The sequence below is a fragment of the Homo sapiens genome, chromosome 8 (assembly GCF_000001405.40).
Source record: "Homo sapiens chromosome 8, GRCh38.p14 Primary Assembly".
NCBI classification, from domain to species: domain Eukaryota; kingdom Metazoa; phylum Chordata; class Mammalia; order Primates; family Hominidae; genus Homo; species Homo sapiens.
In genome coordinates, this window is record NC_000008.11 from 73,051,193 (window position 1) to 73,123,281 (window position 72,089).

The 72,089-nt window shown below is 42.4% G+C and overlaps 1 protein-coding gene across 5 annotated transcripts; it reads right to left on the reverse strand.

The window, feature by feature from the left end:
* Positions 1–13,350: 13,350 nt before the first annotated feature.
* Positions 13,351–41,980, reverse strand: SBSPON (somatomedin B and thrombospondin type 1 domain containing). Of its 5 annotated transcripts, XM_047421408.1 has the most exons (6): positions 34,263–34,933; positions 29,827–30,021; positions 24,458–24,551; positions 20,588–20,678; positions 18,613–18,789; positions 13,351–16,266 (listed from the first exon to the last, which is right to left on the reverse strand). In XM_047421408.1, the coding sequence occupies exons 1-6, from the start codon at positions 34,278–34,280 to the stop codon at positions 16,149–16,151; spliced, it is 693 nt and encodes a 230-aa protein (XP_047277364.1). In that variant the 5' UTR covers positions 34,281–34,933; the 3' UTR covers positions 13,351–16,148. The 5 variants fall into 5 exon arrangements, 4 of the variants coding, with proteins under 4 accessions (XP_047277364.1, NP_694957.3, XP_016868634.1 ...); NM_153225.4 differs by lacking the exons at positions 24,458–24,551; positions 34,263–34,933 and adding an exon at positions 41,662–41,980; XM_017013145.2 differs by lacking the exon at positions 24,458–24,551 and having other exon boundaries at positions 34,263–34,925.
* Positions 41,981–72,089: the final 30,109 nt, after the last annotated feature.

A 72,089-nucleotide genomic window follows, 5' to 3' on the forward strand; every position in this document is an offset into this window, starting at 1 on the left:
CTGGTTCAGTCTCCCCCTAAGAGTATAGTCTTTCAGTGTCCTCATTTAATTATTCCCATCTCAATGTGTCCTTGGGCTTTGACTTCTGGCCCCCTTGCTGAGGAAGAGAAGACAATAATGGAAGTAAGAAGTATAGGACCCCCTTTCCTCCAAGGCTAAGATTCAGACCTCTTCAAAGAGAGGACCTTCCTACACCTGGACCACAGCCCACAGCGGGGAAGAAACTGGCCAGAGGGCACAGGTGGTGCTAACCTGGAACAGCAGCCCAGGAGGGTGTGGCTGGGTGGAAAGGTGGCCTGGGGGCAACTGGAACTCATCCACATCACTCCCCCCCTGAATAATAATGATAGGACCAGGACTGGAAGGGAATGGTCTTCCTGTCCTTTCACTCCAGAGACCCTCCAAAGCCCTCTGTTGGTAAAGCTTAATGATCATTGTGTCAACAGATGTTTACAGAGTCCAGCCCATGTCCATCTATCACAAAGCAGGGCAGAGAAGGGTGGATTTGGAGCTGAGAGCCATTATATTGATAACTGGCACATAAAGTGCTTTTATTTTTTTCAACTTACTCCCAACACACACACACACACACACACACACACACACACACACACGCACGCACGCACACCCCTTCATATGTCAAAATGACATTAAGTTTCATTTAAATGTATCCTATATTGAAAGAGCAAAAAAAAAAAGTGACAGTTTGACTCAAGAAATGCAATGGTTTATATGACCTACAACTCTCGAAGGAAAAGAGTAATAATTTTGCAATGTTTTGATGATATTTACAAGTCATAATTTAAAGAGATACATAATTTTTCCCTTTCTACGTAAGTCCTCAAGGAACTCACATCTGTTTTAGCCCAGATTTGTATAGTGTTTTGCTTTGCATGGATTATCTCATTTAATTCTTGCAGAACTTTGATGAATGGTATTATTAATTAGCAGAATGGTAGTAGTAACAGGCAAAGTGGTATTGTTAATTGCATGTAATAGATAAGGAATCAAGCTTCAGTTATTTTGACTTGCCCAAAATTGATTTGGTAAGTGACAGAACTTTATTTGCTGATAGTCCACAATTAAAACTTTTCATTATTCAGGTAGAATTCTTTTCCCTTTTATTCTATACATGTTGATATGCTTGTTATAAAGAAGCCTAGGCCTGTGATCTCGATACCCGTGGAGCTCTGCAGCTGCAGCAGATAGTAGAATGTATGGGAATTCACCCAAATGCACCTACAGTAGAAGTATTATTCATTATTTCAGAGATGCTTTTTCCTCTGTGTCTGGTTATAGATCAGTTGGCATGGCATCAAGCAGGTTGATGTTCCTCTTATCCCAAGCCCCAAGCCTTACTTTTTCTTTTTTTTGTTTTTGTTTTTTTGAGACAGTCTCACACTGTCGCCCAGGCTGGACTGCAGTGGCACGATCTCTGCTCACTGCACCCTCTGACTGCTGGATTCAAGTGATTCTCCTCCTCAGCCTCCCAAGTAACTGGGACCACAGGTGCTTGCCACCACACCCAGCTAATTTTTTTGTATTTTTAGTGGAGACAGGGTCTTGCCATGTTGCCCAGGCTGGTCTTGAACTCCTGGCCTCAAGCCATCGTCTCACCTCGGCCTCCCAAAGTGCTGGGATTACAGGCATGAGCCACCACGCCCAGCCATTCCAGCCCTTTTTACTTTTACCAAGTGGTTACCACAACAACTTTGATGAGCTGTTATTCAAAGGAATCCTGTGATGAGCAATTTTGAAAAGAAAAATGATCTCTGTATTATATATTTGGAATTTTGAATAGGAAGTAGGTTAAACATGTGTTTAACACTTAACACATCCCAGGGGCCTCTCAATTGTGGCACAGTGTGACCCCTACATGCTGTATGTGTATGAAGCACAGCAGAAGCACAGAGGCAAAACACACCTCAGTCGGCTTCCCTTGAGTTCCCTTTTAAAGAGTCTTTTCTATATTTCTGGATCATTCCTTTCTTTTTTATGTTTTTTTTGGTTTTGTTTTGTTTTGAGACAGGGTCTTGCTCTGTCACCCAGGTTGGAGTGCAGTGGTGCAATGACTCACTGCAACCTCTGCCTCCTGGACTCAAGCAATCCACCCACCTTGGCCTCCCCGAGTGCTGGGATTACAGGAGTGAGCCACCATGCCCAGCTTTTTAATTTTTTTTTTTTGAAACCTATTACAGTAACTCCCTGAGATGAAGATGAGACGTTTAGCTTCCTCACACTCCCTCCTCCTCCTCCTTCCCCATGCACCTCCCATGCTTTGTTCAATGTTACTCTCCTTTTACTTGCTTAAGGTACTCTTTCTTATGCCATTGACTTTAGACGGAATTCCTTGGCTTTACTGAGTAAGATGGGGAAATTAGAAATCTGCAGTCCCCAATGTTAACACTCACTCATTTTGTTAGCTATGACTATTTCATTGTCAAGCGGTTGGTTGGTTGGTTAGTTGGTTGGTTGGTTTGTTTTGTTTTGGTTTCACCATTCATACACAGTCTGTCCACTAATTATAATTTTTTGTGCTTTATGTGTGGGTAGATTCTAAAAAGTCAGAAACCAATAAACCTGTATTATGATTATATAGTATATTATTCACATTAGTTCCTAGAAGTGTGGTTGACTCATTAAAAATGTAATCCTATATTACAAAATTCATACAACTAAAGTGTCAAAGGAAATTAATGTTCTCTGTTTCCCCCCTCAATAGCTCAGGATCATGCCACATTTAAGCTTCATATTTTGATCATGTTTTTATTTTCAGTTTCATCCTGAAACTTTTATTTCCAGTTTTATGAAAGTAGTACATGTTCACACTTTTAAAACTGAAATAGTTCCACATGGCTTAAAATGCAAAACACGCTTCCCTTTCACTACCCTTTGGTGCTTCCTAAAAGCCACCATTCTCAACTCTTTTAGCTCTTCCCTTAGCTATTGATTTTTGTATTTGTTAAAAACATGCTCTTACTGCTGTTTGTTGTTTTTCAGTTTGAGATATTATATTATGATTATTATTATTAATATTAGAGACAGGGTCTTGCTCTGTTGCCCAGGCTGGAGTGCAGTGGTGCAATCTCAGCTCACTGCAACCTCTGCCTCCCCGGCTCAAGCAATTCTCCCACCTCAGCCTCCTGAGTAGCTGGGACCACAGGTGTGCATCACCACGACCGTTTTTTGTTTTGTTTTGTTTTGTTTTTAAGGACACAGGGTTTCACCACGTTGCCCAGACTGGTCTCCATCTCCTGGACTCAAGCGATCCACCCACCTCAGCCTCCCAAAGTGCTGGGATTACAAGCGTTGAGTCACCGCGCCTGGCCAGAGATAATATCTTATTGACCTCCTCTATATGGGATGCTGTGCCCGGCCACACCTCACATACACACATTGCACTCACACATGTGCTTCTCCTCCCCAGTTCCTTCAGCATGTTTATGCCAGTTTTTGTTGAATCAGTAGTAAGTGTTCATATTATGTTAACTCTGTAATTGTTCTTTACACCTGAGCTGTGTAGTTTCTATGTACATGTCACTTATTCATCTCCAAATTCTCCAACCAAATTGAAAATCTCAGAACATAATGAAAGATGTAGGCCCTCCTTCGGATTGCATTGTTTTTTGGAGCCATCCCTGCCCCTGCTCCCAGGTAGTCTGGCTGCTCTGCAGGCCTGCTGCAAGCTGTCAGGCTTACATTGCCCTTCGTCTGCACTCTGGGGATCCTCATTTCTCTCCCAGGTTGTGTTCCTTATTACCTGGACCCTCTTGCTTGGTTTACACTCCTGTTTAGATAGAGCACCTCCTCCTGTACCTTCACAGAAAAAGCACAGAGAATGGAAAACTCATATCTTGCATGTCTGAAAAAATCCTTATTCTGCCTTACATTTGAATAATAATTTTATAGGATATAGAATTTTAGTTTGGAAAACATTTTCCTTCCGAATTTTAAAGGCATTGCTCTGTTGTCTTCTAGTTTCAAATGTTGCTTTACATAAATATTCTGATGCAATTCTAATTACTGATTATTTGCACATGACCTACTTTTTTCTCTCTGGAATATTTTAGATTCTTGGGTATCTGATAATCTGGAATTTCATGGTAAGATGCCTTGTTGTGAACCTTTTTTTATTTTTTATTTTTATTTTTTGAGATAAGTTCTTGCTCTGTCACCTAGGCTGGAGTGCAGTGATGTAATCACAGCTTGCTGCAGTCTTGACCTCTTGGGCTCAAGTGATCCTTCTGCCTCAGCCTCCCAAGTAGCTGAGACCGCAAGCACGCACCACCACACACAGCTGATTTTTTAAACTTTTGGTCCATTCCAAGATGGCCGAATAAGAACAGCTCTGGTCTGCAGCTCCCAGCGTGATTGACGCAGAAGACGGGTGATTTCCGCATTTCCAACTGAGGTACCTGGTTCATTTCATTGGGACTGGTTGGACAGTGGGTGCAGCCCACGGCAGGTGAGCTGAAGCAGCCTGGGGCATCACCTCACCCGGGAAGTGCAAGGGGTCAGGGGATTTCCCTTTCTTAGCCAAGGGAAGCCATGTCAGACTGTACCTGGAAAGTCAGGACACTGCCGCCTAAATACTGGGCTTTTCCAATGGTCTCAGCAAACGGCACACCAGGAGATTATATCCCACACCTGGCTCAGCTGGTCCCACACCCACGGAGCCTTGCATACTGCTACCACAGCAGTCCCAGATCGAACTGTGAGGTGGCAACCTGGCTGGGGGAGGGGCGCCTGCCATTACTGAGGCTTGAGTAAGTAAACAAAGTGGCTGGGAAGCTCCAACTGGGTGGAGCCCACCACAGCTCACCAAGGCCTGCCTGCCTCTGTAGACTCCACCACTGGAGCCAGGGCATAGCTGAACAAAAGGCAGCAGAAACCTCTACAGTCTTTTTTTTTTTTTTTTTTTTGAGACAGTCTCACTCTGTCACCCAAGCTGGATGCAGTGGCGCGATTTCAGCTCACTGCCAGCCCCGCCTCCTGAGTTCATGCCATTCTGCTGCCTCAGCCTCCCGAGTATCTGGGACTACAGGCACCCACCACCACACCTGGCTAATTTTTTGTATTTTTAGTAGAGACAGGGTTTCACCGTGTTAGCCAGGATAGTCTCGATCTCCTGACCTTGTGAACTGCCCACCTCGGCCTAAACCTCTGCAGTCTTAAACGTCCTTGTCTGACAGCTCTGAAGAGACCAGTGGTTCTCCCAACATGGTGTTTGAGCTCTGAGAACTGGACAGACTGCCTCCTCAAGTGGGTCCCTGACCCCTTTGTAGCCTAACTGGGAGACACCTCCCAGTAGAGGCCTACTGACACCTCATACAGGCGGGTGCCTCTCTGGGACGAAGCTTCCAGAGGAAGGATCAGGCAGCAATATTTGCTGTTCAGCAGCCTCCGCTGGTAATACCCAGGCAAACAGGATCTGGAGTGGACCTCCAGCAAACTCCAATAGACCTGCAGCTGAGGGACCTGACTGTTAGAAGAAAAACTAACAAACAGAAAGGAATAGCATCAACATCAACAAAAAGGACATCCATACCAAAACCCCATCTGTAGGTCACCATCATCAAAGACCAAAGGTAGATAAAACCACAAAGATGGGGAGAGACCAGAGCAGAAAAGCTGAAAATTCTAAAAACCAGAGCGTCTCTTCTCCTCCAAAGGATCACAGCTCCTCACCAGCAACGGAACAAAGCTGGACGGAGAATGACTTTGACAAGTTGACAGAAGTAGGCTTCAGAAGTTTGGTAATAACAAACTCATCTGAGCTAAAGGAGGATGTTTGAACCCATTGCAAGGAAGCTAAAAACTTTGAAGAAAGATTAGACGAGTGGCAAACTAGAATAAACAGTGTAGAGAAGACCTTAAATGACCTGATGGAGCTGAAAGCCATGGCACAAGAACTACGTGATGCATGCACAAGCTTCAATAGCCGATTCGATCAAGTGGAAGAAAGGGTATCAGTGATTAAAGATTAATGAAATAAAGCGAGAAGTTTAGAGAAAAAAAGAGTAAAAATAAATGAACAAAGCCTCCAAGAAATATAGGACTATGTGAAAAGACCAAATCTACGTTTGATTGGTGTACATGAAAGTGACAAGGAGAATGGAACCAAGCTGGAAAACACTTTTCAGGATATTATCCAGGAGAACTTCCCCAACCTAGCAAGGCAGGCCAACATTCAAATTGGGAATTACAGAGAACACGAAAAGATAACTCCTCGAGAAGAGCAACCCTGAGACACATAATTGTCAGATTCACCAAGGTTGAAATGAAGGAAAAACTGTTAAGGGCAGCCAGAGAGAAATGTAGGGTTAACCACAAAGGGAAGCCCATCAGACTAACAGCAGATCTCTCGGCAGAAACTCTGCAAGCCAGAAGAGAGTGGGGGCCAATATTCAACATTCTTAAAGAAAAGAATTTTCAACCCAGAATTTCATATCCAGCCAAACCAAGCTTCATAAGTGAAGGAGAAATAAAATCCTTTACAGACAAGCAAATGCTGAGAGATTTTGTCACCACCAGGCCTGCCTTACAAGAGCTCCTGAAGAAAGCACTAAACATGGGAAGAAACAACCAGTACCAGCCACTGCAAAAACATGCCAAATTGTAAAAACCATCGATGCTAGGAAGAAACTGCATCAACTAATGGGCAAAATAACCAGCTAACATCATAATAACAGGATCAAATTCACAAATAACAATACTAAACTTAAATGTAAATGGGCTAAATGCCCCAATTAAAAGACACAGACTGGCAAATTGGATAGAGTCAAGAGCTGTCAGTGTGCTGTATTCAGGAGACCCATCTCACGTGCAGAGACACACATAGGCTCAAAATAAAGGGATGGAGGAAGATCTACCAAGCAAATGGAAAGGCAAAAAAAGCAGGGGTTGCAATCCTAGTCTCTGATAAAACACTTTAAACCAACAAAGATCAAAAGAGACAAGGCCATTACATAATGGTAAAGGGATCAATTCAACAAGAAGAGCTAACTATCCTAAATATATATGCACCCAATACAGGAGCACCCAGATTCATAAAGCAAGTTCTCAGAGACCTACAGAGAGACTTAGACTCCCACACAATAATAATGAGAGACTTTAACACCCCACTGTCAATATTAGACAGATCAATGAGACAGAAGGTTAACAAGGATATCCAGGACTTGAACTCAGCTCTGCAACAAGCAGACCTAATAGACATCTACAGAACTCTCCACCCCAAATCAACAGAATATACATTCTTCTCAGCACCACATCGCACTTATTCCAAAATTGACCACATAGTTGGAAGTAAAGCACTCCTCAGCAAATGTAAAAGAACAGAAATCACAACAAACTGTCTCTCAGACCACAGTGCAATCAAATTAGAACTCAGGATTCAGAAACTCACTCAAAACTGCACAACTACATGGAAACTGAACAACCTGCTCCTGAATGACTGCTGGGTAAATAACTAAATGAAGGTAGAAATAAAGATGTTCTTTGAAACCAATGAGAACAAAGACACAACATACCAGAATCTCTGGGACACGTTTAAAGCAGTGTGTAGAGGAAAATTTATAGCACTAAATGCCCACCAAGAGAAAGCAGGGAGAGATCTAAAATTGACACCCTAACATCACAATTAAAAGAATTAGAGAAGCAAGAGCAAACAAATTCAAAAGCTAGAAGAAGGCAAGACATAACTAAGATCAGAGCAGAGTTGAAGGAGATAGGGACACAAAAAACCCTTAAAAAAATAAATGAATCCAGGAGCTGGTTTTTTGAAAAAAACAACAAAATTGATAGACCGCTAGCAAGACTAATAAAGAAGAAAAGAGAGAAGAATCAAATAGATGCAATAAAAAATGATAAAGGGGATATCACCACCGATCCCACAGAACTACAAACTACCATCAGAGAATACTATAAACACCTCTACACAAATGAACTAGAAAATCTAGAAGAAATGGATAAATTCCTGGACAGATACACCCTCCCAAGACTAAACCAGGAAAAAGTTGAATCCCTGAATAGACCAATAACAGGCTCTGAAATTGAGGCAATAATTAATAGCCTACCAACTAAAAAAAGCCCAGGACCAGATGGATTCACAGCCAAATTCTACCAGAGGTACAAAGATGGGCTGGTACCATTCCTTCTGAAACTATTCCAATCAATAGAAAAAGAGGGAATCCTCCCTAACTCATTTTTTGAGGCCAGTATCATCCTGATACCAAAGCCGGGCAGAGACACAACAAAAAAAGAGAATTTTAGACCAATATCCCTGATGAACATCGATGCAAAAACCCTCAATAAAATACTGGCACACCAAATCCAACAGCACATCTAAAAGCTTATCCACCACGATCAAGTTGGCTTCATCCCTGGGATGCAAGGCTGGTTCAACATATGCAAATCAATAAACGTAATCCATCACATAAACAGAACCAAAGACAAAAACCACTTGATTATCTCAATAGATGCAGAAAAGACCTTTGACAAAATTTAACAGTGCTTCATGCTAAAAACTCTCAATAAACTAGGCATTGATGGAATGTATCTCAAAATAATAAGATCTATTTATGACAAACCCACAACCAATATCATACTGAATGGGCAAAAACTGGAAGCATTCCATTTGAAAACTGGCCCAAGACAGGGATGCCCTCTCTCACCACACCTATTCAATAGTGTTGGAAGTTCTGGCCAGGGCAATCAGGCAAGAGAAAGAAATAAAGGGTATTCAATTAGGACAAGAAGAAGTCAAATTGTCCCTGTTTGCAGATGACATGATTGTATATTTAGAAAACCCCATTGTCTCAGCCCAAAATCTCCTTAAGCTGATAAGCAACTTCAGCAAAGTCTCAGGATACAAAATCAATGTGCAAAAATCATAAGCATCCCTATACACCAATAACAGACAAACAGCCAAATCATGAGTGAACTCCCATTCACAATTGCTACAAAGAGAATAAAATACTTAGGAATACAACTTACAAGGGATGTGAAGGACCTCTTCAAGGGGAACCTCAAACCACTGCTCAATGAAATAAAAGAGGATACAAACAAACGGAAGGACATTCCATGCTCATGGATAGGAAGAATCAGTATCGTGAAAATGGCCATACTGCCCAAGGTAATTTATAGATTCAATACCATCCCCATCAAGCTACCAATGGCTTTCTTCACAGAATTGGAAAAAACTACTTTAAAGTTTATATGGAACCAAAAAAAAGCCCACATTGTCAAGACAATCCTAAGCAAAAAGAACAAAGCTGGAGGCATCATGCTACCTGACTTCAAACTATAGTACAAGGCCACAGTAACCAAAACAACATGGTACTGGTACCAAAACAGAGATACAGACCAATGGAACAGAACAGAGGCCTCAGAAATAACACCACACATCTACAACCATCTGATCTTTGACAAACCTGACAAAAAGAAGCAATGGGGAAAGGATTCCCTATTTAATAAATGGTGCTGGGAAAACTGGCTAGCCATATGTAGAAAGCTAAAACTGGATCCCTTCCTTACACCGTATATAAAAATTAATTCAAGATGGATTAAAGAATTAAATGTTAGATCTAAAACCATAAAAACCCTAGAAGAAAACTTAGGCAATACCATTCAGGACATAGGCATGGGCAAGGACTTCATGACTAAAACACCAAAAGCAATGGCAACTAAAGCCAAACTAGACAAATGGGATCTAATTAAACTAAAGAGCTTCCACACAGCAAAAGAAACTACCATCAGAGTGAACAGGCAACCTACAGAATGGGAGAAAATTTTTGCCATCTACCCATCTGACAAAGGGCTAATATCCAGAATCTACAAAGAACTTAAACAAATTAAAAAAAAAAAATTCAACCCCATCAAAAAGTGGGCAAAGGACATGAACAGACACTTCTCAAAGGAAGACATTTATGCAGCCAACAGACACATGAAAAAATACTCATCATCACTGGCCATCAGACAAATGCAAATCAAAACCACAATGAGGTATCATCTCACACCAGTTAGAATGGCGATCATTAAAAAGTCAGGAAACAACAGATGCTGGAGAGGATGTGGAGAAAGAGGAACACTTTTACACTGTTGGTGGGACTGTAAACTAGTTCAACCATTGTGGAGGACAGTGTGGTGATTCCTCAGGGATCTAGAACTAGAAATACCATTTGACCCAGCCATCCCATTACTGGGTATATACCCAAAGGATTGCAAATTATGCTACTATAAAGACACATGCACGTGTATGTTTATTGTGGCACTATTCACAATAACAAAGACTTGGAACCAACCCAAATGTCCATCAATGATAGACTGGATTAAGAAATGTGGCACATATACACCATGGAATACTATGCAGCCATAAAAAAGGATGAGTTCATGTCCTTTGTAGGGACATGGATGAAGCTGGAAACCATCATTCTGAGCAAACTATCCCAAGGACAGAAAACCAAACACCGCATGTTCTCACTCATAGGTGGGAATTGAACAATGAGAACACCTGGACCTAGGTCGGGGAACATCACACACCGGGGCCTTTCGTGGGGTAGGGGGAGGAGGGAGGGATAGCATTAGGAGAAATATCTAATGTAAATGACGAGTTAATGGGTGCAGCAAACCAACATGGCACATGTATACATATGTAACAAACCTGCACGTTGTGCACGTGTACCCTAGAACTTAAAGTATAATAAAAAGAAAAAAAAAAAAACTTTTGTAGAGACAGAGGCCTCGCCATGTTGCCCAGGCTGGTCTCAAATTCCTGGGCTCAAGTGATCCACCCTCGTTGGCCTCCCACTGTGCTGGGATTATAGGCGTGAGCCACCGTACTGGGCCAGCCTTTCTTTGTAAACTAAGGAGCCTGGCACTCAGTAGGCTTTGACGTGCTCCCATTATTCAGGTGTTGTATCTTTTTGACTGATTCTCAAATGTCCTTATATTTTACCTCCTAATTTCTGTCTCTTTAATTTGTTTGTTTACTTTCTGGGGAAAATGGCATTAAGCTTTATGTTATAAATTTTCATAACATTTATGTATGACTATTAAACTTTTTAATCTTCAAGAGCTTTAAATATTCCTTTTTTAGAGCATCCTGTCCTTATTCCATGATTTATCATTTAATCTCTTCTGTTCCTGGTAGCGATCAGTGATTTATTTCCTCTGAGTTTTGTTATATTGCTTGTTTGTTGATGTTTAATTTTGGTTGCTCTTGCTAGTGGTTTTTCTCAAATGTCTGGTTGTCCTGTGCTGTCCATTTATATTTATGGGTAAGAACAAAAAAGTTGATTGAAACCAGATGAGGTGGTTCATGTCTATAATCCCAGTGACTTGGGAGGCTGAGGTGGGAGGATCACTTGAGTCCAGGAGTTTGAGACCAATCTGGACAACATAGCAAGTTACCATCTCTAAATAAATAAGTAATACTTAAAAAAGCTGATTCAAGTTCTGTGAGCACTGATAGGACATGTCAAATGTTATGAACTGCATGGTTGTGTCCCCGCAAAATTCATATGTTCAAACCTTTATCTCAAATATGATGGAACTTGGAGTTGGAGATGGGCCTTTGGGAGGTAATTAAGTCATGAGGATAGAGCCCTGATGATAAAATTAGTGCCCTTATAAGAAGGGACATGAAAAAGCTTTCCGTGCTTGCTCTCCTCTTTCTCTCACCTGTCCCATCTCTCTCTCTTCTCTCTCTTTCTCTCCCTCTGTCTCTCTCCCTGCAATGTGAAGACAGCGAGAAGGCATCCATCTCCAAACCAAGGAGAGGGCCCTCACCGGACATCAGATCTACTGGTACCTTAATCTTGGACTTTCCAGCCTCCAGAGCTGTGAGAAATAAATGTTTGTTTTTTAAACCACCCAATCTATGGTATTTTTTTTTTTTTTCATATAGCAGGCTGAACAAAGACATCCAGGTAGCGATATGCCTGTAGTGATTAGACACAGACATGGCTCTTTCATTAGGGGATCCTCAACTGTCAACACCTATTGTCATTTCTCTTGGATAATCCACTTCCTTAGAGAGGAATCTAACAAACTGGTGGGTAGGGATGAGAGGAGTGGCAGTGAGGGAGTGAAGGAGTGCCATATCTATCCCTGCTTGCAATATTCTCAGAGCACATGGAAAAGGGAACCAGGGGTCACCAGTCAGAATAGAGACTTTCATTCAGGCTTCATTCTGTCCTTGTGACTGGTGTTTCCAATCCAAACTCCTCCATAGACTGAACCTTCTGTCAGGCTGTTGACCCGCAGCATGGGGGAGGGAATCTAAAGCTCTGACTTCTTAGACCAACCATCAGCCATTCATTCCATTGAAGGAAATACCTGGAACCTTCAGTTCCAGAGCCTTTCCAGAGTGCTAGAAATTACCTTGCTTACTCAAATTCACCCGTAGATCTAGGTGTTTGGCTTTCTCCTCCGATTTTAGTAGCCATCTTTTCTGGTCCTGAAATGTGGCCATCTCTTCTGCGTTTTCTCTCTTGAACTCCTCATTATATATGGGCTTTGTTGTTGTTTTGGTGGGGGGATGGCTTTGAAAATCCCTTAACTGTAATTTTATTGGGAATTGGGACATAAATATATGTGTCCAACCTGCCATGTTTAACCAGAAAAAAGAATGTCCTGCTTAGGACCTTTTAATAAAGCTTCCGATCCTTGTGCTTTTAAAAGTCTGTATGTTACTTTCACACTTTATTAGTGATGGCTGCTATCGAATGTTAGTTTCACATTCATTTTCCCTCAGAGCTTGGAGGCTTTCTTCTGTTAGATGTTAAGCATGCACTGATGCTGATGAGAAGAGTGCTGTCTTCATGGGGACTCCTGTTCCTTTACAGGTAATCTGTTGTTCTCTCTCTGGAAGGTTATATGGTCTTTTCTTTATCCTTCATTTTCAATTTCACAAATTTGTCTCTAGGGCTGAGAGTCTTTTTATTCATCCTTTGGTGCTTGGTGGGACTGCCCCACCAAGAATGGCTCTCATCTCTGATTCCAGCTTCTTCTGTACCCCGTATTAAAGGATATGGCCCCTTTATTCTGGTTCATCTATCATAGGTTATCATTTGCTTTCAATCGTAAAAAAAATTATTCGAACTGTAGGCTGATTCTGCCCACCTCACTTCTCATCTGCTGTGGACTTATTCTCTTCTGTGAATCGTGTCTCTTCAGTGGGATATGAGGAAGGAGAGAGGGTAAACGTGTGTCTGTCTGTCTTTCACCCTGACCTAGAGTGTGACCTCCCTCACGGTGCTCTTTGTCTGATTGCTTGGACCTCAGAAGGCCCAGGTGTTTGTTTTCTAAGCCAACTTGTGGTTGTTTGTATGAACCTTCACTAGAATATTCTTAGAGGGCAGGAACCAGTTTTATTAACATCAATTTTGTGCACATCTAGAAAAGATAGCTAACTGAAATTTTTATGCCAGATGATAACCAAACACTTTAAATTATTGCTGTTGCGGTTTATGCTTAATTGTAACATTCTCGAATAAAAACCAAAGCAAAACTCCAAAAAGAATACTGTGATTATAGTTACCTTATTCCTTTTTCTATTCTTTTTTTCCTTCACTTGTTTTTCACTTTTCTCTTCAAAAATGGCCATTATCCCTTGCTTCTTTTCCCTTCTTTCCTGGTGGCTGTATTTATTTTTGTTCGAATTATTTTCCATGAGCACTTTTGAAAATCAGTCTATTAAGGGATTTTAGAGTTCGTAAATCTTTTTAGAGTGCCTGGGGATAGGGCCCTAAGACTAAGGTACTTATTAAAAAAGAGTGCCAAGAGGTCTTATATACTTTGATTTTTAAATTTGAAAATAAAAACTTTTGGTTTTTCATTCATCACTTGGACTACATGTTTCAGTTCTGAACTATTTCCCTTGGGCTTTGCTAAAATTAATAACAAGCTTTTCAAAACTGTTATTTAACAGTTAACTCCTCTAGCCCATAAAATTTTCTCAAGAATAGAAATAACAAAAATTTAACTTCAATAAGAAAGCAATTACTGGTCATCCACCAAAAATTAAATGCATAAGGTGAAAAATTTATTTTATACACCTCAATTATGTTAAATGTTATAACACATATCGGAACTATAAAAGCACCATTGCTTTATTGCTATTAGTAGTTGTTGTACCTATACCTATCAGTTCTGAAGGATTTTTTTGTTTTATTTTTGGTGAAATTTTATCATTCTCTGACTGGTCCAGAAAATTTGGGTTATTTTCTAGTCAAACAAATATAGAGCTTTTATAAATGTGAACAAAAAGTTTATTTACTAGTATAAAAATTTTAAGTAACAGGCCAGGCGCAGTGGCTCACGCCCATAATCCCAGCACCTTGGGAGGCCGAGGTGGGTGGATCACGAGGTCAGGAGATCGAGACCACCCTGGCTAACACAGTGAAACCCTGTCTCTACTAAAAAAAAAAAACAAAAAATTAGCCAGGCGTGATGACGGCGCCTGTAGTCCCAGCTACTTGGGAGGCTGAGGCAGAAGAATGGCGTGAACCCGGGAGGCGGAGCTTGCAGTGAGCCGAGATGGGGCCACTGCACTCCAGCCTGGGCAACAGAGTGAGACTCTGTCTCAAAGAAAAAAAAACTTTTAAGTAACATTGGAAATTACCCAGACATAGCTTCAAAAATCTAGCTTAATAAATGTTAGAAACAGTATGAAAATGTTAATACTGACTTAAAGTTGCTAGCCTTGATGAGACTCACATATTTTATTATTAATTTCTGAAGAATTTAATTTTCCACAAAAACAACTTTGACAATTAAATGAAAATACAGTAAAAAATATTGCTACTCTCGGTGTTATTAATTATTGGGGAAATCTCCATCCTTATTGCTGTTGTGAATCTGTCATTACATGATAAGGACCAAGAAATACGTATTTTAGTAAATCATTTGTTAGTGAATATTATTCAATTGAAACCAAAGAAATCTCATGTAGTTTACATCTCAAGACTCAATTCTCTAAACTAAATATCTTGAATTTAAAATTTACTTCACAAATGAAAGGGGCTTAGCTTTTCCAGCACAGTGTTTGGCAAAGTCAGGCTTTTCATGGAGTTCTGGTTGAGGAGTCCAAATTTGGCTCTGTGGCTGACTGCAGAATGACTTGTCATCCCAGGTCCTTAAACATGCCATTTTGCCTCTAGGTCATTGATTTTCCAATCATAAAATAAGGAGACTAACATTTCCTTGTGTGTGTGTGAGATCGTAGCACCTGTAATGACGTCTATGCCTTCCATAACCGACACACCATCCACCCCAAACATTAGAAAATGCATGCGGTAGGAAAAAAATAGTGAGCTTACATCAACTAAACTTGAAGCTGGACTCTGAAAGATTATTTTATTCAGCTTCAGGCTTTAAGCCTTGGAAATAATCTTAGATGCAAATGGTGGTAGAATTTTCAGAATGAAAGCAATTGTTTCATTCACTGGTGTCAACATTTCTTTTCATGAAAATTATAACATTTAAAAGAACTCCCATTGACCTACAATGAGCATTTGATCCTTTCACTTCTTAAGCAAAAAAAAAATTTCTTCTTCAAAAAATGTTTTTAGTATAACTTGGTTTTTCATTACAGAATGCTTACTAAAATTTTAAATAATTTGCCCTGTGGAAAAATTATTTGTGATAATTTGCTTGAAATTATTTCAGAATTTATGGAATATTAAATATATGGAAATATATGTGTAGAGTGTGCATACCTGTATACATGTTTTAAAGTGAGAAACTTTTAAAAGATTATAAAATAGACTGCAAGGTTCAAAACATAGATCCCCTTAAATGACACTTCCGTCACCAATAATCGGACTGAGTTACAGTAATTTTACTTTAGCAAACAGACATGTATTCTGTGTCTCACGGGCCACCTGCTGAATGAGAGGACTCCAGTTGAAAGGTCAAGAACATAAAACCACAAGAGCTTTTTGAGTGGGTCTTCAACTTAGTTAAAATAAAAATAAAGGACCTGTGTTCCTTGAGAACTGGCCCCTAAATTTTCTTTCTCTACTTCAGAGTGTGGCAATGATGTGTTTGGGGACTTTGGCCAAAATTGAAGGTTTAGGAAACATTGAACATGACTTGAGAATATTTAGAATGTTTACAAATGCATTTGGAAATATTTATATCACCATCTATATAAAAATAAAACTGTGAACAGCTGGACAAGAACACTGGTCTACTCGCCGAACTTTTTTCCAAGTTCCTTGACACCGAGGATTACCAATTGCTTGCCAATGGAGAGTCTGATTTCTGAAACGATATTTCGAAAGTGTTAGTTACACTAAAAGCATACCGAAGAAAGGTCTAATTTACAGAATTAAAACTCGGAGTTAAAAAAAACTGATCACAGCCTGAGCAATATAGTGAAACCCCGTCTCTACTATATATATATATATATAGTTTTTTTTTTTTTCTAATTAGCCAGACATGGTGGCACACGCCTATGGTCTTGGGAGGCTGGGTCCACAGGTGCATGCCACCACGTCTGGCTAATTTTTATAAAGAAAAATTATTTGTAGGGATGGAGTTTAACTGTGTTGCCAAGCTGATCTCAAACTCCTGGGTGCAAGGGATCCTCCTGCCTCGGCCTCCTGGCTCACGCTGGGATTAGAAACATGACCCACTGCACCCGGTTCCCCAATTTTTTTTTTAATGATCACAAACAGAGTTTCCCTTGTTTAGTTTCTGTCAAAGCAAGTTTTAATTCATTGCTACTTTAGGACACCCTCATGTTGACAGAGTAACTTGGGGTTACTGTATTTGCTTTTCCCGTTCTATCTGAGCACAAGTGCTGCATAAAGGAAAATGGCTGACTGTTCTATGTGTATTTAAACTGGGAGGTCTGAACTAAATGATCTCTTTTACTGCTTTCCAACTCTGATTTCATAATGAAAAAACAATGAGAGAGCTGAAAAGAACAAAGCCAGATTATTAAAATTATTATTTTTAAAGTCACTGCTACCTCAGCCAGGGTTTAAATACTATATGGGTACAAATTAAATTATAAATTCATTTAAAACCAAAACATGGATGAGGTATTCAGAAAAATATTATGTAAATATTTTCTATTTGATATAAATTCCTTACCCACTTTATTGTTCTTATGGTGTGCTCAATGGAGGCCATGAGGCACTAGTGACTAATAAACATAAATTCTAGTTATTAAATATGAAAACATTCTACAGGAATAATAATTGACTGGAAAGGCCCATATTTTACCTTTTAATCTGTATTTCTACCAGTTACACCTGACATACTGAAAACCATAATCTATGTGTGACCTAAATTAGTCTTTGCCCAATAGTTGCCCAGCACGAAGTTGACTCTTCTTTTAGTTTTGTATAGTGTTATCAAATTTAAACACTAAATAAGTGCAGAACTGGGATACAGGTGCATGACTGTAAAATGTTTTTGGAGTCAATTATTTCAGAGAAATCTACAGATTTATATAAGATTATTATACCGCAGAGGTGACCCCACCACTGTCTCAGTCAGGGTTTTATGAAGAAGCCCCATTGAGCAACAGTTCTGAAACTTCATCGTGGGTATGAATTACCTGGGCAGGGGTCCCCAAACTAGGACCCCGTAGAGGCCAAAGCCGGCCTACCCCTTCTTTGTGTCTGGACTGTGAGTTAAGAATAATTTTTATGTTTTAAAGTGTTAAAATCAAAACAATAATGATATTTTGTGACACATGAAAATTATACGAAATTCAAATTTTAGGGTCCATAAATAAAGTTTTGTTAGAACAAATCCAAGGTTTGCATAGTGTCTGTGACTGTTTTCCTGCTACAAAGTCAGAGTTGAGGGGTTGTCACAGAGACCACACAGCCTGCAAAGTCAAAAATATCTACTCTCTGGCCCTTTACAGAAAAGGTTTTCTGGATCCTGACCTAAGACATTTTTAAAAATCCACCTCCAAAGAGTGATTCAGTTAGTCGGAAATGAGGTTCAGGAATCTGCACATTTTACATCTCCATCTCACGAGATTCTGATTCTAGTGATCTTCAGAACACCACTTTGGAGTGATCAGGTTTTTGGTGATCATTTGGGAATGTGATCTAAACTCCAATATCCTTTTTTTTTTTCTTCTGGAGACAGAGTCTGGCTCTATCACCCATGCCAGAGTGCAGTGGTGCAATCTTGGATCACTGCAACCTCCGCCTCCTGGACTCAAGTGATCCTCCCCAGTAGCTGAGACTACAGGCATGCGCCACCATGCCAGGCTAATTTTTTATTTTTTGTAGACATGGGGTTTTACCATGTTGTCCAGGCTGGTCCCAACTCCTGAGCTCAAGCAGTCTACCCACCTCGGCCTCCCAAAGTGCTGGGATTACAGGCATGAGCCACCACTCCCAGCCCCCAATGTCCAAATGGACCCATATTAACTGCTGGTGTATAGGGCCTGTGGGTTCCATAGTGGGAACTGGAGCCCTGGCCCCAGGCAGTGCCAGAGGATGGTCCTCCTCACCTACTGTTTTGACTTCCCAGTCATCCCTTGATATGTTACATACTGGTCAGCTGTCTGGACATGGAGAGGACAGATTTCTCAGAATGAGTGACAAGAAAAGTACTTCAGTTAATTTCCATTCTTACCCATCGGAGTCCAGGCCATCTCCAGAACAACGAAGGCTCACAGAGTTCATAGCTGGAGGCTGACAATCCACACACACCGTGTATCCCTCTCGGAGATACTGCATCCATCTAGTCAAGGGCCAGTTTTCCAGAGCACAGTGAGGAGTCAAGGACTCTGTCTTAAACTCCATACAGTATCTACAGCAAAAGAAGTAACAATGACACTTGCTGTAATGAGCAGTGGCCTAAAGCTGTAGAAAGTCTTAGAAAGCCTGTCACCTCCAAGGGCATTTGGCCGACTGGAGCAGGTAGTGAGTACATCTTCACAAGTTACGTGTCAATCACCTTTAAGGTTTCTCATTCCCTGAAGCATGGTGAAATATTACTGATAATCACAAAGAACCTTTGTGCCCTTTTTCAGTCCATCATTGAGCTCTCTGGGCAATATAAATGTGCAGAAGTTTGGATATCCTGTATCCTGTCTAATCAGATCACTAAATTGTGCACAGAAGTCCAGGTTTTTGTAGAAACCCAGTCCTTGATAATTTTGCTGATCTAAAGGAATTCTATAAATTGAACAAGCACTTGCTTGAGCCTGAGAACCCTAAAAATGTGAGCCCAGGAGGGCTAGCCCTTAACACCTAGGTCAGCACCTCTGCTGTTCTGCTCCACGAAAGTACCCGGGATCTTCCCCACCCTCTCCACCCACCTCACTTGTATGGTCTGGAGTAATGATGATGAGTTTTGACTTGAAGTCAATTATCACAGTTACATTGGGCATCGCAGGTGAAAGCAGAAGTGGGAGGCTGAGACACACTTTTCTGACAGAAGTTAGTGTCACCTTAAACTGAGCTGCGGAAAACTCTAACATTATATGTGACTGGACACTGAAAGCCCAGGGGAACATCCAGACATGAGGAATATTTTAGAAATTTGTACTTCAGTGCAGTTTTCCAATTCTTCAGGGAAACAAGACATAGTAAAATCTCCGAGTATTGTAACAGAAACTTGTGGCATTTTCAGTTCCATGGGCTAATTTCTTACCCATACAATTATGAGTTGCAATATGTTATAAATGGGAAGTGTTTGGAGAATCTGCTTTAAAGATCTTTAAGAATGATAGGTACAGCTAATTAGTAACTAAAGGTAACAAGTATCTTTAGTTATTGAGGTAAGAAATCCTACAATGTGGCTTCAATCAATTTCAGAGAGCTAAGCCCAGACAGCTCTTTTTAAAAAAGTATTTATTTTTCATAGAGATGGGGTTCTCACTATGTTGCCCTGGCTGGTCTCAAACCCCTGGGCTCAAGCAATCCTCCTGCTCCAGCCTCCCAAGGCACTGAGGTTACAGGTATGAGCAACCAGGCCCAGCCTCAGGCATCTCTTCAATGTTATTTTCTCATTAAATGCTCATACCAACCTCATGTGGTAGGTTATTAACAGTCTCATTTTTTAGGAAGAAAAAACTGAGGTGGAACAAGTTGTTCAAGGTCTTATGCTAGTGAGGGCAGTGTGGGGACCTGAGCGTGCAGCTGTCTGGTATCCCTTATCTGACAGCAGAAGAATGGATTTCAGCTGAGCGTGAAGGTGACTTCCAGCCTGTACCAATAGGTTTCCATAAGAAACCTCTGAGTTGAAGTGTGTGTCACTTTCAAATTCACCAAACAGAGGTGGTGCTGAAGTCTAACGTCCCATAAAGACTGTAAGAGAAGCATCCTTAGTATGATTGATAAAATAAGCTCACAAAATAATCTCATTTGTATATAGTTTGTTTCTTGTTGAAGATTGGACCTAAGAGGTAGATATATCTTTATAGCTCCACAAAAACCAGGAGGGGACAAGTATTTTCCCAACTCTGATGAAGAGTCCATATTTTAGCCAAAGTCAAAGAGCAAGTAGAAAGAAGAAGAAAACATAAACCAAGTTGACCCTCTTGCATTGACTTGACTATACAATTGAAAAACATGATTAAAAAAAAAAAAAAACACGAAATTACCCAGCATCCTCTGTGTGTGTAGACCAGTGTGGAGACGTAGCTTGTCGTGTTCTCTCCTTGTTGAATGCAGAGGTAGTTATAAAGGCAGGAACTGGAAAAGGGAGATTTCTGTTGAATTCAGGGAGCCAAAGTACTCAGACCATCGTTTCCCAATTTTGGTTTTGTACCTGTCTAAGGGTCTCCATTCCTAAACTCACAGGGCTACGGCACACCATCAAGGTGTGAAATGAGGCCAAGTTACAAATTCAATAAAGATGTGTGTGCACACAGATCGGTAGGGAGGGGGCCTGCAGGCCTTTGACAAGCACATTTGTCTGCAGTAATAAAACTGTGTGAGAGGAAGGAGAGGGGCCAGGAGGAAAAACCAGAAGGAAAGGAAGATGGGGGTCAGAAGGGGAACAAGGGAAAAAGTGAGATAATAGAGAGCATGAAGAGAAGAGGAGGTTTCAAAAATGAAAGGAAGAGAAATAGAGAAAGAAAGGGAGAAATAAGATAATAAAAGAATAGAAAGGAAACAAAGAAGGATAGAGAGAAGACAAAAGAGAGTAAAAGCGGATGGAAGGAGAGAAAACAGACAAACAGAGAAAAAAATGAGAAAGGAAAAAAGCAGCTGGCGTGTTGGCTCATGCCTGTAATCCCAGCAGTGTGGGAGGCCATGGTGGGTGGATCATCTGAGGTCAGGAGTTCAAAATCAGCCTGGCCAACATGGCAAAACCCTGTCTCTACTAAAAATACAAAAATTAGCCGGGCGTGGTGGCAAGTGCCTGTAATCCCAGCTACTCAGGAGGCTGAGGCAGGAGAATCACTTGAACCCGGGAGGCGGAGGTTTCAGTGAGCCGACATCGCGCCCCTGCACTCCAGCCTGAGCAAAAGAGTGAAACTCCGTCTCAAAAAGAAAAAGGCAGAAGAAGCAGAGGAGGAAAGAAGGTGAGTCTTCCCCAAGCCTCAGGTAACCACAGCAGGAAAAGTTCATGGAAGCTCTGCCCACCACATAGTATCAATGTGGCTGCCCAGTGCCAGCCTGCACAGCATTGTCCCCACACCAGCTCAGGGAAAGAAAGTCTTCAGTGGTCCCCTTCTTTTCCCTCTTCCTCCCCACAACCCTCCCCCAACTCTGATGCTCTGGGTCAGAGAAAAAAAAATGGCACCAAGAATCCTTCCTCCTGTCTCTGCTCACTTTAATTCTATTGTGTTTGTGTGTCTCCTCTCTACCTCATCACTAAGTCTAGGGAGGCATTTGTTGCTATAATAACACCTATAGGTGTCAGTCTCCTGGACTGACTCTGTTGTCATCTTGAGGAAGGCAGGGTTTTGCCTTGTCCATCACTATAGCTTCACACATTTACACACTCAATAAATATTTGTGCAAGGAATAAATGGGCCAGTGAGTGAATGAATGAGGTCATGGGCTTGCAGCCAAGACACACAGGCCCTACTTCCCTGCAGTCTTCCGTTCCTATACTGAGCCTTGCAGCCAAGATGGCTCAGCAGTCCTCTACCTCTGTTTCAGAAACTGCGCGATTCCAGGAAGGGTAGATACAAGCTGATATCAACTTATGAGACGCCAAAGTCATCATCAACATGAACTCAACAATGTGAGGATACTGGTTGCAAAATAGATGCTTGAAGCCTACATGTTGATTTTACCTGTCTCTTTACTATCCCAAGATGACAAACCTTAACTCTTTTTGAGCTTTTCTTAATGAGGAGTTATTTTTGTATTACTAGGGAATTTAAGACAAAAGGCCAGGCACAGTGGCTCATGCCTGTAATCCCAGCACTTTGGAAGCCCAAGGCAGGCAGCTCACTTGAGGCCAGGAGATCAAGACCAGCCTGGCCAACATGGTGAAACCCTGTCTCTACTAAAAATTTTACAAAAATGAGCCAGATTTTGTGGCATTCGGCCATAGACCCATCTGTTCGGGAGGCTGGGAAAATCACTTGAACCCAGGAGGTGGGGGCTGCAGTGAGCCGAGATCACACCACTGCACTGCAGCCTGGGCAACAGAGTAAGACCATCTCAAAAAAAAAAAACAAAAACAAAAACAAAAAAAAACAGACAAGAGCAGCTGCCTAATACCGGGTAGCCACTTGTTCCTGTGTGGCTCTTTTTTGCTGCACTGACATGTTTAATTGTTTTCTAAATGTGACTGTAGCGTTTGCATTTCTAAGATCTACAGACAGAATTAGAAAGAACAAGAGAGTGCATGTATATCAGGATCCCTCTCTGTTTCTCTGAGACCTAATTATCAGAAACACAAACATCTAAAGGATTTAATTCTCCCATACATTTTCATTTCTGTTCTTCAGACACACATATGTGTTTCTTCACTAAGTGAAGAATCAATTTACTGCTAAATCCATGCAGCATTACACAAGTCCACCTGTAATTTTTTGGGGATTCTTTAGCTCAGATATTTATGTAATCAAATTTGTACTGCATATATCATTACAAAAGTTCAAAGGCAAGGTACTTAATGTATAGCTCAGAAAAAGAGGCTATGAAGTGGAAGGAAAACATAAATATATGATTCTAGTTTCTGATACAAAATTCTTGGAAAAGGTTCTATAATAATAAAAATACGCACTTCTAAGTTTCCAGGGACAACTCTAAGTCACTTTTCAGGTATTAATTTATTTAATTCTCACAAGCCTCTTGAGATAGATCCTATTATTTCCCCATTTCACAGACAAGAAAATTATGGCACAGAGAGGTTAAGAAATGTGTTTAAGGCTCACATCTAAATATAGCACAGCCAGGCAACGTCTCCGAAATCAAACTCCTCAGGGCGGCACTCCACTGCCTCTGTAATAATATAGATGACAAAGTTCCAGTACTGTTTGCAGCATCTTTCCCATGAATTATTTAAATTTGGCTTTATTTTCCCTTTCTGTCACGAATCATTATGCTCTATGTGAAGTCAGATTTAAGAAAGGAAAAGAGAAACTTTTAGCCCCTTGTATCTGGAGTCACCTCAGTCCATGAGAGAGGTAAGGAGGCCAGGGAGGGCACACAGTGGGTGCAGGGTCACCCTCTGGGTACCATGGCCCCTGGTATGTGTATAGCCTGCTCATTTACAAAGTAATTTCACATCATGTGTTACCTTCAACAAAAACTTTGTAAAAGGGTGTTATACCAATTTCATTCATCAGAAAACTGAGGCTCACCGAGGTTAAATGAAGGGAAAATAAGTAGTAAGTGACTAAGCAAGGACCCAGCACAGAAGCTATCTTCTGAGGGCTTGGGGGTTTGCATTTTTGTTTTCCATTTTCTGTTTGTGGTAGAGATGGGGTCTCACTCTGTTTTCCAGGCTGGTCTTCTGGGGCCCAAGCAATCCTTCTGCCTTGGCTTCCCAAAGTGCTAGGATTACAGGCATCTGCCACCAAGCTTGGCCCATCTGTTTTTCAGGACTTTCTATCAAGCTCAGTTTCATGCTCTTGGGATTAGGGTGCATCCTAAGAGCAAGCCAGGTACCCAGGGCTGTCCCCAGGCCTTGGGCTTGGTGGTGGCACATTCTATTGCCAAGGTCCCTCTCACATGAGCCAGACTGCCTGGAGGTCCCAGAACCAGCATCACTTTTTAATACACCCCCCCCAAATTCACTTTTCATTACTTAAGTAATGAAATAACTTAGAAATTATTTTTGCCTCCCGCCACACTTCTGCTAATGTGCGGAAGCACGTAACCCAGCATCCCTGGGACAAAGGCCCCCAATAAATCTAAGTTCCCCTTCCTGGCAACAGTATTCAAGTGCAATATATTCTTTGTTCACAGGCGATTTGCCAATGTTTCTGGCGTTCTATCAGCCTCCCATTGTTTGGTTTTACAACAACTTCCACTTCTAAAAGCAGGGCATTGCATATACTTACTTTGAACATGAAAGTAAATTAAATTTGCTTTGAGAATTTCATAACGCCCTCTGACACAATGGGGTGTCACAAAAGCAGGCCTGGGATCACTGGTCTATAGTACAGAAGAGAGTAAAATGAAAAATTGACAAATAATATCTACCTAGAGGCATATGGTTTATAATAATGCACATTGATCTCCTTTTAGGAGGAAAACACATATATATAAACAATTGTCAATGATGTGCAACACATTCAGTAATGTGGCTTTTTAAATTTGTTTTTATAATAAAAATATAATTATGGTATGCATTAAATGAAACAGGAAAAAGGAAATAGCTACTCAGTCATTAATAAGAGAGCTTCAGGGATCATGTTTCCTTCACTAGCTTCACGGGCATTTATATTTCTACTTAGTTACAAGAATCTGTAATTACAATTTTAGCTGTAATGATGACAGTTAATAGCAAAACACTATTGAGGTGGGAAAATCCCATAAGACTTAGAGCCGGGAGATCCAGGTTTTAGTTCCAGTAGTCCTTCACACGTGCTGTCACCTCTCAGAACTCCAGTGTCCTCAGGTGTAAACCAAGGATAATGACTCTGTCCTACCTCTCTGTGGAGGCAGAATTGTGGCCCCCAAAGAATGTCCATGTCCTGATCCCCAGAATCTGTGAATATGTTATATTACATGGGAACAAAGAATTAAGGTTACAGGTGGAATTAAGGTTGCTGCTCAGCTGACCTTAAAATAGGAAGCATAGCCTGGGTTTTCCAGGTGGACCCAATGTAATCACAGGATCCTAAGAAAGAGCTGGTCAGAACTTGGCCAGCAGGGCGAAACCCCATCTCTACTAAAAATACAAAAATTAGCCGGGTGTGTTGGTGCGCGCCTGTAATCCCAGCTACTCGGGAGGCTGTGGCAGGAGAATCGCTTGAACCTGGGAGGCAGAGGTTGCAGTGAGCCATGATCACACCACTGCACTCCAGCCTGGGCAACAGGGCAAGACTCCATCTTATATGAAAAGAAAAAAAAAAAGATGTGGCAACGGAAGAAAGGCACCGAGAAATGCATTGTTGCTAGCTATGAGGATGGAGGACGGCGGCAGTGAGGAAAGGATGTGGGCAGCCTCTGGAAGGTGGAAAAGGCAAGGAAGAAGAGTCTCCCCTAGAGCCTCCAGAAAGGCCTGTAGCCCAGCTGACACCTTCATTTTTGCCTGGGGAAACCCATGTCAGATTCTGATCTTCAGAAATGTAAGATCATAAATCTGTGGGGTTTTTTGTTTTGTTTTTTTGAGACAGAGTTTCGCTCTTGTTGCCCAGACTGGAGTGCAATGGCACAATCTTGGCTCACTGCAACCTCCACCTCCCAGGTTCAAGCAATTCTCCTGCCTCAGCCTCCCAAGTAGGTAAGATTACAGGTATATGCCACCACACCCAGCTAATATTTTATTTTTAGTAGAGATGGGGTTTCACCATGTTGGTCAGTCTGGTCTCGAACTCCTGACCTCAGGTGATCCACTCACCTCGACCTCCCAAAGTGCTGGGATTACAGGCATGAGCCAGCACACCCGGCCTAATCTGTGTTGTTTTAAGCCACTAAATTTGGGGTAATCTGTAGCAGCAGCCGTAGAAAATGAATACACTCCTTCACGGGGTTGCTATGAAGGCTGAACCAATGATGCCTGTAAGATCTCTCTGCTATGCAAACATGAGGGATTCGTGTGCCGCGCCTCAAAGGCGCCTGATCTGCGAACAGGAAGTCTAGTGGGGGTGGAAGGCAGTAACAGGGACACAGGTGACCATGAAGCAGGATGAGAGCCTCCAGGTTGAGTGTGGGCTTCTTCTCCATGCTCCCACGCCAACCTATGTTTCCTTCTATCCCAGAGCTCACCACCGTGAGTTCTATTTAGCTGTGATATGTTTGTTAATCAAGTTTGGATCTCTAAAACCTAGCACAGTGCTGGCACACACAGGAGGTGCTCAGTGAGTGTTAAGTTAATGAAACACATAAGTGAATGCTTAGTGCGTGGAGCCAAACAGGGCCTGGGGCCCATGGAGAATCCACGAAATTGGATGTTTACGTGATTGCCTCTCATGTCCCTCTTGTTTTCCTCTAGTAAGCCATCATTTTTCAAAGATCATTCCACAGCACATGAATGATTTTAGTGGGACGCTCCATAGAAAAGGGGATCATATGATCAAATTAAGTGGGAAGACACTGCAAATCCTCTCTCTCTCTTATGGAATGAAAATGCAGATCCACATAATAAAGGCTCTGAAAAGTTCTTTGGTAGAGAAAACTGTCTGATTTACCCCATATTTTCCTACTAATCCCTTTTCTTGCACAACTATTCTAATAAAAGAGGATACTCTGGGAACTTCTGCCTTCAGGAAAGTGCTGATTAGGTGACCCAGCTATGACAGAGGGGCCTCTGTCACGCTTGGGCTACAGCAGTGGCTCTCAAACTCCAGTGAGCATCCGAAGCCCCTGGAAGCCTTGCTAGAATGCAGAGTGCTGGGCCCACATGCAGGGATTATGATCCCATGGGTCTGGGTGGGGCTGAGGAACCAGATCCTGATGCTGCTGATCCAGGACCACCCGTTAGGAATCATCAGACAGGGTTGCTGGAGGGGTCCTGTCTTCCCCAACTAGCTTGTGACAGGAGTAATCATCACCAAGACATCTCCAGCAGGAGGGGAATGCTGGGGACCAAAGTCAGGACTGCAAATGCCAGCCGCCCTACCTCGAGTAGAGATTTCTCCTCTCTTCCCAAGCTGACATCTTTTATTTTATGATAGTAGGGAAGGAGGCTGTTCAGTACAGATATGTTAAGACACAGTCTCTAACAACTTCCTGCATTGTCCTGGTGTAGAGACCCAGGGCTGAGAAGGTGAGTGCGATGGCCTGGTGCCCCACTGAAGAGCCCGATGTGCTGAAGGAACCCTCTAGCAGTCAGGCATGGCACAGGAGTAGGTGGGCTGCTTTTCCAGATAGGTTGGCGCTAGCTTTTAAGATCCACCAAAAACATCCATAATGTCCTACAGTGTCTTCCTCCCCGAGCAGTTTGTGTACTGTCTCTGCAAAGTGACTGAGCGTAATTTTGTTCTATGGCTGTGTCTGTGAGCAACCACGTCTGAAGCACTGAATGACCTCCCTGTGACCTTAATATGACCACCGTATCAATGGGGGAACAACACTCTGGCCCCTCCATTTGCCACTCCACTACCACAGTGATCTTCTCCCCGGCAAAGAACACCCCAATGGCTCTTAAGATAAAGCCCAGAATCCCAAATAGGGTGTTCTCTGTGCGCCCCACATGCCGACCTTCCTTTGCCAATCGCATGCAGGCCTTGTGCTCCCCCATGTTACATAAAAGAGCCAAAGATGCTTATTCCTCACCCTAGGCTGAGACCCTTTAGCTCACAAACATGCTGGCACAAAACTCAAATTTTTTATACATGCAACTGTTTTTAAATAGACAAACAGGCAGATTTTTAGCCATTAGGGCCTGCCTGCCTGCACACCTGTGAAACTATACCCAGCATCTGTTGGCCACTGATAGGCCTTGTGTTATCAGACCCCAAGATGCTGCTGCCCTTCTGAGGTCTCTGACCAAAAGACTCCCCACTGTGCTGCTGGATGACCTCACCTTGACATTTAAGGCCCCTTTCCAATCTCCCTCTCCCCCAGGAGTTGCTGTGCCCTCCTCCCCAGCCCACCATAAGCCTCTGAACAGTCTCATGCTGTGAGGACGTCCTCTCTCATGCAGCCCTGTCCAAGCACAGCCCAGTAAACTTCGCTGTGCTACTGCCTCTCATGGATATAGCTTTTCCCTTGATCAGCTCCCAAATCCCTCAAACCCTCTACACCTGGCCATCAGGTTTAACCACACTAGTCTGCCTGCCTGGGCAGCTCTACAGACCTCAGCCCCACATACCTCAGCCCCACATACCTCAGCCCCACACACCTCAGCCCCACATACCTCAGCTCCATCTCCAGGAAAGCCCCTCCTCCTCCTTCTCCCCCAAGACCGAGGGGAATCACCTGATTACACCCGCTGAGAGCTCCCTGCACCTCTCACTCGTTTGCTACCAGCTGCACCAATTACTGCAGCTGTAAATCCATTAATTCCCTGGATTATCTGATAATTGCACCCCTCTCACTAGGCTGTGATCTACCTGACAGCAGGCTCCACATCAACTTTTCTCCACATCAACCATCGTGACCCCAGCGCCAGCCCAGCACCTGGCATCAAGTAGACTCTCAATAAATATTTGTGTGTGAAAAAAAAGAAGAAACAAAATGGCTTGACAAGGATTGTGTTGACATGAAATTTCCACGTTCCTATGAGAAACATATGGTTTTTGCTATCCTGAGAAGTCAGTGTTTTGCCCTATTGGATTCAATGCAGATCAACACATCAGCTTTTTCATTTATTTCTCTGTGAGCCTTGTATGGTCTCTGGCTCATTAATGAGCCGATTCCTGGCCCCTCCATTGGCCACTCCAAAACCAGAGTGATCTTTTCAAATTACATTAGCCCCAATCCAGTCTTGAGAGGAGGGGCAGGTAAAACGAATCATTAAAAAATAATAATAAAAGGCCGGGCGCAGTGGCTCATGCCTGTAATCCCAGCACTTTGGGAGGCTGAGGCGGGTGGATCACAAGGTCAGGAGATCGAGACCATCCTGGCTAGCACAGTGAAACCCCGTCTCTACTAAAAAATACAAAAAATTAGCCGGGCGTGGTGGCAGGCGCCTGTAGTCCCAGCTACTCGGGAGGCTGAGGCAGAAGAATGGCGTGAACCCAGGAGGCAGAGCTTGCAGTGAGCCGAGATCATGCCACTGCCCTCCAGCCTGGGTGACAGAGCGAGACTCTGTCTCAAAAATAATAATAATAATAAAAGAATCACTTTATCATTGTTTAGAATTCTGTGATTTTTCCACGATTTTTCCACATGCGTGAGTGTGCATAATGAAACAGGAATTGCAGTGGAAGGTGAAATAGCGTTATACTTCCTGGACTCTTACTGTGCTGTGTGAAATGTCATCCTCCTATCTAAAGTCCTTTATCACCAGCTTGATTGAGTTCACTCAAAACCACAAGCATGCGGTTTATTTCATTACTGAGTCCGTGCACAATGAGAATGGGCCATCGGATTATAAAACACACCAAGGGAAGTGAGGGAAAGGGAGGCGTCTGCACAGCTGGCCATAATTCCTTTATTAAGCATTTCCTGAGCTTCCTATCTACTTTGGGCAGCCTGGCCCATACCACTCCCTGTGGTGCATGGAACCTTCCCTGCACAGCATATGGCCTTTTGTAGGATGAAGTGGTCAAAAAGTCATCACAGATAACAAAGGCAGCAACCATGAAAACATCAGTACCATAGGTGTGCCCGCAGTCCTGGCCCTGCGGGGTGGAGTACTCCAGGCAGCCAGCTCTCTCTTCCAGGGGTGGGCAGGGCGCCCCGCCGTTCTGAGGCTCCTGCTGCACCGAGCGCCTCCGCACACGGGTTGTAGGCTTGCACTGGTCTGCACAACCACTCCAGGGGCTCCATTCCCCCACGAAGCACGGGCGAGCTGAAAAACAGCACAATAGGACGCTCACCTGAGTAAATCCCGCCAGGCTGGCAGGCTGTTCCCGCCAACACAAACAGCTGAGTTTAGCTCCATGTAAACTTTGCCTGGCCCCAGGCCCTGTATCAGGAGACGCACACAAAGCCTCAGCAGGTCCCAGATGACACTGATTCCACCTGCCCACCCCGATGGTGAATTGATAACCTGGTACCCCTTAGAAGTAGCTGGATACCCTGGGATCCTAAATGTGGGTCTGATCCAGGGAAACACACCCAAGGAGATGAGACGGATGCTTTCAGGGGAATTTCTCATACTCCCTGGGCTGAGATCAGATATTTGCTTTTGTTTTTCCTTGATATTAATTTTATCTGCCCCTGCCCATAACATTTTTATTATAACAAGACATTCTCATCATAGACAACATAAACAACAAAAAAAAAAGTATAAAAAAGAAAATGTACTTCACCCACCAACAATCCCATCACCTACTCAGGTCAATTCTTCTCAGCAAATGTGTCTTCATAAGAAACAGGGCTTAGGGCCATGCACAGGGACCCCTATACTCTAAGCTTCTCCTGTTTACTCTATTTTCTTTCTCCATGGCTTGTAGACTCATGAACTATGAGGGCTGAAGTTTAGAGATGAGCCACCAGGGCCCAGAGAGATAAAGAGTATTCACGGTCACCCATGAAAAGGCAGTGTCAGGCCAAGAATCTGGGCCTGGAGTCTTGTTTGTGCTGTTGGTCTATGCTTTTCCACATGATTTGGTCGGTGTGGGGCTCAGCTGGTTTCTCAGCAAACAGCCGTGCACTGGGCTGCTCCCTGGAGTCCAGCAATACATACTGGGATTCCCCTGATGGACAACTAAAGCCATTCTCCTTCCTTGATTGTGAAGTCCACTTAACAAATCTGAAGATGTAATTTAAAAATGCAATTTCCTCACCATGACCATAAAATCAATATGGCGTCACGTTTAACTTTCTCATTGAAAGTTTTAATGTATCTCAGACTGTAATCAACTTTTAAATTGAATTATTTCAGGATTTAAAATTAAATATAAGGAAAGAACCAGAAGACAGAAGACATGCCCATGACCTAGATGCCAAACATTTTTTTCCCCTTGAAGTGTGATCCGCTTTCCTATCATCCTCACACTTTCTAATTCATAATGTTTCCCACAAGAATTAGCACTCTGTCTTCTTTGAAAGCTTGACTTGAACTTCTGCATTCACGGTTTTTGGAGGACATGTGATTTGCCAGTGCATAGCTACCCCTGACATAAAAAGGGTCCCATGCAACATAAACATGTCAGTAATTTTAAAATTTCCATACTAGTTTAAAACATGCTTTCATTCATCAATGAAATACCCACAGGTATCACATGTCAACTACCTAAAGAAGCCAGAATAAGCCACGTTACAGTTCATTCCCAATATCTGCCATGTATACATCTTTTGGAAAAACACTAACAGGTCACTTCCTGCTTTTGTTGGCTCTTGTTAGCCCTTCCCTTTTTATTTTCTTGATTTCATAATTTCATTGGCCCATCAAACCAAAAAGCATTTAAAGAGATCTCCTAGGCTGCGAGCTGATTGAGAAGGACTCCTTCTATCCTTCATTATTTCAATGCCTCTTTTCTTCCACCTTCAGCCTTGAGTCTAGCTAGTCCTGTTGTGAGGTGTTGGGCTTGAACAACACTTAATATTGCATAAAAAGAATGCACTTGTTTCAAAGATTAACATTTGGACATCACTATAAAATACAATTTTGCCATAGCATTAACTCAGAACTTAGTAATATGGCCTTGAATTAGACTTGGTCCTTATGGTAAAAGATGACACTGGGGAGGGTTTTCTGACTGAACTTAGCCTCCCAGGATTCCATCGTCATATGTGTCTCTTGTCTAGTATTTGTTTCTTGTATTCGGTTTGGTCTCACAGTTGAAGTCCTCAAAATTACAGAATCAATCATTGCATCAAGTTGCTCCTATTCGTTAAAGTTTGTCCTTAGCAAAACACTATATCCTGTTTTTCCAATCCATGATTTTAAAAGCTCCATAAAGAGAATCAGAAAGTTGTAGGGTCCAGAACAATGACATCTCAATAGCTTCATTATGAGACAAAATAAAAAACACTCACTCAGAATTATAGGAATAAAGAGGTGTTTCACAAAATATTTTGCGTCGGAAGATTAAATAAATTAAGAAGTATTTATTCCTATACTGCACCAAAGATTCTATTGTTGGTTAGCTTGTGAACTTTTGATTATTTGGATTGCAAGCCATCATAGATCACAAGAGATCTTGGTCATGGAGGTTAAGGGAAGTACGGAAACCTCTGACAGATTTATTTCAAGTCATTTATTACAGCTGCCTGACACAGATTTCCTTTTGGACGATGCCAATAGTATTCATGTCCCCTTTCCCACTAGCTTATCTAACTCACATCTATTCACAGCATATCAAAATATTCTTTTTACAATCTGACCTTCTCAATCTTCACTTGAGTTTCACCAGCTGTTAATGGAGCCGATAGACTGTGGCACCTAGGAGCGGCATGGTGGCCTTTGACTCCAAGTTTGTCACAGCTTCTCAGTTGCTTCAGAGTTAGGATTTGATGACATCATCCACCCCTTTTAGGAGAAGAAAGCCTAGATTTAATGGGTGCCAGGAAGCTCAGTAAGCTTGCTGTTTTCTTTTCTTCTTTGTTTAAACTCAAGCTAATATTCAGGTTGGGTCTCCCCAGAAGCAGCCTGTGAGACATGGATTTAAATGCAAGTAATTTATTTGTGAGGTGATCTCAAGCACCATACAGGAGTGGAGAACAGAGTCAGAGAGGGAGACAGAAGAGAGCACAGACAGAAAATAAAAAAAGCTAAAAGCTCTGCTGAAGGTCTGGGGGGCACCCCTGGCTTTCAGCTCATTGGAGAGTGAGACAATGGATGTAGATTCAGAGTGCAAGAAATTATCAAGTCCTTGCCCATTTACCAACTGGTCCCCCTTTCTCAAGACCTTTCCAGTTATCAGAGATTCCTACCACAGCCAAAGGAGAATAAGTTATATATCTCAGTAATGAATCACACACAAGAGTGCAGCACATTTTCACAGTCCTAATGGAGATAGCCAGTCACGTCCAAGTACAATTACTTTAAAAGATGTATCACTAATTTTTTAAAAGTATAAATGACTTAAACTCCCTCATTTCCTTTGGATTTCATCTGACATCTGAACTCCCTGCTGTGACCTACAAGGTTCTGTTCCTGTGTGACCTGGCATCTGCCTGACCTTCCACTTCCACCTGCACTTCCCCGCCCACCTCTGCTCCAAGTTCAGCCACATGGGCCTCTTTACCCCTTGAACACACCAAGCTCTTTCCCACCCTGGGACCGTTGTACACATTTTTACTCTGCTGGGAATATTCTCCCTACACTGGGCATGGCTGGGTCCCACTCACCCTTTAACTCCCAGACTAACTACTTCCTCTTCAGGGAGTCTTTTTCTGGCCAGCTTTTTCTAGTCTTCGCCTAGCCCCACTACACAGACACACACACACACACACACACACACACACACACACACACACACACACACTTATTTCCTCTCAGAGCTTGGTGTTCCTCACCTTGTAGCATTGCCATAATTCATAATTACTTATTCATTTGTTGTGTTTATTATTGATGCCCCTGAGGATCATGATAGTTTTCTATTTCATTCCTGGTGCTTGGCACATGGTAGGTGCTTAATAATATTCATTGAATGAATGAATGAAATGGCATTGGGCATGTTTCCCCTCCTCCCTAGATAATGTTCTACATTGAAACAGACTCTGATCTGCTCATATCATTAGTTAGAAGCCAAAATGCTGAAGGAGGCTCCAGCAAAGGAAGGAAGTGGGGTGGAAGGAGACGAGTGAATCAGAAGCCCCCACAGCCAAACCCATGGGAATTCTTAGCCTGGCCCAGAGTGTGGGCTCTCCTGGCAGCAATGGCCCCAAGGGTGTCCATCAGAAGGAGCATTGTTTTCTGTGCCTTAAGATCAGGTAGGTCCAAGCTTCTCCTGGCAGCTACAAGTCCTTTAGATCCATTCTGATCTATTTATATCTCCTGCCAGGACCACATTTTGAAAGTAACAAGCTTCTTTACTTTTATTATCTGTGGCACAAAATGGCATTTCCTTTCATTTGATCCAAATTTCCCTCACTCAAGAATTTCAGAATATGGTGAAAAAAAAAAAAATCCATGCTTACCTTTTCTATGCCACTCATGGTCTGACATGGTCTGTGCCACTCATGGTTTGGGGAGGTCTCCTTTCCTCCCAGCCAGACTCTCCAAGGTCATGTCTTCTGCTTTTGGACCCATCTTTCTAGGCACTTCTCATCTCGGAGTTACCACTGGACTTTCTCCAGGTCTGTTCGCAGCTCGAGGAGTTGTGCCAGCCAGAGCAAGACACCCTATTCTCAGCCTTTAGGTACCAAAGGGTCATTTAAAAATATATATATTTTTTCAAATGCTTTTCTAGGTGATGTCAAATACATGCACACAGAGACAACAAAATGAGCCGACAGCCAGAGCCATTCATTTTATAAAGAGAGTTTGGACTATTTTTCCTTCGAGGTGAGGCCTTGTTCTTGTTTTCATGTAGCAGTGTCTCCTTGGTTAATCACAGAGACTCAAGCACTCTCCTTTGTAATCTAGCCCTGCCTATTGGCTTTTTGCCATCTAAAAGTTTAAGGCCACCCACAAACAAGTGCTTTCTCCCTCACATCGTTAAGTTCAAATAGTCCTAATCATTCCTAAGGAAATGTTCTTACACCGTACCCACAGCAGTACCCATTTATGCATAGCTATTGTTTCTTCACATTCTGTGGAAGAAAAATAAAACAGCCCTATTATCCCCCAACACCCACACATGCACACCTCATAGTGACACAAATTTAAATATATATCATCTCCCTTTTCTTTTTTTTTTTGGAGACGGAGTCTTGCTCTGTCACCCACGCTGGAGTGCAATGGCGTGATCTCGACTCACTGCAACCTCCGCCTCCTGAGTTCAAGAGATTCTCATGCTTCAGCCTCCCGAGTAGCTGGGATTATAGGAGCGCACCTCCCTGCCTGGCTAATTTTTTGTATTTTTAGTAGAGATGGGGTTTTGCCATGTTGGTCAGGCTGGTCTCGAACTCCTGACTTCAGGTGATCCTTCCACCTTGGCCTCCCGAAGTGCTGGGATTACAGGCATGAGCCACCGTGCCCGGCCATCATCTTCCTTTCTTTTTCTCCATGTGTATTCCTCTTTCCGTAGAACCTTGTCAAAGCTTCTCTGAAAGCCAAATGAGACTACATTCCCCAAGTGCCTATTACTCCCTCAGAAAGCTCAAATAAAATGATCAAGACTTTTCTCCCTCTCTTGCAGAAACCACGTTATCTGGCCCCCAAAGGGGTTTTTTTTCCTTTTGAGACATTTACTGGCTAGTTCCTGAAGTACTAGCAAGATGACATGGGCTGTGTCATTTGATAAATAGAATTTTATATACTATGTAACCCAGGAGAAAAAAAGATATGAATAAAAAAGATAATAGTACTTTTTCTTTCTGGGTAACAGGTTTCCAGGTGAGTTGCCTTCTTGTTTTGTGCATTTCTGTATTTTCCAAATTTTCTGCAACAAACATATATTTTGTAGTTAAGGAAAGAAAATCTTTTATAGAGGAAATGTGGCTCTACCCTGGATGGCGGTGCCGTCTGAAGCCATGGATAACATCACCTGGTGGGGATGGGTGGGACGACTGCTCACATTCTTTTGACAAACATTATTAAGTAGCATCATGATAGCCATTGGAGTTTATGCAGACAGGCAAGACACACTCTGCCCTCGAGGAGCCCTGAGTAGATGGAGGGAGAAGCCTTGCTCACTCTGTTGGTGTTTATGTGGGGCCTACCCCGCAAAGCACACTGCTTCTCATAAGACCTCATTTCTCTGAGGCAGAAAAACATCATGTTTTGACGTATGGCCTCTGGATCCGGATGACCTGGGTTCAAATCTCGCTACACCAGTTATTAGTGGTGTGACTTTGGACAAGTTACCCAACCTGTCTGTGCCTTGCTTACCTCGTATGTAAAACGAGACCAAAATGAGGACTAACATCAGCGGGTTGAGGGATCCAAGTAAGTTAATAACTGTGAAGTGCTTGGGAGAGCGCCTGGTATGGAGGAAATGTGAAGTGTTAACAACTTGACCCTCCTTCACTGCTCACCCAGGGCCGCAGCCAAATTCTGCTAAGTCAAGTCCATTTGAATACTGGCTCCAGTCAGGCCCCGCTCGTTTTTTTTCTTCAAAGCCAAAGGCGATGTCTCTCAGACTGTTCTGGTTCCTGTAAAGCCTCAACTCTCTAAATCATCGTAGACTCTGGCATCTTTCCTTTGGGTGAGTTTGGAGCCCATATTTTCAAGCATGGTGCCTCTTTCCCTCCAGATATGATGTCATCAGACTTTGGCTAGTTTGTTTCCTAGACTCTCCATAAATCTAGGAGAAGACACCAGCCCATATAGGCTATTCAATGTTTGTCCTGCTTCACTTGGGTTAATTATTACCCTCTCCTTAAGCTGCCAATCAATGATCTAATGCAACTACTGTTCTATGATCTTAGAAAATGCAAATTCTAGGAACCCAGCTGGAGAATCAGAGATTGGGATGTTATCCACCTCATAAGCAAGTTTTCCAAGAAGTTCTTCCAGGGCAGGGAAACTTGGATCTGTTCCCCTACTCTACTTTTCCCCATCCCTGGTAAGGCACAGCCAGTGGAGAATTTTCCATCCCTTTCTTAGAGGAGGTGGGAAGGGAGCTGTGATGCTCCCTTGGTGTTGAAACTCATGCCATTGTCATAAGGAGATTTCCTGAGATCATTCCAGAACAGATGTCTTTGACAGTTTAGTAATTGTATAGATTCAATAACATTTTAGTTTTTACCTGAGAAAGTCTTTTTACTTAGAAAAAGAAATGCCAGTATTTCATCTCTTAGCCACATAATAACAATAATAATAATGCATTTATCAAGATGAAAAAATCAGAAGGAATAGAAGTAAAGCATGCTTAGTTACACTGACTCAGTTACATTTTCCATTCACATTGAATGTAATATCAGTCAAAAAAGGCTTTAGGCAGCAACAATAGGTAAAATAATGGGTAAGAAGGAAAAGAGGGCCAGGCACCCTGGCTCACACCTACAATCCCAGCATGTTGGGAGGCCAAGGCAGGCAGATTGCTTGAGCCTAGGAATTGGAGACCAGCTTGGGCAACATGGGGAAACTTCGTCTCCACAAAAAATAGCCAGGCTTGGCAGCACACGTCTGCAGTCCCAGCTACTCCGGGAGCTGAGGTGGGAAGATGGACTTGAACCTGTGAAGCAGAAGTGTGGAGGTTGCAATGAGCTGAGATCACGCCACTGCACTCCAGCCTAGGCAACAGAATCAGATCCCATCTCAAAAAGAAAAAAAAAGAGAGAAGAAGAGAGTCTAAGAGGCAGAATGGTTCTATGAGTATAGAGTAACTGGGGGTTCTAAGATGCTGAAACCTGATTTATCTAGGAATAAGTAATAGCCATAAATTGGCAAATATATGTGGCAATTGGCAGTCTGAAATCAGGCACTTCAGATCTCAGCTCTGCTCATTGGTGTTAGCTTGAGTAATGGAAACCCTTGGAAAGCCTTAGCTGTTCTGTCTGTAAAAATGCTAGTATAGGTCACCAGGTTCTTTTCCCAAATGCTTGAGGCAGTTGAGTCTCAGTACTCAGGACTTCCTGGATCTTAGAAAGGGAATACAGTCTATGTACCTTATTTGGGGTGTCCCCCTCTACTCAGCAGGGTCTGGAGCAGATCCTTGCAAAATATATTAATATTTTTGAGGCAAAATATAAACAAAGATGATCAATATCCTTCTATCAGTGCAAGTCAGGTGAGACTTTTGCCACCAAATGAGTTATGAAAAAGCTTTCAAATGTTAGCACTTTTTAGATTGGGATTGTCATATGGGTTTGTGGACCTGACCTGCCTTTCTTAACAATTGTTAGGATGGCTGGGCATGGTAAGCTCACACCTGTAATCCTAACACTTTGGGAGGCCAAGGCAGGTGGATCACTTGAGGTCAGGAGATTGAAACCAGCCTGGCCAACATGGTGAAAACTTGTTTCTACTTAAATTACAAAAAAATTAGCCGGGCATGGTGGCAGGTGCCTGTAATCCCAGCTACTCAGGAAGCTGAGGCAGGAGAATCGCTTGAACCTGGTAGGCGGGGGTTGCAATGAGCCAAGATCACGCCAGTGTACTCCAGCCTGGGTGATAGAGTGAATGAGACTCCGTCTCAAAAAAAAAAAAAAAATTGTTGGGAGGATTAAATGAGACAAAGTATTAAGTATCTGGCACATGGTGTGAGTTGAATAAAATGTATTTATGATTTAATATTAACGAATACAAATTATAGCAATATGTTGTCAGAAAATTATGATGTAAATATTTAATCAAATGAAATATTCTCCGCTGTCGACCAGTGCTAAGAGCCAACCAACAGTACATTTGCTACCTAAATGTCTACCACATGCCAGGTGCAGTGCTCTGGGCTTGCCAGGCATAGCCTCCTTCTGTCAACTCCACAGTCCCACACAGTGGTTTCATCTCCCCTGCCCCTACTTTTTTTTGAGACAGGGTCTTACTCTGTGGCCCAGGCTGAAGTGCAGTGGCATGGTCACAACCACAACTCACTGTAGTCTCTACCTCCTGGGCTCAGGTGATCCTCCCACCTCAGCCTTCTGGGTAGCTAGGACTACAAGGGCACCACCACACCCAGCTAATTTTTGTCTTTTTAGTAGAAATAGGGTTTCGCCATGTTGGCCAGGCTGGTCTCAAACTCCTGAGCTCAGGCAATCCATCTGCCTTGGCCTCCCACTGTGCTGGGATTATAGGCATGAGTCACTGCTGCCTGGCAGTATCATTCCGCTTTAATGAGGTACTTTAGGCCCCACGAGGGTGACTTCTCCAAAGTCACAAAGCCAAACAGCACCAGGGTAAAGGCTGAACCCAGGATTCTGACTTTAGAGGCAAAATTGAGGCATTCGGGTTACTTCTGGGATTAAAAAAAATCACAAATAAAAAACAAATATTTGAGACTTAGAATCTGTGAGAGGGAAGGCTGCATTCCAGGAGTTGCCCCGAACCAGCTTCCAGCTGCCAGGTCAGCTCTGAGCCCGGGAGGCAGGCGGTGACCGCCCTGCCCAGGAGCCACAGTCGGCATGGTTGTGGCATGGGTCCAGGGCTGAGCAGGCTGGGCCTCTCGGCTCCGGGCCTTCTGCTCTCACCCTCGGAGGGGCAGGCTCAGTCCCACCAAGTGGCCACCTTCCAATTGTCTTTGTTTTCCTCCTCCCTTCGCAAGAAACTTCAGGCACAGGGAATTTCTCAACACGGAGCTTTTCAGTCCCCCACCTGCTTCCTTCTAGGCCTGCAAGGTCCTCTGTTGACTCTGCCACAGGGTATTGAGGGCTTCAGAATATGCTCCTTTTAAAATTCAATCTGACACCATCTCCTTTTCCCCCACTCACAGCTCTTCTCTGGGGCACACACTTACAGTGATTTCTGAGAGCTTCACAAGACAGCAGGCCATGTCACCGCTTCCATACTTACCCACTAAATCCCCACTCCAAAACCATAGGCTCTTTGTCTCACTATTCTACCGCCTAGACTGAAAATAAGCAATTTCTTTTTGACCAAATAAAGACAGGGTTTTCCAATTCCTGGGAGCGCTGTCAGGTCTCACTAGAAAGCAAGTTCTTCTCAAGACATTCTCCTTGTCTCTCCTCATCCCTCTTACGGGCCTGAATCTCTCCAGATCTGGCTGCCTCCAGCATCTGTCCTGTTCACCATTTTGGCCTCAGGGCCTAGCACAGGGCCTGGCACAAGCAGGTGATGCCCACAGTAACTACTGGACTGTGACATTGGGCTTCCCTCCTACAGCCTGCCTCTCTCTCCTCCAGCAGGCCTCTTCCTCATTCTCCAGGCCCAGGCTCGCCCATTACTTCCTCAGGTGAGTCTTCCTTGAATTCCTTGGGTCTTTTAAGTGCTTCCTTCCAGGTCAGCTCCTGGATCAACTATTTCAGTGCTAAGTGTGTCGAACAGGAGCTTGCACAGGTTGCCCAGCTAGAGTAGAAAGTCCTAGAGAGCAGAGACTGCATCTTTGTCACTTCTCTATCCCTGCGCTTACCACAGATCAGGGGACATTAGCTGGGTCACAGGAATTCCATAATTACCTTTAAAATGTATGCAAGCCCCTCATGAGAGAGAGGCTTTGCTTGAGTTATGCAGGGAAATGAGGCCGACAGTTTAGGATGCTGTGAGGAGGGGCTGGAGTTACCTGGCTCAAGGGCACTGCATTTCCTAAATAGCTGACTCTTCCATCTTACTTTAGTAGTAAAATACTCTGAACTTAGAGCCAGAAAGGGAAAGAAGCTTATCAAAAAGCTTTATCAAAAATAATATCAATATTCACAGGTAAATCATTAGCTTTCAACCAGGGTCAAAAAATCTTAATGCTTTCAACTGTGTTCTTTCAGCATCGGGCCTGGCCACGGGTTGAAGCCCTCTTCAAACAGCACAGAGGCAGGAGGGTGCTCCCCGCCACTGGGTATCCGGTTGCCCAGGGAATGGCATAGCCCCAGAAAATGCTGAGGCTCCCACATGTCGGGATCCTTCAGCTCGAACCCTAATATCTGTGTGGCTTTGGGGATGATGTGATTAACAGGAGCAGGGCGACTTCCACTTCCATGGCTGGCTTCTCTCAGGTACACCTTGTTCCTCAAGGCTGTACTCATCATTTGTTCCTTTATCTTTTAATTCAATTAAACCAGCTTTTATTGAGCCCTTACGGGGACAAGGAACTGTGAGATACTGTGGGAAATTTAAAGTTGAAAAAGACTGACCCTAAAGGAAAACCAGCAAGATTACAACATAATAGGGACCTCGAGATAAAATCCTTGTCATGCTGTACAGAGAAAATTAAATTCCAAGAACATACTGTACACCTCCTAGGAGAAAGAGGCTGTTCTACATTTTGGGGTCCAGAGATGAGGACATCTTCAGATTTTTAAGACCTTGCTCTCCAGAAGAAAGTATTAATACCTTCCCAGAGCACGCCCTTGGCACAAAGTGGGAAGATTACACAATCCTGCCCTCATCACCCCTCACCAGCCCCAAAGATCCCCGAGGGTTGACAGAATGAAGGTGGTGGAGCCTGGCCCAGGGGCATGCCCCTTATCTGTCAGTGCCATCTCTGCCGGCCAGAGGTGGCCCTATCCAGCTGGAGTTTCTGAGTCGGAGATTTCGTCTCTCGGCTCCCTTCCATCCCGCTGGAGAACAGCGGGATCCAGCCCTTCCATCCGGGCTCTGGTCTGTCTTGGGGGTGGGGGGACACTTCGATGTCTAGCAGGGGACTGGGAGACCCTAGGATGAACGGAGCCGGGCGTACCTGGATGGCGGTGGTGGGGATGGGTGGGGATAAAGGGTCTGGAGGACACCTGGCTCAGGGACTGAGGTCCTTGGCACAGCGCCCTGCCCTGTGCCCGTTGGTTGCAGGCTAACGGCCGGCGCCCCACTCTCGGCCTGACCACCCACCTGGGCACGCCCTGTCGTAGTCGAAGCAGCAGTCCCCGGTGAAGCGACAGGCTTGGTCGCAGAAACACGTCCCGTAGACCCTGTCCAGCCTCCAGCCGCGGGCGAAGCAGGCGGGGTCCCGGCCGGGACAGCAGCGCCCGGCCTCGGCGCAGCCGGCCTGGGCCCCGGGCCACAGCCGCGACAGCGCGCACAGCGCCATCCACAGGGTCCTCATGGCCAGGGCTCCGGCGGCGCCTGCGACGCGACAGACCCCCGGGGCAAGCGCTCTGATCCTCGGCTGGCCGCGGCCCGGGAGCTGCCCGAGCGGCCGGCGAGGCACAGCCGGGCCCTGCCCTGCGCCCGGCCCCCGCCCTCCGCGCCGCCCCTCCCCAGCCCTGGCGGCGCGCCCGTCGAGGCCCGGGCGGGTGGCGGGGCTGCCCTGCCCAGGTGGGGAGGGCGCTGCAGTTCCCGGGACGGGCCCGCAATCGACGGTCCGGGCGCCACCCACTCCCCGCTGCCAGCTCGCGCCCCAGCTCCAGCCCGGGGACCTCCGGGGCGCGGGAGCGGAAAAGCAGGTGCTGGCGGGGCGGGGGTCGGGGTGGGGTGCCGGGGCGTAGCCAGGAGCCCGGCGGGGGAGGCCACATTTCCTGGCTCTAAACTGTACTTCTAACGCCTGGGGACACATTAACGAGCGGGCATTTTCACTCTAAAGCCATGAGACCAAGAGCACTCGATGGGCACCAAACGTGTCTCAGCAGCACTCTGCGCGGGCCACCCCGCCTTCGCCCGGGAAAGCTCATTCAAATACAAAGTGGACACCAGCTCGCCCACCCTCTCAGTCCCCGCAGGCCGCAGAGAAGCTAGGAGATAAGTCCAAAGAAGCATCCTTTCTTTCTGCTGCATTTATAATGGGACTCTTCTGCCCCAGGAAAATGCCACTTCGCTTCACGAGGAGGCAATTTGTGAATGGTGGGAAGAATAAATAAAATAACGGGGCTCTGTTTTCTGATAAACCAATTTCTCCCCCTAAAAACTCTGTGTACTGATATTTTAGAACTTTCACTTTAATAAAATGCTTGCCTAACTTTTAATATATATATTTTCTTCTCCCTTTCTCTCCAAATGTGTTACGTTTTCTGCACCACTCTTTTTGTTCACCCAAATTTATGCTGGAATTTTCATTTTATGTTCTTAAATCATTTACCCTAATATGGTTTTTATGTGAAACCAGGAATATAACGTTTTTTGCATCTGCGAACCTAAGAAATCAAATTAATTTCATAGACTTTCTTTCTTTCTCATATAAGGATTTACAGAGGAATTTTCTTTATTCATCAGAGAGAAAAGTTAACAAAAGTAGAAATGAAAAACTTGACTACAAAAGTAGTGAAACAATACGGTAATCAACCATACAAAACACATTGTGAAATGAAGAAGATTTAATACATTATAAGAATTTTATCTTATAAACTCTAACCACAAAGTTTGACCAGTGGAGACTGTAATCTTATTTCATCTTCCAAGAAAAACACACTCTAAAGTCAAAAAGAAGTTTTTTCTTTGTGAGCTTATACAAACAAATTCTCAACGTTGAGATTTTTTTTCCGTCTTTAGGTAAGTCTCTCTTACTTTTGTAGTCTAAAGAAATAACATATACATATATATTTATATATATGTGTGTGTGGGTGTGGGTGTGTATCTTTAGTTTTTGTAGCTGGAACTAAATAACTGCAGCAAATTATACCCTCTGCCTTTTCCCATGTCACAGATTTTATTAGCAGTTTTGTATTAACTCATTCATGTAATTTATACCCACACCTTCTCTAAGGCTGTCTGCTTTATAGAACGCCTTTAGGCAGATACTTTTTTTGTAATGCCATAAGAATCTGGAACAGTTCCAGAAAGATGTAAAGGAAAATGATCCGCCGACAAGTTCGCTTTCAGGAATAAAACATGAAATGAAGTGATAACAGAAAGGAGAAGAGGAGGTCTGGTTTAAGAGAATTAAAAGTATAATGCCAAATGCCTGCTCAAATACCGTTCTTTTCAGCCCGCTCCCCACCCCCACCAGCCCTTTTCCTTATAGACAAAACCAAAATTGGAAATCGAAAACAAAAAGTTAGGGGGTCTGTGCTCATGAGATTTAGCTTCCAGAATTACAAAATCTGGGTCTAGTTCTGATCCTATGATTTCTGACAAATCTCAGTGCCCTCAACTCAAACATAGAACACTAAATCTTTTCAGATTGTTGTGAGAGGCCCACAGAGACGAGGCGATGTGAGTGGGAACTAAATATCTATTAATGTCCTAATGTCCACCCCACTCCCACTCCATAATTTAAGCCTAAACCAAGCAAAGACAAGTGCAGTTTTGGTTGTGTGCAAAATAGGGGAAAGCAAAAAGATTTTGTCGCTTAAAAAAAAAAAAGAAAAGAAAGGAAACGAAAACCACAAATGATTACTACTTTAACAGCACAGATAAAAAGGAGTTTGTCTCTGGTAAGTAACATTAAAAGAAACAATCTCAAGTTAAAGCTTGTACTGTCTTGAAAATATGAAGAAAAGCCTCCCGTAGCAGGCTGTAGCAAAGGAAGCAGTTCCTGCAGGAATGGGCAAAGTCAGAGGACCCTGACATTTAAAGCAATGGAGTTCACATCCTTACTGGAAACTGGATGCAGTCAACTGTAACAATTAGTGGCTTTGTTTTCCTTGCCCTGGAGATGTTTGGAGAGCAGAAATCATCCCAGTGATCAGGTGGATGACTATAGGAAGTAATAAAATGCACCTTAGAAGACACACTTTCTTCTGAAGTGTTGTCTTTGGAAGCTGTCCAGGATTGGTAAAATTATGGGGGTGGGGTGGGGGGCTGAGAGTGGGGAGAGAATGGAGATCTACCTATTCATCATTCTAGAACATAGTAATTTATTTATTTATTTATTTGAGACAGGGTCTTGCTGTGTCACCCAGGCTGGAGTGCGCTGGCACAATCATAGCTCACTGCAGCATCAAACTCCTGGACTCAAGCGATCCTCCCACCTCAGCCTCCCAAGTAGCTAGGACTACAGGCACATGCTGCCACACCCAGCTAATTATTTTTTGGAGACACTAGGTCTTGCTGTGTTGCCCAGGCTGGTCTCAAACTCTTGGTCTCAAGCGATTCACTTGTCTTGGCTTCCCAAAGCACTGAAATCACAGGTGTGAGCCATCACACCTGGCCAGAATATAGTAATTTAAGAAAACATCCACATATATGATCTCATTTGGTGCTGCATAATTGTTAGGAAAATATTAGCATCCTCATTTCGCAGATGACAGAGAGATTAGATATGTAGCTAATTAGTGACAAAACAGGACTAAAACTGAAATTATTCTTTCCAAAACACCGCAACGTTCTTCCCCTTACATAAAGCTTTTTATGAGGGGTTGGGAAAGATTGGAATAGAAAGTAAAGACAAATAAGATTAAGTACTGTACTAAATTCTGTAACTATAATAGTGTATGTGGAAATCAAAATACAAATACTTTCCAGAAAGGTTTGGGTACATTTAAAATGTAAATTTTACTTTTTTTTTCTTTTTTTGAGACAGAGTCTCACTCTGTCACCCAGGCTGGAGTGCAGTGGCTGGACCTCAGCTCACTGCATCCTCCACCTCCTGGGTTCAAGCTATTCTTGTGCCTTAGCCTCCAGAGTAGCTGGCATTATAGGCATGTGCCACCAGGCCCAGCTAATTTTTGTATTTTTAGTAGAGACAGGATTTCACCATGTTGGCCAGGCTGGCCTCTAACGCCTGACCTCAAGTGATCTGCCTGCCTCAGCCTCTCAGTGTGCTGAGATCACAGGCATGAGCCACCGTGCCTAGCCTACGTTTTATCTGTGTAAGATGAATAAAAAGTTTTTAAAAGCAACCAGGATGCTATGAGGGCTGTAGAGGGAATATTTTGAGGTTGACAAATAAGGTAGTTGATTCTTACACAGTTTGGGGACATTTGTCAGAGGCAGAATACTGCATGGATAGAGAGAGAGAGAATATTTCATTGGATATTAGCCACTTTTGCTTATAAGATGCACCAGTATTTTATTTGACACTAACACAGAAAAAAAAACCAAAAAACAAACAAAAAAAACCCTGCCTGCCAATTACACTGTGATGCATACTTATACGTGATTGTAGGACAGATTTCAATTTCAGAGATGTTTAAATTTGGAAGCATGTGCATCCCTGAACCAATGAAAAAACGGAACAAGATATCATTTTCATCATTTTACATTTTATAACACGCTTTATTGGCAATCCTATGAAGTTGTTGTTAACTTACTTGTTTTGCTGAAGGGGAGGTTAAAAGGAGCTAAATGACCTGGGCAGTGTCCCACGGGCTCAAGCCCAGCCCCCTCTGGAGAGCTAGCGCTGTTCATATGGTTGCATTCATTCTCTTCCTGAGGGTGTGATGTCATTCCACGTTGAGGGTCAAACGTGGGTAAAAATGGTTCTTCCCTAAGGAGATCAAAATCCAGTGGAGGAGCTGGACATGTAAGCAGTCACCACAGCAGGTGGTGATAAGTGTTACCATTAAAGGGAAGGGGGAGGGATGTCTGAGATACTGACACTGGATCAGGGCAGACAAGGAGGATTTTGAATTTGGATTATAAAGATCAGGATTCGTCCCTTTACATTCTCCCTGGAAAATGCAGATTCAGCCACCAGGAAAGCTCCAATAACTTTTGGAAAGGTACTGCCTGTATAGGCTAGTACCTGCATTTATTTAACAATGCCAAAATGTGCAGACAAGTATCCAAAGATGCTTGTTTAAGGTGGTATGCATAACTCACTTTGAGTAATTCTTCTCCTATCACCTTATAGAAAGCAGTCAAATACATCACCACTAAGGTTTATGCTGCCATTTCTATGCCCTTGACCCTGTCAATGAATTTATTTTACCACTTCCATATCCAGTTTACATTTTTTTCATTGACAGAGGAAAGAAGAGAAAAATTGATAACCCTGTCACTGAAAAAAATGTAAATTGGATATGGAAGTGGTAAAAATAAATTCAGTCGATTTTTCCCTTCTTTTTCTAACAGACTTTTTAGATTTTCGTTTCCAGAGGAAGCACCTTTTCCCTCCATTATTAGACTGCACCCCTAGTTCTAGGGATGAGCTTTGAGGGTTAATCTTATTCTCAGTCTATGAACCCATCACTCAGAGGCTGGTCCAATCAGAGCCCCAGGGATCAGGGACATTTGTTCAATAGATGACTTGGTTTCATCTCTTCACATACTAGGGGAGAATGGGGACGCGTTTGGCCATGTGAAGCCAGCCTGAGATCTTAGGCGACAAGCCAGGGAAGAGAGAGCCAGGAAATCACAGAGGCTTTGCTTGACATTAGAAGTTGAATTTCCCCCTTCTCAATCCTCTGCCCTGTTAAATTCTTTTTATAATTTATGCCATTTTCAATTGCAGTTTCCGTGGCTTTAAACAAAAGCACTCAACAGAGGGGATATGGAAAGTGAAAAGAGCTCAAGTTTTAAAGAGAAAAGTAGATTTGAACTGTGGCTCTATCACTAGCAACATGAAATAAATTATTGTAAACTCAAGCCTCAGCTTCTTGATCTGTAAAAATGGAGATAAATAAGAAAAGCATTTAATTATATAATTTATACATGTCTAGTATAGTTCCTCCTTCATAAAAATGAGCTGGTAATTAATAATTATTGTATTTTAGCCCTGGACTTTAACACAAAAGACATGCTTTAATGATGACTAATTTTTTTTTTCCATTAACTAGTGTGTCAGGCTACATGGTGCAATCAGAAGAGTTCTGTAGTGGGAATCTAAAGCCCTGGCTTTGATCCTGCCAATGAGTGATCTGGGGCAGTTCATTTAGACTCTCTGGGCCTCAATTTCCCTTATATAATTTGATAATGGGAGCCAAGAAAATCTCCAAGAACCCTGTTAGCTCAAAAATTGTAATATTCAATTTAAGTAACAGTGTAAGCCACAAGAGAGTGGTCTCACGTGTGATCTCTTTGACCTTAATAGTAGGATGCAAGTAACACAACTGCAGAAGTGACTTTGCAAAGTCTCTCCAAGTACAGCTAATTTGGAGACAGACATTTATGTCCACAGGTTAATTGCAAGTTCATCGTAGATGCTTTCCTGGATGTGCATAAGTCGTGGTGATTATTGAACCAATTACATGGTAAAAAGAAATTTTGATTTAAGAATCAGGAGATGGATATTGTAGTTTTGTGTCCATAACTCACTAGCTGTATGACCTTAGGGAAAGTATGGAATTTCTCTGTGCCCAGAATCCCAGCTATAAAAAGAAAAGCTTTGAGAGGATCTATGAGATCTCCTACAAATCCAACACTGATTCTATGAATAAAAGCTTCTAATTCAGGGGTAGGCAAATTATGCCTATTTTTATGGCTTGTAAGCTAATTTTTTTTTACATTTTTTAAAATGATGGGCAAAAATCAAAAAAAGAATATTATTCTGTGTCATGTGAAATTTAAATGAAATTCAAATTTCAATGTCCATAAGTAAAGTTTTATTGGAACATAACCATGCCCATTTGTTTCCATATTGTCTATGGCTGTTTTTATGCTAGAAGGGCAGAGCTGAGTAGTTGCAGCAGACAGAAACTGTAAGACCTGCAAAGCCTAAAATATTTACTACCTGGCCTTTATAGAAAATGTCTGCCAATGCCTACTGAATCTGTCCAGCTCTAAAATTCCGTGAACTAAAACATAGAGCTGGGCTGGGCACATTGGCTCACACCTGTAATCTCAGCACTTCGGGAGGCTGAGGCAGGTGGATCACTTGAAGCCAGGAGTTCGATACCAGCCTGGCCAACATGGTGAAACCCCGTCTCTACCAGAAATACACAAATTAGCCAGGTGTGGTGGAGCACACCTGTAATCCCAGCTACTCGGGAGGCTTAGGCAGGAGAATCACTTGAACCCAGGAGGCGGAGGTTGCAGTGAGCTGAGACTGCACCACTGCACTCCAGCCTGGGAAACCGAGCAAGACTCTGTCTCAAAAATAAATAAATAAAAAATAATAAAATTTAGAGCTGGACGCATTCAGTAGGCAAAGTGACATTAAACACTTTGTAAACTACACAGCATTCATCCATATGTAAGGGGTTCAGATAAAATGGAATTCTGAAATTAAAAAGGCTCAGCCAGAACACTCACGCCCAGCAAACATTGTTTATGATGGCAAAACTACGGATAGTGCCAAGGTTAATCCTGTGCTGCTAGAAAATGGGATTATAAGAGTGCTTCCAAAAATGAAAAGGAGAAAATCATCGGATGAGATTAAAGAAGTCATCTAATTTTGCTCCTTTTGTAGTAAATAGCCTTCTCTGATCCACAGCAGAGATTTTTATAGCAAATTGTTCTTTCTTCCTACATGCAAAACTCTCCTTGTGTCAGCGAAGGGCAGAGAGTCCTAAGAAGCCTGCCACACGACAAACCAGAGAGAAATGTGCCCCTTTGAGGGAGAGGAATGTTCTACCCCATTTAGTTCTAACAAGTAAGTGGGAAGTAAGTGCACTCACTGGCCAGCAGCAGCCCTGTGTGGGTGTGAATGCAGCTCATGGGTGCATATTATGGTTTTGACCTTGATCCTAGACATTTGCTTGAGGGAAAACGTGTTCTTTGCACACTAAGCCTCCAAATACTCTCTTATTCACAATACATTTATTAAGGCCTATTTAGTACCAGGAACTATATTAAATATTTAATGTATCTTATCTTGTTGGAGCTTATAAGGCAGGTGTTACCATTTATATTCCACAGCTGAAAAAAATAGAAGTTTGATGATGTAAAATAACGTGCCCAAATTAGAGATATTCAAACCAGTTCTGCAATTTCCAGAGTCCACATTTTTTTTCTACATAGAAAACTAATTGCATACTTAGCAATTGGATTTCTATTAAGATTTCATAGGCTTTTTATGATAAATACCTTGATGACAAATAGGGCATAGTTAGACAATTAAAAAAACCTAAGACCTTAAACCTTGTGGTATTATTTTCTGTTGTTTCTTAAATTTTAAAATATTTAGTTAATGATAAAGAATATTGAATTGGAGATGGAAAGAACTAGGTTCTAAAGGTTTATTTATTTATTTATTTATTTATTTATTTATTTATTTATTTGAGACAGGGTCTCGCTCTGTAGCCCAGGCTGAAGTGCAGTTGCCCTCGCTGGAGTGCAGTGGCACGATCTCAGCTCACTGCAACCTCCACCTCCCGGGCTCAAGGGATCCTTCCACCTGTTTCCCAAGTAGCTGGGACTACAGATGTGCGCCACCACACCCAGCTAATTTTTGCATTTTTTGTAGAGTCAGGGTTTTGCCATGTTGCCCAGGGTGGTTTCGAACTCCTGGGCTCAAGTGATCCTCCAGCCTTGGCCTCCCAATTTACTGGGATTACAGACATGAGCCACTGAAACTAGCCAAGGTTCTAGTTTTGTTTTTGCTACTCTCTACCCGTGTGATTAGGGCATTTACTTAAACTCTACAAGTCTGTTTTCTTCATCTGTAAGGGAGGGACAGCAAGATCTACTTTGACAATCCCACAGGGATCTCGTAAGGGTCAAGTAAAATGGTATATGTGAAAGTGCTTTGAAAACACTCATTATTATTTCTTGGTTACTGTTGGGTTCCATTTTTATATTGAAGTTTTTTATATTAAAATGTTTATATTCTAAGAAATAAACAGAAGCATGTCTCAAAGATTTCAGTAGATGTAAATGCAGGCTTTGTACATTTACTATTGGCTTAAAAATATAACTTTCAAAAGTATGTCTCCTTTCACCAAGCTTAAAAGGATAAAATTATTATCACAAAGAAAAACTATCTTCTAACTTTGCATAGGATGTTATGCCAAGAGAGTGGTACAGCCACAGTTACAAACCCTTTAGGAGTTTGCATTAAAATACAATGTCAGATGTGGCAAAAGTTTAAATTCCATGCCCACACACCACACAGCACACATGTGCACCCACCTAGATTATAGCCACCAATATTATTTCCCACAGATTCCTGCTTTTACAGCCTTCCAAGAGTCACAGAGGATGCAGGGCCACGGATTAGCAGTAGTCTGCCTGTCCAGCAATTTCCGTGTTGTGGCTACGTGGCCACTCTGCTTTCAAATATCTGACAAATCAGAAAGACCCACTGAGTACAAACATCTCTCCTCCTCCTACAGAGAGCTGTTCCAATCAGCATCTCATCTGCAGGCTAGTGCCAGGAACAGAGTCAATATCTTCTCACCTTTTTTCCTCCTCTGAACTGTCTAGCACTAGCTGTTGTCCTCAGACCTGCTATTTCACAGCCCACGATTCAATTAGTTCTGTCTCAGTAAATCATTCTTTGACATGTACACACACATTCTCTGTCATTCCTGCATTAGTTTGCTAGGGCTGCCATAGCGAAGTACCACAAACAGGGTGACTTAAAGAGAGATTGACTGCCTCACAGTAGCACAGGGAGTCTGAGATCAAGATGTTGGCGGGTTGGTTCCTTCCGAGGGCTGTGAGGGAAGAATCTGTTCCATGCTTCTCTCCTTGGCTTATAGAAGGTTGTCTTCATGTTCACATGGCAGTCTTCCTGTGTACGTGTCTCCATGTCCAAATATTCCCTTTTTATGAAGACAACAGTCATATTGGATCGAAGCCCTTCCAAATTTCAACTTAACTGATTACATCTGCAACAAACTTGTTTCCACATAAGGTCACATGCTGAAATACTGGGCTTAACACCCTGTGTTTCAACATATGAATTTGGTGGTGGGGGGAGACACAGTTCAAGCCATAACTGTTCCTCTTCTTCTTTTCTCTTCCAATTTGCTCAGACCCCTCAAGGCAATCTTTTATTCTCAATCTCTCTTCTACATGCTCTCTACCTACCCCATCAGCCTACAAATTATCCCATACAGAATGGGAACACATAAGAATGGGCATGCCTAGGAAAAGAAGGCCATGTGCTTTGAAATTTAACTAGACCTGGGTGGAGTGTGAGCAACCCCTAAAATCACTCAGGAGGTATGCATTATCTTCAGAAGGTTTTTCTTCACTGTCCTTTATTTAAACCAGTTTGTTTTCTTTCTCTCAAGCACCATCATTCAAGATAAATATTTCCCACATAGCATTTTCCTGTTTCAATCGTTAATATTCAAATTCTATTGCACTGTGATATATTTACATTGTCAATGTGTAGTATTTTAAGTGGCACAAAATAAATTGGAATAAAATTCCTGGCTGAGCACAGTGGCTCATGCCTATAATCCCAAAACTTTGGGAGGCTGAGGCGGGAGGTTTGCTTGAGCCCAGGAGTTCAAGACCAGCCTGGGCAACATAACAAGACCCTGTCTTTACCAAAAATAATAATAATAATAATTTTTTAAAAATTAGATGGGTCTGGTGGCATGCACCTTGGTCCCAGCAACTCAGGAGGCTAAGCCCAGGAGTTTGAGGCTATAGTGAGCCGTGATCATGCCATTGCACTCCAGACTGGCGACAGAGCAAGACCCTATCCCTAGGAAAAAAACACTTGGAAAAAAAAAGTCCTTATGAGATGGTAGCTATCTCTTCTCCCCTTCTCACCCACGTCACTCCGCCCAAGACATCATTACAATTTTTTCTCTAAGTACTTATTGTGAACCAGTTATGTGCTAGCACTGTGGTAGATGTGGGAGATACAGAAGTGACTCATGATGTCTGCTATAATGAGAGGGCAGACAGACATAATGCTCCAAGCCTTGTAATCATGGTATTTGTAAGATGACATGACAGCACACAAAATGCAGAGATTAATTAAGCATCAGGTATCAGAAGTCATCGGTCCCTATCCATGCAATAAAGGACAGCATTTTTGGTGAACATAAAATCTCTCAGTAGGTTGAGCCTAAGAAACCAAGCCCGGCCTTTAGAAGAGAAAGGCATTTTAGTACACTGCGGGAAGCCTGGGAGGCAGCTTGGAAGTGCAAGTGGGATACCAGGTGAAAGGGTCTTTGAGCAGTCTTTCATCCAACCACGGGCCTCAGTCTACTGCTGTAGATTAGTTTGAATTTGTTAAGGACTTGGGTACACTAAAATGATGGATGCTGTCTTTGACCTCAGGGACATGGACATTGCTCGGTGGAAATGAATGAAGTATTTCTGAACTTGCTTTAAAAATTGCAATTCAAGCCTCTTCATCAATTTACAAGTATCATTATAATCATCCAGCCAATGAATTGTTGACACACTATTTCATTTGCCCTACAGATGACTATTATGAGCTGCAATGTGGCCAGTCATCCATAGAAACTTTTCATTTTCTCTTGGTAGTTAGTTTCACATCATTTCCGCTTGCACCAATTCTTGCAGTTTGTTTAGGACTGAATTATTTCATCATTTGCCACATACTCACCAAGCTAAAACCTGGATGCACTGGCAAGTCAGCTTTAGAATTATCCTTTTTGAAAGAATAGTCTCAGAATGATGATTTTCACTTAAATCATTTGTGTCATCAAAAGACAGAAAAAGTCTGCATGTTTATTGTCTATAAAGCCAAGGTTTGGTCAGGATCTTGTACACAGAGTCCTCTATTACCACTGATTTTTTAGTTTTACATTTCATTAATTAATAAGAGGTGAATGTATTCATGACCCATGTTGCACCAGCCAAATCCTACCTTGCCCTGGAATGGATTTCTTTCCCCAAAATTGTGATACAGGACCAAGAAATGTCAGAATATTAAAGCTGAGAGAGTTAGAGATCATCTTATCTATATCGATAAATATTTTATATATATATAATATATATATATATATATTTTAATAGAGTCTTGCTCCGTCACCCTGGCTGGAGTGCGGTGGCACAATCGTAGCTCACTGCAATCTTGAACTCCTGGGCTCAGGTGATCCTCTCACTTCAGCCTCCTGAGTAGCTGGGACTACAGGCATGCACCACCATGCCTAACTAATTTTTTAAATATTTTGTACAGACAGGTTGCCCAAGCTGGTCTAGAACTCCTGGGATTAAGCAATCTTCCTGCCTTGGCCTCCCAAAGTGCTGGAATTACAAGCCTAAGCCACTATGCTTGGCCCACCTACATACTTTTATAGTGAAGAAGCTGAGGACAGAGAAGTTGTAAGACTGACAAGATGTCGCAGAATCCAAACCAGCATTCAGATCTCCAGACTCCAGTTTTGCTTTTAATGTTTCCCATTCTATTTTTTAAATTGTATTTATTTATTTTATTCCTTTTCTTTTTTAAGAGATGGAGTCTCTCTATGTTGCCCAGGCTGGTCTCAAATTCCTGGCCTCAAGCAATCCTCCTGCCTCAGCCATATTCCCTCTGACCCCGGCTATATTTTTTAAGTGGACAAATAATAATTGTACATATCTGTGGGGTACATGGTGATGTTTTAGTACATATAATGGATAGTGATCAGACCCAGCTAAGTAGCATGTCCATTATCTCAAACATAATTTCTTTGTGTTGGGAACATTCAATATCCTCCCAGCTGTTTGAAACTATATAGCATATTATTGTTAACTATAGTCATCCTAGAGTGCTACAGAACACTAGAACTTATTTCTTCTATCTAGTTATTTTTTTCCCTCTGTTCCTGCCCTCGTCTTTCTCTCCCTGTGAGCCACATTAAGAATTTTGATCCTTATCTAAAAAGATCGCTAATCAATCAAAGGATTTGAAGCTGCCTGAGCATGATGTGATTTCTACATATTTTTTAAAAACTCCCTAGTGACAAGTAGAGAGGGAATTGAAGGGAGCACTGAAGGGTTTGCCCTAGCCACAGCCCTAAAGTGGCCCCCTGTGCCTCTGGAAGCCCCTCCACCCTAACCACAGCTCAGTGTCCTTGGAGGGTCACTTGACCTAAGGGCAACCAACCAGCAGCTATGACAGAGTCTGCCAAGACAGAGATGTGCTGGTTACTACTCTCTCTCCATGGAGATTCTGGTTGAGTCCTCAGGGGTGAGACCATAGAAATCTAGATCTTTAAAAATTGCCCCAACTGATGTAAATAACAAGCCAGTCTTGGGAGCCACTACTCTGGTAAATTTGAATTAAAAGATACAGAAACAATTCTCAGCCGTGGTGGGTACTAGAAGAGGGTTGTTGTAATATAACAGCTTGAGACCATTTTAGGCCAAGTGCCAAGTGAGTGATTAGAAGGTGTTGCTTGGGGGATAGAGGAACTGAAGAGAAAGAGTCAGAGAAGGAAGAAAGGAACTCTTTCTGAATTTCCAACTGCCAAGGACCGGCTCTACTTTATTTCATGTCCCCATAGCTTCTAAGAATATTGGATCTTTACAGGAATCCTTCCTCCCTCCCTCTCTGTGTGTGTGTGTATGAGTGTGCACTAAGTTGAGTGGGTTTCTGGTCCTTGCTATTGAACACTCATCAAATTGGAGGAACTGTATAATGTCAGAATCTTTCCTCATTTTTCCCTTCCCTTAACTCTGCAGTCTCCCTAATTCTCCTCCAACCCAACCCACACCTTTGTCAAGGTCTTTTTCTTTTCCCAGGAACTGATGATCTAATCCAAGTCAGTGTCCTTCAATGTCGTCACACCAATGACAAGGCTTTGGTGTGATATCTACAAGCAGGCACATTTCCATTTGCAAATCCTCCCAGAATTCCTGTAGCACAAAGAACAATGGGTTCTTGGAATGTGTAGGGGCCAGAGTTAGCTGAGGAGGAGGGCAGTTGATGAGGGACTCGTTGAGGGTCTGCTTTACTTCACACTTTTCAATCACACCTTATTGGTCAAGATCAGAAAAGCCTGCTCAGAGAAATAGCTCTGATTTCAGCATCTATTCACACCCCTGAAAGTTTAACCCCAAGTCACCATCAGGAACAAAAACTTTAGTACTGACCTTCTCAAGTAACTGTGACCTAAAAATCACATTGGATTACATGGTCTAAGAGTTAGCTCTTTGTAGATAAAACTTAAATATCTCTACTGAAGAAAACAAGAGGAAGCTTCTATTTAGAACTGGGTCAAATTGAGAAAAATGAAAGTCGTTACCCTCAAGACACTTTATTTCTAGCAGAGTTACCTACACATACACACACACACATACACATACACACACACACACAGAGTGAAAGAGAAAGACAGAAAGGAGAGAGAGAGAGAAGTAGATGGAAATTCTGGAAGAATTTTTACTAGAATGTTAACTGAGAAACTTTGGATAAAGCAGTTCATGTTTTTATTTTGATTTGGTTTTGCTTATTTGTATTTTCTTAATGTTTTATAATATTTACAATACTACTGCATTAGCATTATAAGAAATTTTTTTAAGAAAGGAAGAAAAGAAAATAAGCCCCCCCAAAAAAAGGAAGAAAAGAAAAAGAAAAAGAAAAGGAGACAGGAATGGAGAGAGTAAGGTCGGAAGGGACAAAGAGAAGCTTGGGAAAAGGTACTGTCAGTGTTTAGACCCCACAGTCAGTCCCGATGTGTGTTTTGTTGTCTTGTTCTGCAGAGTAATGTGTTTCCAAACTTGATGTGTGAAATGTGGGGGCTAAATGCACCACCAGGAAGAGGAGAACAGAGGGAAGCCATCTGCATGCGGAGAATCTCTTCTAACAGAGGGGTTACTCAATAGCAAAAACACTTTGTTCCTGTTTCAAGTTTAAATTATAGCCACAGCAATATCGAAAACCCGAAAAAAGGATCTTTCAGGTCAACTTCAAAGAGGAGCTGAGATGTAGGATCTGTCAGGGGAGAGCATGCCACACCTCCACCTCCACACTGGGACCCACCCAGGGCTGGGACTACAGATGCGCAGGGCTCACTTTGTTTACTCTCCAGGGATTTAACTGATGGAATCAAGATGAGGGCACTTTGCACATGCTGCATTTTTCTGTTTTTCTTTTCCCCTCTTCTCTCTCTTGCTTATTTCCTTATATCTGTGTACTCTTGAAAGACATTCTTTTTCCTTCCCTCTCTCCCTCTTTCCCTCTCTCCCTCCTTCCCTCTCTCCTCTCCCTCCCTTCCCAACTTTCCTCTCCTCTAAGGGCCTTGAATGAGAAGCTCCTAAGACCAGAAGCTGCCTGGTTGTGTGATTCCATGATTCACAACTTCACTCCTGGTTGACTAGCTGGTAATACACCTTCCCTGGTTTCCAGGTCCTGGCTGGGGACTGACCCAGAGCTAACTTCTCACTCGAGTGATCACTGAATCATTTAGGATTATTAAGAATTCTTTTAATTTTATTTTTAAGATTACCTCAAGGATCATTAAGATCCTTATAATTTTCTTTAGAAAAATAAATGTACTTTAATATCTTGGATACAGATAAGGCTAAAGCAATACCAAACAGGTCAGATAAAACTGCAGTGTAAATTCCAGGCCTCTGATGCCAAATTTCAGAAAGGACATTTCCCTCTTACACAAAACACTGACTAACAATGGTATTTTTGTTTTTAATGCTTACAAAGCACTTTTGCATTATATTGGGTGAAGCTTTCTACAACTCTGAGGGAAACAGGGCACATGTTATATTAACCCCAGTTTACAAGGGTAGGAAACAGAGACTAAAAGAAGTCAAGCGGCCTGTGGAAGAAGGTAGCCACCTGGGAAAGAACTGAGGTGCAGCTCTTTGGCCCACATCGGGGGCTCCTCCACACCAGCCACCATTCACTTCCATTCCCAAAGAGAAAGAAGCTCCTTGCCCAGAACTTGCTGCACTGTGCCTGCCAGCACCATGGGTGGGACAGGACTGGAGGGAAAAGTTGGAGGCTGCCTAAAATAAACTTCTAACAAACTTTTATTTTTCATGTTTAATAATTATTTATTTAAAATTTAAATATATATGTATATTTTGAGGCAGAGCCTCACTCTGTTGCCAGGCTGGAGTGCAGTGGCGTGATCTCAGCTCACTGCCACCTCCACCTCCTCCTGGGTTCAAGCGATTCTCCTGCCTCCACCTCCTGAGTAGCTGCGATTATAGTTTCCTGCCACCATGCCTAGCTAATTTTTTGTATTTTTAGTAGAGAGAGGGTTTCACCATGTTGGCCAGGCTGGTCTCGAAAACTTCCTGACCTCAAGTGATCTGCCTGCCTCGGCCTCCCAAAGTGCTGGGTTTACAGGCATGAGCCACTACACCCGGCCCTAAAAATTTTTTTTTTTTTTTTAAGAGACGGTGTCTCTCTCTGTTGCCCAGGCTGAGTGCAGTGGCATGATCACAGTTCATAGCAGCCTTCAACTCCTAGCCTCAAGCAATCCTCCCACATTAGCCTCCCAAGTAGACAGGACTATAGGCACTCACCACATGCCCAGCTAGTTTAAAAAATTTTTTGTAGTGACGGAGGTCTCACTATACTGCACAGGTTGATCTGGCCTAAAGTGATCCTCTCACCTCAGCCTCCTCAAGTGCTGGGATTACAGGCATGAGCCACCTTACCTGGCCCTAAGAACACTTGATAACTCACTCCAGAATACATTTAAAAAAAAATACTTACAGTCTTAGAGACATAGGAAATCAAAACATTTACATTTACATGAGGTATTTTTATTGTAGGAAATTATGATAGGGTGGTTAGCAAAAACTTTGAAGCAGAACAAGATAAGAGGATAAAATTCTGTGGGAGAAGTGGAATGGAAATACAAGTCCAAGGAGGCAAAGAAGCACTGCAAACTTTCCCACCGTTAGGAGAGAACTTTTCCATGTATTACAAATGCATGACAGTGGTTATAAAATGACTACCATATCTGTAGCATAGTGGATTTATTTAAGAGTAATTATAGTAGTGTTATTTATAAGTGCCAATATTTACAATACAATAAAAATTACAGCTTTTGCATCAAAATAAAAAAACTTATTTGTCACATTTTTTAAAGTATGGGGATACAAAGTTTTTCAACATTCCTTTGGTGGGGAGTATAAACAAATATTTTGATGACCACTGCATTAGAGAACTGGTGGCCTCATCTGAGGGTGGGAGGAGCCCTGAAATGTGCTTTTCTTAATAAACTACTTAGTGGGAGAGAGAAAGTTTCAATAAAATAATACAGGTCAATTGCCAAATTGGATATGACTTCATTTTAAGTTAGACAGGATCCTACTTTTTAAAAGCCACAAGTGATCAGAAAGTTGTGGATGAGGGATTTGACAGAGTACTTTAAAAAGCAACGATTGAATAAAAAAATTGGACTATTTTGTGTTTGTGATCAACTAAATTCTGACTGTTCAATAAGCCATTTATGCAGTATATTTCCACTAAAAACATAGGCCTTTTCCTTTAATTAATTCAGCTGAGCAGTGTCAATATGCTAAGGAGAACCATAGAAGATTGTCTATAAATTGGGGAAACCCACCAGTCAGTCTGCATGTCCAGGAAAGGGGGCCAGCAGTAAGGGCTTCTCCTAAGTTCGTAGAAGTGTCAATAAGGGATCCCAGTAGTGAGATGCCCTAGGGTGCTGGAGGGGGTATGTCTTGAAATATGTCTCTTAATGAGTTAGCTGGAATTTTAAAAAATTCATTCATGTATCCATGGATAAATATATATTTATTGCCACAATGAGCTAGAGTTAGTATAAATTTACGAGAGTGGAAGGTGTTTTGTCATAGCAAAGCCCCTCAGCCTCTTGAACATCATTTAAGTATTCTATAATCAAAATTATTTTTAATAATCAGCTTACAACTCAAAAAGGACTTCCTTCAATTGTATTGAGAGCAAATATTTGGCAACCACCTGAACTGCAAAAATACATGTTACCTGATCATTAGAATCACTCACTTTCTCAAGACCAGCATCAAAACCATCTGCCAGGCTGAGTACAAGGGCTCATGCCTGTAATCCTAGCACTTTGGGAGGCCAAGGTAGGGGGATCCCTTGAGGTTGGGAGTTTGAGACTTGCCTGGCCAACATTGTGAGACCCTGCCTCTACTAAAAATACAAAAAATAAAAAAATAAAAAAATTAGCCGGATGTGGTGGCCCACACCTGTATTCCCAGCTACTCAAGGGGCTGAGGCAGGCGAATCACTTGAATGTGGAAGGCAGAGGTTGCAGTGAGCCGAGATCGCACCACTGCACTCCAGCCTGGGTGACAGAGCGAGACTCCGTCTCAAAACAAACCAACAAACAAAAAAACCCATCTGCCAAATTGTCCCTTTATTAGGCATCCCAGAGGTTTGTCAGATGCAGGACAATGCAGTATGGTAAGATTAGAGATAGGTTGTATCTTCCTCTTGTAAAATGAAAGTGGGATGCTCATAAAAGGAGAGGTGGGAAATGAGGGTCTCATAATAATAAAGATATTCTGCAGTCAATTTTATCCCCATTTTATAGAGGAGGAAACTGGGAACGTAGGGGATGAGACACTTTGCCTGAAGACTGCTTGCATAACTGGAAAAGCTTGACTTAAAACCCACACTGCTCTGATTCCCAAGTCTGTAGTCTTAACTGTTATGTCTCCCAGGAGCAACTACATGGAAAGTGACCATTTGTAGCCCATTTTAATCCCAAGGATGGCTAGCAGGGGTGCTCCCTGAGTTCCCATCCTTCTAGTATCTTTGCCTTGCTGTGTCCTGCACACCCATCACACCCATCCACTCTCCTTGATCCTCCTCTTTTTGTTCTTCTCATTTTTCTTTAGGTTTACCAATGTCTTAAGACCTCTCTGAAGGTACCTGCATGCACTGCATCATTCCTCTCAGGGTTAAAAAACTGTGCAGCCTGTCTTGTGGGGAGAATATTCAGGATTTGGACCTGTTTTCTAAGGTCACATTCCATTCCTGGACCATTTTTTTCCACTGAAGCCCACACAAAGTAATTAATATCAAATAGTAAGACAAGGTCTTCAATAATTAACACCTGGAAAGAAGCCAGCCAACTGACATCAAAGCCAGACTCTGTGTAATTTGGTATCATGAGCTGGACAAATAATGAAGAAAAGAACATGTAGTCACCACTCGAGTATTTGGGCTGTAGCAGCATAATAAAAGCTGGACAACAAGCAAAGATAGGACATAGGAAATTGGAAGCAGCATGGAGTGGCAATGTGGACAGGGGTAGCTAAACTGAAGTGACACAAGAGTTGGAGATGGGACATCCTGGAAAATATGTGGCCTGCAGGCAGTGGCAGGCTTTATATGGTTAAAACCACAGATTTCACTGAGCTCTCCTGGGTTCCATGCTGGCAGTGAAAAAGCGGCACTTGGTATAGCCAAACAATTGTTCTGAGGTCAGTTCTATTCCATTCGGGCTGGCTGTAGCCAGGGGCATGAGGAGTGATGGCATATTTGGTATGAAATGGGCAGAAAGCCCCACTTTCATAAATACCATCCCCTGTATCTACTGCCTCATTATGGGGCTTCAAATTTCCCCCACTAGTCACCCTTCTGGATTAAAGCACTAGAGGTGTCTGCTACAATGTGTACATTGAGAGCATGTTGGAAGATTCTGACAACAGAGACACTTATTTTTTTTAAAACTGACATTAGCAGTTTTCCCCTGTCTGGTTAGGTTTCCCTCTTCCACCAATCAAGCTGTTTCATGGCACCTGCATTACTGGGGAGCAGGGCATGCCCACCTGCCCGGCAAGCCACAGAGGCCCAGGCCATAAACGCAGTGAGGCTTGAACAGTGAGAGGGAAACACTCTACCACGGTGTGGAGGATGCACCTTCACACGAACGCAATTTAAAGTCCAGAGTTCATTACCAGTTTTGTTGGGGTTTTGGATTTCTTTTTCTCTCTCTTCTTTTCTTTTCCTTTCTTTCTTTCTTTCTTTCATTCTCTATTTCGTTCTTTCATTCTTTCTTTTCTTTCTTTCTCTTTCTTCTTCCTTTCTCTCTCCTTCCTTTCTTTCTTTTCTTTCCTTCCTTTCTTTCTTCCTTTCTTCCTTTTTTCCTTCCTTCCCTCCCTCCCTCCCTCTTTCTCTTTCTCTTTCTTTCTTTCTTCTTTCTTTCTTCCTTTTTCTTTCCTTCTTTCCTTTCTTTCTTTTTCTTTCCTTCTTTTCTTTCTTTCCTTCTTTTCTTTCTCTCTCTCTCTCTTTCTTTCTTTCTTTCTTTCTTTCTTTCTTTCTTTTCTTTCTTTCTTTCTCTCTGCTTTTTGAAACAGGGTCTCTCTCTGTTGCCCAGGCTGGAGTACAGTGGCACAATCATCTTAGCTCACTGCAACGTCCACCTCCTGGGCTCAAGCGATTCTCCCACCTCAGCCTCCTGAGTAGCTGGGACTACAGGGTGCATGCCACCACACCTGGCTAATTGTTGTATTTTTTGTAGAGACGAGGTTTCACCATGTTGCTCAGGCTGGTCTCAAACTCCTGAGCAGGCGATCCACCAGCCTCAGCCTCCCAAAGTGTTGGGACTACAGGCATGAACCACCATGTCTGGCATTTCTTGCTTTTTAAAGCAAGTATTTCCTCAGAATTTTCTTAGGTGTACTGAAATATCCAAGAGAATACCTAGATAATATACCTTCTATTTCAATGAAGTATGAAATGCTCACTGGCAAGTGAGTGATTCACTTCTGCTTTGTATTTTAATTGAGGTGAAATTCACATAACATAAAATTAATCATTTTAATATGAATGATTCAGCCAGCTGGCATCAAAGCCAGACTCAGTGCAATTTGGTTTCATTGAGCTGGACGGATAATGAAGAAAATGAACAACATTTAGTCACCCCCAGAGTGTTGGGGGCTGTAGTGGAGTAATAAAAACTGGACAATAGTGCTATTTAGTACATTCACAGTGTTGTGCAACCGTCCCCTTCATCTAGTTCCAAAACATTCTCATCACCTCAAAAGGAAACCCTGTGTCTATTAAGCAGGTATTCCTGATTCTTCCTTTTCCCCAGAGCCTGGCAAGCACCAGGCTGTGTTCTGTTCCCATGGATAAACTCATCCTGGTTATTTCATATAAATAGGATCATATGATACGTGACTTGTTGCATCTAGCTCCTTTCACTTAGCGTAGTTTTTTTCAAGGTTGATCCATGTCGTAGTATACATCCATATTTCGTCCCTTTTTTGGCTGAATAGTACTCCATTGCATGGGTGTACCACATTTCATTTTTCTATCCATCCACTGATGAACATTTGGGTTGTTTTCACCTTCTGGCTATTGTGACTAGCGCTGCTATAAACATGTGTGCACATGTATGTGTTTGAATACCTGTTTTCCATTCTTTGGGGTATATACCTAGGTATGGGATTATACAATCACATAGTAGTTCTATGTTTAAATTTTTGAGGAACTGCCAAACTGTTTTCTACAACAGCTGCGTCTTTTTACATTCCCACCAGCAATGTGCACTTTGTTTTTTACACCAGGCTGGGGGCACTGCGGGGTGAAATGGCCCCAGCTTCCAGGTGGTGAATGTGCACATCTTTAAAAATTATAGCTCTCCTAGTGAGTATGTAGTGGTATCTTAACACGGTCTTGATTTGCATTTCCTTAATGACTAGTGATGTTAAGCATCTTTTCATGTACTCACTGACCACTTGTATATCTTCTTTAAAGAAATGTCTATTCAAGTCATTTGCCCATTTTTTAATTGAGTAATTCACTTTATCCTTATCTTTTATCTATCTATCTATCTATCTATCTATCTATCTATCTATCTATTTATTTATTTGACATGGAGTCTCACTCTGTTGCCCAGGCTGGAGTGCAGTGGCATAATCTTGGCTCACTGCAACCTCTGCCTCCCAGGTTCAAGCAATTCTCCTGCCTCAGCCTCCCGAGCAGCCGGGATTACAGGCACCCGCCAGCATGCCCTGCTAATTTTTGTATTTTTAGTAGAGACAGGGTTTCACCATGTTGGCCAGGCTGGTCTGAAACTCCTGACCTCAGGTGATCCACCCGCCTTGGCCTCCCAAAGTGCTGGGATTACGGGCATGAGCCACTGCGCCCGGCCCGGTAATTCACTTTAAAATTGATGTTTATTGCCTCACAAAACCATTCATAGTTGGTATTTTCTGACTTTTAGGGTAATGGTCTGTATCTTGCCTTGTTCTTGTTAGAGCTCTCATTCTGATTCCATTCCAAGAGAAATGTTAAGGACTTTCTTTTGATACTCTTCTCTGATCACAATTCCCATAATAATAGGGCTAACATCTATTGAGTTCTTACTGTGTGCTAGGCACTGTTTGAAGTGCTTTGTTATTAATTCATCGAATCCTCATGAAAAGCCTATGAAATACCTTTCACAGAGGAAAGAACTGACACACCTAGCTCCAACACACAGTTAGAAAATGAAGTAGGGATTTAAACCCAGTTTGGATAGGCATCAGTGTAGGTAAAATAAGAGTGGGCTGAGGTAGTCCTCAGCTAAAATTTCTGCCCTGTTAATAAACTCTAAAAGGTAGTTTTCAGGTCAGTTTATATTTCAGCTTCTTTAAAGCTATTAGGACAGGAAGATGAGCTCCTATGTGAAGAACTGAAATGCGGTCAGGAGAGCAACAAGCATGCTGAGAGTCTTAAAAATTTACCTATGCAAATAGAAAAGAAGTGGACAAAAATAAGCACCCGTAGGGGTGAAATGGACAAACTTCAGTGAAAAACTGTGGGTTTCTACTAATGAATGGGATCAATGATGCAGAAGGTGTGAGGAATAGGAGTGCTAGTCTTATCAGTGCTAACACCGAGATCTCAATCAAGAGAACCCACAGACTGTACTGTTCATTCTCTCTCTCTCTCTCTCTCTCTAATAGAGACGGGGTCTTGCTATTTTGCCCAGGCTGGTTTCAAACTCCGGGGTTTAAATGATCCTCCTGCCTTGGCCTCCCAAAGGGTTGGGATTACTGGTGTGAGCCACCGTGATGGCCTCTGTTTAGTTTCTCATCAGGAAAATGGGTGAACATGCTCACAGCTTATGGATGCATCACTGGATAAACTTAATGAAAACCAGAACACCAAGAGCTGCACAGCAGGAAATTTTTGTAAAACATAAAAGCTCAGTAGTCTATTCTATATTTTAACACAGAAGAAAAAGCCATTCTTATTACACTGAGGAAGACAGTTTTGGTAACTGGATTCATTAAGCACAGCATATGCCCAAACTTCTTCCTGAAAGTATGCTAAGTAGCCTTTGCTAATGCTATTGGTTCAGTGAAATGCAAAAATAAACCTAAAAACATTAATATGTTTTAATATAAATGGGTCCTGAACATGAGATACAGCACATTCCCCAAAGCCTTTATTTCCCTACCCACTGTCATCTCTTTATTCACTTAACTCTAAGTCTTTTCCCCTCACTAAAAATTACTTCTAACTCTACAGCCAGAACTGAAGTATAGGAGAAAGTGTTATAAACTGAAGAGCTAAATGCCAGAAAAAAAGGGGCGGGGGGTGTTTGGAAAACAAAATTGACTTGAATCAGAGAGCAAAATCAACAAGAACAAGACAGGAACGAACTGCCCAAGGGTACAGGTTTGATTGTTCAGTGGACTTTGTAAATAGCCAATCATCTACTGTAGAGGCATTCATTTTTCAACTGTCAGTAGATATAGAACACACAGATGTTTGATCAAGATAAATATGAGAGACAGCTTTGAAATTCACCACAACTGCTGTGTGAAAGCAGCTCAAGAATGGCGGCCAAGAGCAGTGAAGTGTTTCCATGCGTTTAATAAAATCCCCTGGGCATGTTGTCAAACGATGCTCTTCTCAGAATCTGTCCACCAAGGGGTAGATAGATATCTTCATGGGAAAGTTGTTGGAGGGAAGAGAGATTAGCAGACAGAGAGTGTGGAAAGATGTCCCTGTGGAGTAGGGTTTGGAAAAAGTTCTGTAAGGAAAAGATGGGGTGATGGGCAGGAAGGAGGTGGGAGGCTGCTTCAGCTGGGGTGGGGGGTGGGGAACACAGACGTCCAGAAGAACAAGAAAGAGGTCAACAGGGTGTCCCCTTAGACAAAATGAGAAACAGGAGCCCAGCGAGGTGCATGGGATGAGATTGCCACGGTGTCCTGGCACACAAGTGCAGAGGAGGGAGCTGACTTGGGAGGCAGAAAGGAGTTGTGGTGGGTCAGAAAACCTGAGGGGGAGATTGTTTTGGAAACAGCATTTTGACCTCAAAAAGTAAGAGAGCTGTGCAGGTAAGAGCATGAGTGAAAGGCTGCATGTAACATTGGCAAGGTCTGTCCTTAGAAGCAGGTTTTTTGGTTTGTTTTTTGTTTGTTTGTTTGTTTGTTTTACTCTAGTTCGACAGGTAGGGCAAAAGACCACGGTGCTATCTATACAGAATGTTGGAAACCTTTCATGTAACATTAATCCCCATGGGCTCAGTCATCCCCAATCCCATGATTTATTTAGTTGGCAACAAGAGGTGTAAAATGTCAATGTATAGAGCAGTGGTTCTCAGTCAGGGGTGATTTTGCCCAGGGGACATTTGACAAGGTCTGGAAACATTTTTGGTTGTCACAGCTTGGCGGGGGATTAAGGGGAGTGTGGGCACTGCTAGCATATAGTGGGTAGAGGACAGGGGTGCTGCTGAACACCCTGCAATGCTCAGCACTTCTGTTTCTCAAGAGTGTTGGGCAGCCCTTCAAAGTCACAACTCTGAAGAAACACTGGGTTTTGGTTACTTCAAGCATAGTGCTTGGCCAGTGGCTTCAGCAGAGAGGAGGAGAGTTGTGGTGTTTGTCAGAGGAGAACTTGATGGAGATACACACTTTCTCTGAATATTTATATATTTTGAATTTTTTTATTCTTAAAATTTAAAATAGCCTAAATATTAAACACTTAACATTTTTTATTATGCATGCTTATATACTACAATTTTAAATGAAAATTAGTTTAAAATCCAATAAAAAAGAAGACAGTCGCCCACAACAAAAAATTATCTAGTTCAGAATGCCAATCGTGCTAAGGTTGGTAAACCCTGCTATAGACTGATCCATCGTTTCCCTTTTCTTATACTCCATGCCCAGGACACACACACACACGAATGCACAAACATGTGCGCACTCACAGGCGAATGCAGGAATCTGGGTCTGGGTCTGAGTTCCAGGTGCCAAGGCTTTGGGCTGTCACCTAGAGGCTAGGGTGACTGAATAACAGCAGTAAGAGCTGCTGACCTTAACTATTGTGTGTCAGGTACTGTGCTTTTCTCGTAGCTCATTGAATCCCTGCGGCAGCCCTGGAAGTGAAGCCCTCGCAGTCTGACTTCCCAGAGGAAGAAACTGAGGCTCAGTTAGATGATGTATGTATCCAGGGTCCTATACTCAACCCTTCAGAGGGCTTAGACAGGATTCAGAGCCACCTCTGCAGACTTCAAAGCCATGAGACGGCTTTAACATCCATTGTAATGCAAAGCCAGGAATATTTCGCTGAGGTGGAAAAAGGGCATTCAATAAACTCTCGGCTTTATTGTTTAACCGACGGCATTTTGGTCTGCTCCTGACTTCCTTGAGTGCCAGAGAGTGGATGAAACTGAGTGAGGCTCAGGGGTGGGCTGAGGGACACAGGCTTCCAGGTATCTGTCACTTCAGGTTTTATGAGGTAATGAAAATAAAGCAACGTTCCATCAGCCTGCCTGTGGCCTTTCTCCTGCCACATTTCTTCCATCGTGTGTCATCTTGTGTGTGGTGTGTGTGTGTGGGCAGCCTGCTTTTGTTTTCATATATAACAAAGTGTTCTCTCTTCCTGACTACTCCCATCCCTTCCCCATGCTCTCTCAGCACCACGTACATTATCAGCCCAACGCCACACCCTCAGCAAGCATTTCATAAATGTTAGCCGTTATTACTATTATTTCTTCGTCCCGGTGCATTACAATGTGAGGCTGTACAGTCCGTTTATCCATCTCCTCTCCAGAGCTAGAACCTCCTGTAAGACAGGGACTGTATCTTACTTATCAGTGAAATCCAGCTCCTGGTGGGTGGCTAACAATACATATCTATTGAATGACTACTCCATTGGAAAGTAGATCTCAAACACAAAGTTGTGATGGCTCACAATGCCTAGTTGGTGCCTTTGCTCAGCACTTCTGTTTCTCAAGGGGGTTGGGCAGTCCTTCAAGTTATTTCTTTATAACTCTAAAGAAATATTGGGTTTTGGTTACCTCAAGCATGGCGCTTGGCCAGTGGCTTCAGTAGAGAAAAGGATGGTTGTGGTATTTGTCAGAAGAGAACTTGATGGAGACATACACTTTCTCTCACACATTCTCACACAAATATGTGAGGGCATGAATGTGTGTGCGTGAGTATCTGTCTGCAATTCCATTTGGCATGCAATTTCAAGAGGTTCACAGACCCCATGAAGCACACCCAAGAATATTTATATATTTTGAATTTTTTTATTCTTAAAATTTAAAATAGCCTAGATGTTAAACACTTAACATTTCTTTATTATGCATGCTTATATACTTTTGATCCTAGAGTTGAAAAACAAACAATATTTCTTGAGTCAGTAAGTAAAGCTTTTTTATTTTGCATTGATTTGTAAATTAAAGTGTTTTTGTAGTTCTTGGCTTGATAATCACTCTTGAAAATGGTTTTGGAATGTTAGTGATTGCAAGAAATTGTTTATTCCATTACTTTTACTCTGACCAAGCCCACATCTTTTTCTAAAGTATGTCTTATTTTTAGAGTTTATAAATCAAATGTATTGTAGGGCTGGAATGCAGCATGCAATGCACTCACAAACAAAACTCCAGCCTTCTTCAGCAGTCTTCACACAGTATCAACAGAAGTGTAGCCACTAAGACTTTTTGCTACATGAAGGCCTTTTTTTTGAGATATTTAACATGTGTTCTTATTTAAAAATACTAGAAATCTACCTCTAAAGAAAATTTGACTTCTTGATCAAAGGTATGGTAGGAGAGACAAAAGCCAGCACTTAATTCTTACTCATTCTAACATTTCAGAGCACAAGTTTTAAATATTTAAACCTACTGGAAACCTGTGAATATTTGCAAGGAGCACAAAGATGAGGATAAGTAGAAGGAAGCAATTCATTAACATATGTTCACTCCATCTCTAAAGAAAAGGGGTGTACCCCTGGCAAATGGCTTGCCCTTACCTGGGCCCCAGGTCCCTTACCTGAGAGATGAACATGTTGGATCACGTATGTTCAGGTCCCTTCCTGGCCTCCTATGCCACGATTCCCTCCTTCTCACTTCCAAGTCCAAAATCATCACTTTGTAAGTCATCTATATTTTGATAACGCTGACCCCCAGCCTTTTGAAGGGGTTCTGTTTTAGACATGAGTCCTCTGGAGGTCTTTAATTCTGCTTGGTAATGGAACAAGGTTCCAGGAGGAGTCAGAAGCTCAGAGAAGGGCCAGTCTGCTGTGATTTACCACTGAAAACTTTTGCGTACCTTTGCAAAAGGTGGTATCCCACTGCCTAAAGAGCCTCTGCCCCTGACTCCCTACCAGAGATCCCAGCCATGGGGGACTGTCACCTGCCATGGCCATCCCAGCTTTCTCACTTCCTCACTTAGGCTCACCACTGCAGATTTGTTTTCTGGCCCTGGTTATAGCTCATTAACATACATCCTTTAAAACACATCTGTGGTTTTCCTATGGGCCCTTGTGACATTACTCCTTGGAAAGATTTTTTTCTTTCTAGTGGCTCACTGGTTGTTTGGGAATGACAGTGTCCAACCAGAACTTCAGAACACCTGGTTTCTAAACATAGCCCTCCCTACTATTAAAATAAAACAAAACAAAAAAACCCTATGTGTCTCATTGTGCCTTAGCCTACTCATCTGAAACAATGAGAAACAGTCACAGCCTTTGCATCTTCACTCAGACACTGTTAAGGACAAAGTGAGATATGTCTGTGTAAAAGAGGTCTGAAAAGTTTTTTTAGGTATGATACCAATATAAAGTAATATCCCACAATGAAATTAACATCAGAACAATCTCCAAAAAATATTTTCAGATGTATGTGATGCCTCTTTATAATGGGTGCCTGATAAATTATGGCTTTCAGATTCAAGTTAACAGAGTGGTGGGAAAGAATCCTTCCTCTCCCCACGCCTCCCATCCCATCTTTTCTCCTTGCCTGAAACATCTGGCGGCCCTTTGTAGTTCTGGATGATTTGATTTGGAATTCATTAGTAATAATTGATGTGCTTTCTGGAATTTGTTTAAACAGTGCATCGTGTGGTGAGTAGCTAAGCCAAAAAAGATTGTGCAAATGGAGGCTGCCAACCTGGTAGAGCTGAGATGGGCAATAACTCAGCACTTAGTGCCGGAGGCTTGAGAAAGTGGCCTGCACCCTCCACCCCCTTAACCAATTTGGGTGGAAGGGAGCTTGTCTGTCCTGGTGGAAGCTTGGTTGGCCCATAGTGTGTGTTTTCAGAGCTGCCTTTTGGCAAAGTGATGAGGAGAGCGGCCAACGAAAGACCTGTAGAGGGGCGTAGAGCTAGGAATTAGCATTTGAGACGTTTAAAATCTGGAAAAAATTAAAGCGTCTACACAGGCAACCCTAAGCAGTGTGGGGAGGATTACTCTAAGGCAACTCTAGGGAAAGGCTTCTTTATCATTTTGGGTGTTGTGGACCTCTACAAGAATCTGATGACAGCTGTTGGCAAATGTGTGTGAGGGCATGAATGTGGGTGTGAGAGTATCTGTCTGCAATTCCATTTGGCATGCAATTTCAAGAGGTTCACAGACCCCATGAAGCACACCCAAGAATCCAGGCTAAGAAGCCCAGCAAATAGAGATGGTAAAATATGAGATATCATGTCACTTATGAATCTTTCTGTTATGGATAACAGGAAAACCCCATTTTAAGCCACATTTTAAAATTATTAGATTCAATGGGCATAAAATGACTCTGTTGAATTTCTATAAAAGTTTCTAAATGTGTACTCTCAACTTTCATATTTATCTTCTCGAGGACCAGTAGCAAGCAATTTACAGGCTGGCAAGGGTCCCTGGACCGCTCTGAGTAGCTGGCCCTGTGCTAGATCACAGCTCTTCCTGCCTGCTCAGAGACATGACTCCAGAAATTCTCCCCTCTCTCTCTACTAGACAAACACTATCAACATTCAAGCATACTGTTAAGAAAATGTAATTCAAACCAACTTATGAAGGCATTAAGGAATTATTGACACTTATAAGCACATGAAAACCTTTTGAGGTATTTTAAAGGCCATTTTACCCTAATAGTTCAGTACATCTTTCTAAAAATTAAGGTCAGTTTCTTACATAACCACTATGCTAGCATAACACCTAAAAAATGTAACAGTAATTCCTTAATATCATCTAATATTCTAATTTCCCCAACTATTTCCCCAATGTTGGTTTGTTTTCATCAGGATCTAAATATAAGGTCCACACGTTGTTTGCCCCATGTCCTTGGTCTCCTGATCTTCAACAGTCTCTGCCCTATCAGCACACATGCTATTTTTTCCTACCATTGACCTGTTGAGAGATGTCAGATATGTTATAGAAGTTCTCACATTCTGAATTTCTCTACTGACTTCCTCATGGTGTTGTTGCAACAGATCTTCTATCCACTGTGCTTCCTATAAACTGGAAGTTAGATCTAAATGCTTAAGTTTGCATTCTAACTTTTTGGGAAGAATACCTGATAAATGATGCAATGTCCTCATACATTGGAGCCATAATGTCTTATTCTCTCACTTTTAGTGAGACAAAAACTGATCAGTGGGTTCAGGAGATGGCAGCTTTATCCCTCCTTTGTGAAGACTCACCTCCCCATATATGATCCGCAAATCATCTATGGGTTGATATAAAATGCTATCAAATATGAAAGAAGCCTACTCCTGCAATGACTGGCCAAAGCCTGAGACTGTATAATTTCTTAGGTGGAATGTTACCGTTTTCCTTTGGGAACTTCCTTTCCCAAACATTCATGTAAATAATATTTCTGCACAGATTCAAGCCTCCATCCCCTCAGCAACTATAATAGATAACCGAAATTCCTGGACAATTCGGGGCAGTTTTTGGTTTGGTATGAATCAAGTTTCTGCACCATGCTGGGAAACTTCTTATCAAGTTCCTCATTCTTTTCCTTAAGAACATAAAGCCTGGCAAATCTTGCAGGGATTGGTGACAATGGAGGCTTAGTTTTTTGTTTTACATGAAGCTTGTTTTGTTTTATGTGAAGCTTGCTTATAGTTGTTACAGGTAAAATATTTTTCAATTTTTATGAAAAATTTCATAATTATGATATTTGTTCCTTTTCTTTCTCTTTCCTTCAGCTATAGAACTTCGAGCTATTTTTTTTTTTTTTACAACCAAACATTATCACCATGGGAAACCATTTATTAAGCCTTGTGTGCTCTCTCAGAGCTTCTAGATTGATGGATGGTTTTATGGAAATATTTGAAAGACCCGAGTTTTGATCCTTTTTACTACTTTCCTTGGGCAGAGGCAATTTATGTTTTGCTGATATTTGCTCCATTTGAAGTAGTTAACTTTCTTTTGCAATTCTAAAAACATACCCTTTCAATTTGTAAAATAATATAGCATGACAATAGTAAGGGTCCTCAGACTC

What these genes read in the sequence shown, in the direction of transcription:
- SBSPON (NM_153225.4), bottom strand. Translation starts at nt 41,875, where the DNA reads ATGAGGACCCTGTGGATGGCGCTGTGCGCGCTGTCGCGGCTGTGGCCC. An exon ending in CTACGACAGGGCGTGCCCAG is followed by an intron (nt 30,022 to 41,661) that starts GTGGGTGGTCAG and finishes GCTGTTTTTCAG; the next exon opens with CTCGCCCGTGCTTCGTGGGG. An exon ending in GATGGCCTGGACTCCGATGG is followed by an intron (nt 16,267 to 18,612) that starts GTAAGAATGGAA and finishes ATATCGTTTCAG; the next exon opens with AAATCAGACTCTCCATTGGC.